We start from the raw sequence: 72089 nt of genomic DNA, 5'->3' as shown, positions 1-72089 counted from the left end.
CCTTGCCCTATTGGCAGCCAAGTCAGCTATAAAGGCAAAAGGCAAAATTTAGTATGTTGTTTGGTATACAGCTCAGTCACAGCTCAGTATCCGGGCTGTTGTGTCCCAAGGCGGTGGGTGATCAGTTTCTCCAGGGATTTATGGAATTGAAGAATAACAGCAATGGCAACAAAATGTATAAATGTAAAATGTTGCATGCTGGTAATAAATGTCTCCTAAGTTTATTTAAGCCAATAAATATTGGGGCATTTGGGTTGCTCAGTTGGTTAAGTGTCTGCCTTTGGCTCAGGTCATGATCGTAGGGTCCTGAGATGGGGTCCTGCTCAGCAGGGAGTCTCCTTCTCCCTCTCCTCTGACCCTCCCCCTGCTTGTGCTCGCTTTTGCTCTCTCTCATTTGCTCTATCTCAAATAAATAAATAAAATCTTTAAAAAAATAAACCAGTAAATATACTGTATAAATTTCTCAAATGATATTTTAAAATGATTATTTTTTTAATTGATCAACCCAGTGCTTCAGTCCATTAATAGTCCCTAGCTCTGCTGGCTTCTTTTTGCTTCTTACTCTGATCTTTGTAATTTCTACCCTGAGCTTAAAAACCAGCAGCTAGGCATCTCTGTGTGCCCGGGAAATGAGTTCAAACCTTGCTTCCTACTGCCAGGCAGGAACAATCAAAGATCTCGGGCGGTCAGAGTTCAGGGAGGGGCAGAAGTGGGTCTACTAGAAAGGTAGATTTTAGCATGGGAACTTGGGATTCTTTTAAGGCCCTGTACCCAATTTTGTATTTGTAATTTTGCCATGTTTTTATTTTAGAGGGGGCAGAAATTATATGAACTTGAGGTCTCATCAAACCTGAGTCTACCTTTGGGAAAAGTAAACTCACTCTAGGGCCAGGCAAGGGACTTCTCTGGCTCCCTCAGGGCAGCCTGCCCCAAGGGGCCAGGGGAATGAGCAGTGAAACTGTGATGGGTATAGCGTCCATGTCAAAGGACCCAGGGCACTGACCTAGGGCAGCGTTGGGTGCAGAATACTGCTGGAGAAACTTGCATTACAGGAGGCAATGGAAATTGACATCCATCTCTGAATATCAAAAAGGGGTGTTCTTGGGGGCACCTGGCTGCCTCTGTCAGTAGAACATGTGACTCTTGATCTTGGGGTCGAGCCCCATATTGGGTATAGAGATTACTTAAAGAAACAAAAACATTTCCTCCCCCCGCCGCCCCCAGCAAAAAAAAACACCCAGAAGGGGATGTTTTTGATGGGGGTGCTGAAAGAACAAATTCACATAAACCGTAGGCTGTGAGGTAGGGCTGAATATCCATCCAGTCTCCTAAGGGAGCCTCTCAAGTCTTCTTGTCTTCCTGACCTTGCCCCCATGTGACCTGGATCCTCTTCATCTAGGGGACTTCTGTTTGGGGTTCCCTGTTCTTGGCATGTCCCATTTGGGGTTCTTGTCATTGCTGTACATTTTGGGGTTTCTATTTAATCCTAGCTGTTTTCTGTGGGACTCTGGCCAAGTTCCTAGATCCATCCTACCTGGATGGAGGGAAGGGAATGTAAATAGTAATAGATTTCGAACAACATTGTAAATGCTTTATGGACTGTGTGTTACAGGGAGTAACTGAGCTGTAAAATTGGAATTAAATCTATGTGTTTACAGAAATGTGCTAATTGTAAAACCTCTCTACTTTCTAAATAGAGCCTTTGTGATGCAGAGCTTTGGGTACACAGAGGGTGGTTCAGACCTGGGGACTCTGGGACCTCTCAGGCAGCCTCCTGTGAGTGTCTGAGACTACATCTTGTTCTTACTTTCCCCACGGCCCTTTGGAGTAACTCTTCTTGTGGGGGCATGCGACTTCTTCATCAAATCTGCAATGCATTCTTTGTTAAATATCCTCACATGTGCTCTTCCATGTGAGCAGAAAATGCCCTTCCTCTGAGGTGAGAATGGTGCTGTCAACACCCCTCTTCGAAGGACATAAGCTTTATGAGTGATGGTGATGAGCTCCACAAGCTGCCATGGTCTCCGCCCCCTTCACTGATGTGCCGGCTGGAAATACCTCTCTGAGTCACTATGACCAAGGCAGGAGAAAGCAGCTTCCTTCCTTCCTCCTTCCTTTCTTGCCCTTCTTCCTTCCTTTCTTCGTGTGGCTCTTCCTTCTGAACGTCTGCTCCCAGACTCTTGACTTGGCTCATTTAGTCACTGATTGGCTCCATAAACAGTATGTAAAGTAAAAAAGGATTCTGTCAGGTGGCCTTTCTGGGCTCAGAGGACATGCCCCCCCACCACACCCAAAGAAGTAATAGGAGAGAAAGGTAGCTTAGAATCATAGAAAAGCAATCAGATAGCCCTAGCTTTGAATCCTGGCCTAGACACTTACTGGGTGAAGGACGTTGGGGAACTCACTTAAATCCTCTGAGCTTCTGCTCCTTCCTCAGATGCATGATGGGTATAAGAACTTTGCAAGGGCGATGGAAGAATTCAGAACCATATAACAGGTGCCCACCAAGTGGTACACATTATGATCTGTATGATTTGGACAACCGTACACAATATTTCCTGTAGTCTTTAAGAAGGAAAAAACCCAGAAATCAGTTTTATCATTTGGGTTTCTGATGGATACAGGTTGGTAGGAAATAAGTAAATCAGTATTTCAGAAATTGGCATAAAGCAATGAGAGATTCAATTCAGAGACCATTTTGGACTGGTCTTGGCTTACAACCCAGTTAAGACCAACCCAACAAAGTTCATTCACTGGGAGCCAAATTAATGAACTAGAATTGAAATAGGAAATACTTGGGCAGTCATGTAGATAAGCGTCATTCTACTGTGGGCTTGTGGGTACTAAGCATTCTGGAGCAGGGTTCCAAGATGTTCGGTCAGTGGACTATGCACTATATGACCTGGGGGACTCTAGAAATTCTGCTCACCCCTGAGAGTGTTTCTCTGGCAGTTGGTACCTACTTTACGATCACAGCACCCTGTGTTTGGAAAGGCCAAAGCAGCAAACTTTCAGGCACCCTCTTAGCACATCTAAAGTTTTTTAATTGAGATATAATTGCCATAAAACATTATATTTGTTTCTGGTATACAACATAATTATTCAATACTTGTAAATGTTGCAAAACAATCACCCCCTAAGTTTTGACACTCGCCACCCTGGAGTCCAGGCCCCAGACACTTGTGCTCAGTATCTTTCTCCAGCCTCTTCTCCCATCAGATGTTCATCTCTGCATTCCGTTTGCTCTCAGCTGACCATAAATAACAGCGAGAAGCCATGCAGCAATCCACTCCCTGTAGAGAGATTAGTGGTTGCAACAAGAATAAGGGCACTAAAAGGCATTTACTTTGTACCAGCAACTTTACAGAACCCATTATCTCTCATCTGTATGAGAATTCTGCAAGGCGGTTTTTTTCTTTACACTGTTACAGAGAAGAAGAAACTGAAGCTCAAAGAGGCTACTAATTTGGGCAAAGTTGCTCATCCAGTGCTCGGTGGAACAGAGATCTGAACTCAGATTTGTCAGTGAATGTTTTTGGACTATTCACCTATGTATTGCCTAAAACTGAGGCTGTGTGAGGAGTGATGTGGATACTTTGATAACAATCAGTGTAGTTACTAAGAGAGGAGGAGCGGGTGTTGGGAAAGTAGGCATAATGGCCATTGCAACTCTGTACCCAGCCTTTATGCCCTGCACTTGAAAGTAAAAATTGTATCCCTTCTGGGTAGATTTCCCCCTTCTCTATGTTGAAGCCATAGGGTGACTAGTGCTCCACCAAGAAGCAGTCAACATGATTATAAGCCAAGGGATGTGAGCACTGGAGGTTATTAACAGGGGCCACAGTTGTTTTGAAAAGGATGTTGTCAACATGGGTTACAGGCAAGCCATCTGGTCCTCAGAAAATGGGAGGGCACAGAGTGAAGATACGTGGCAGTGGGGAGGGCTCTCAGAGCTGTGCTGGGCAACGTGTGAGCCATCCTAGGGGACTTTGGTGTCTGATTCCCACCGGTTGAGTTGGGACTGCTGGTAGGGGCTTCTGGCTTGGTGGTGCCAACAAATTGTTTGGTTTTCCCAACTGGGTGAGAGAGTCCTCGGGACTCTAGGCATTGGGTACCATAGTTTGGAGACAAGTTGGAGGGGAGATGCCATTGTTGGAGGGCTTGGGTCAGATCTTGAACTGGCCATTCATGAGGATTGGGTATGTGGATGTACCCTTCTCACCATCTGTCAAACATAACTAATCCTTATACCTATACCTCACTAGGATCTTATGAGGGTTAACTGGGTGAATGTGTGAACGTATGTAATACTTAATAGCCTTGCACATAATAAATACCCAATAAATGTAAACTTTTAGGATGATTTTGGTTTCTTCATGCAGTATAGTTCTTAACTGGGGGCAACTCCTCCCAACCACCCCCAGGACATTTGGAAATATCTGGAGACGATTTGGGGGCATCACAACCAGGACTGAGGGCTACTGATGGCTAGTGGTTAGAGGCCTGGAACGCTGCTAGACATCCTGTAAGGCACAGGACAGGCCCCTGTGAAGAAAGGATTTCCAAGCTTAACATGTTGATAGAGCCGAGGTTCATAAAAACCAAACCATGAGGATCTCCCACTATTTACTGGGAAGTTGGTGAGAGAGTTGATCCCACACGAGACTGGAAAGATCTGGATTAGGAGGTTAGCAAATAGCGTCTTCCATGTGGGTTAATGGAGCTATGCTGCATATCATTCTGACTCAGCCCTCCCATTCTCTGGGGCGTGCTTCATCGGCCGCCTGTATTAGCAAGCCATATGGGAGTACCGTGACCCCGCGCTTGTATCTTTCTTGGCAGAGAAGATCGCCAGCCTTCTGAAAGACTGCTGAGTGGCAGCTGGGAGATAAGACAGGCCATGGTCGTTGTAGACACTCCAGCACTCCTGGCATTCACAGAGGTTCCCGCCTACCCGTGGTTTTACCTGTTATACTTGCAGAGGGTTTTATGAAATCCTATTTGTGTTACTTTGTTCGAGACCACCCCTCCACTGGGAATTCTGCTCTGTTCTTCTTGCGTCCTATCCCCCTCCCAGCCTCTTGACTGTTAAAACCGGACGTGTTATTCACCTTGTAGGGTCTGCTCCGCTCTTCGCCACCCACAACATCACCAATGTAGTTGGAAAGTGTCTCTCCCTCAGTCATGGTCTGATCACACCCTCACCTAAATGGGCTTGCCTGATAGCTAGCTTTTCAGGGCAAAGACTTTTTCTTGCATCCATCTCCTCAGGTTTCTAATGCTCAGGCTCAGTAAGCAATTGAATGAGGGGACAGCCATACAGGGTCCCATAGGAATGCTCTGTCACCACAAGCCAAAGGCGAGCCCAGTACGAGCCCGGGGAGACCTGTGCCCACTCCTCTGCTGGGCACTTCCGTGGGACCGCGTGACTCTCTGAGGAGGCCATTTTCTCTTGGATTTCTTGGGAAAATGTCCCCTGCATGTACAGTAAAGGTCACTGCTCCAGGCAGGGGACTGTCCCCCTGAATTTCTGTTTCTACCCTCAAGGGCCTGGGGATAAACTGCACATAGGGTGGGACCCAGAAATAAGAGAAGATTGTGGTGTGAATGTCAGCAATTTAGAGCACTGGGCCCTCTGCCCCTGACACAGCCAAAGGGCACTGCCCACTCTCTATAGGACTGTTGTTAACAGCCAAAGGGTGTTTGGCGGGTGTCAAAGGAAAGTTCACATTTCCATGGAAGGCCCAGAGGCCAAGGGAGAGGTCAGATGCGTCTGTGGGGCTTTTGTCTGGTGGTTCTTTGTTAAAATCCACATGTGGGCCTCTTTTGCTCTCGTGCAGATCTGCATGTGTTTCTGGGTGGACGGGAACGCTGTGCAGCTGGACCCTGCCTCCGGGTTCCGGCCCACGACAAGATCGGGGAGGGGCCGCGTAGACAGGGATGCATTCTGCTCTCAGTTTCCAACTTGGCAGAAGAAACTGCATATTCATCTCATCAAGTAAGAGGAGAGTTAAGGGCGTTGCCACCAGATTCTTCTCCCATCCCACATGTGCAAGTCAGGAAGGAAGAGCTCTATGTTTTTTTGGAATGCCAACCCATGGCTAGGGTGTGGCACGTCCAGCCCAGGCCCTGGTACGGAGTAGGTATCCTTTCCCAAGCTTGTCTTATGGGAAATTCAAGCATGTGTAGGCACCCATCACTCAGCCTCAACTTCTGTGAACTCATGGCCAGTATTGTTTCATATACACCCCACTCACCCCATCTGCATTATTTTGAAGCAAATTCCTGACATCATGAGTTTCTTTCTATAAACAGCTCGGTAGGAATCTCTGAAAGAAAAGGACTCTTCAGGGAAAACAAAACAAAAAATCCCACGTAGCTACAATTCCATTATCACATCTAAAAAAAATAGCAGTAAGTCCTCCATTACATTGAATATTTCGTCAGTGTTCAGATTTTAAGTTGTCTCCTGAACGTCATTTTTTAAGAAGTTTTTTTAAGTTGATTATGTTCCTTATTTTATGTTTCTTCGTCTTCTGCTTTTCCTATAAATTGGTGGTTGGATCTTAGGCTTCCTCAGCTTCAGCTGTGACTATTACTTTTTGGAAGGACTGCTTTATAGAGGTGATATTCTCCCATCAGGAAGTACGCGGTATCTGGCTTCTCTCTTTTTGTGATACTGGCAGCTACTGAGGATCAGTTCCGAGAGCCCTTAATTCATTAGAAGTTGCAAAATGCAGGACGCCTGGGTGGCTCAGTTGGTTAAGCAGCTGCCTTTGTTTGGCTCAGGTCATGATCCCAGCATCCTGGGATCGAGTCCCACATGGGGCTCCTTGCTCGGCCTGCTTCTCCCTCTGTCTCCATCTGCCAGTGCATGCTCTCTCTCTCTCTCTCTCTGACAAATAAGTAAATAAATAAAATCTTAAAAAAAAAAGTTGCAAAATGCCATTACTTCTTTGTTTATTACCTTTAATACTTCTGTAAAGAGAAGAGAAAGTTCTGACCTTCTGCTTGGTTAGCCAGTAAAATCGTCAATGTAGGAAAGGCAAAATAAATGCTCTTTCCCCCCCTCATATTTTCCACGGATTAAAAAAGAAAGAAAGAAAAAGTGAGTTCACCAGCCTCCTTCAAGTGTGACCGCACCACTGGTTATCTCTTAGAATCAACGTGAACTCATGAATTTAAACACATCTGATGCGTGTTAGTCTATTATAGTTACTATTACTGTTCATTTTCAGACTGCCCCATTTTTGGTCTGTGGGACCCCCTTAAAGTTGGCTTTTTTTTTTTTCCTTTTTTAATTTGAACACAGTCGACACACAACGTTGCATTAGTTTCAGGTCTATGACATAGTGATTCAGCTTCTCTACCTGTTATCGGTGTGCTCACCATGAGTGTAGCTGCCATTCGTCACCAGACAACACTATTTTTGTTTTTTTCTTGAAGATTTTATTTATTTATTTAAAAGAGAGAGACACAGTGAGAGAGAGGGAACACAAGCAGGGAGAGTGGGAGAGGGAGAAGTAAGCTTCCCGCCGAGCAGGGAGCCCAATGCGGGCCTCAATCCCAGGACCCTGGGATCATGACCTGAGCCAAAGGCATATGCTTAACCAACTGATCCACCCAGACACCCCAAGACAACACTATTCCAGTAACTCGGACTCTATTCCCTATGCTATGCCTTTTACCTTCTGTGACTTCTTTCCATAACTGGAAGCTTGTATGTCCCACTCCCCTTTACCCATTTCGTCCATCCCACACCCCCTTCCCTCTGGCGACCGTCAGTTTTTCTCTGTATTTATGGATCATTCTGCTTTTATTTGTTTATTCATTTGTCTTGTTTTTTTTTTTTAGATTCCGCACGTGCCTGAAATCATATGGAATCTGTCTTTCCCAGGCTGACTGACTTCATTTGGCTTAAGACCCTATAGATCTATCCATAAAGTGGACTTTTTAGTTCCTTCATGCAATCCTAGTAGTTTTCGATAACTTTCTATCTGGAGTGACAAGATGTTCCAGGCATATCTTGTGCATTTCCAGCTTTAAATCTGAAATCACCTGTTTCTTCAAAGAGCCATATGCCTTTTAGTGGGAAATGGTCAGGGTGCTCTGTGCTTCTAGGCCTTTCTAGTAGAATGAACCAGGAAATATAGTCATTTCTTAAAATAAAAATATCATGAGTTCATACTGATACTTCCAATTTTTAAAATCAGGATCACAGGGGTTCTGCTTAACATCTTCACTCGCACATCTCTTTCTCCTAAAGTTGAGAATCTTAGTTTTCAAAGACAATCCTTGTTTTCAAAAATCACGTAATTATGCATTTGTTCTATCATACAACATACGACACACACGCACGGGAGCACACACACACGCGCACACACACACACACCCATCAGAAAAATGACCAACATTGCCACCAATTATAGGATTCCTGAAAAGAGTTTAAGCGGGTTCGCTTCTTGCTCTTGTAGTTCTCACTGTTCCTAAAGCATGCCCCGCCCCCCAGGGATCTGGAGCAAACTGAAGTTTTGAAATCCCATGGAATAATTCCTCGGTGAGAGGTTATGCAAACCGTATTCACATTTAGGAATGTTTGTTTCATTTTCTTTTCCAGGATTACCATTTTAATAATGTAATTTAATAAAATATGTACATGGTTCCAAAGTCAAATCTATAAAACACATATTTAAAGTAGTCAAACTTTTATTCCCTATTTCCTTCACCCAGTTTTCTCCTATATCTTAAAGGCAATCACTTATTTTTAAAATTTTGTGATTTATTCCTCTATTTTTTTTAAAGATTTTATTTATTTATTTGACAGACGGAGATCACAAGTATGCAGAGAGGCAGGCAGAGAGAGAGGAGGAAGCAGGCTCCCTGCTGAGCAGAGAGTTCGATGTGGGGCTCGATCCCAGGATCCTGGGATCATGACCTGAGCCGAATGCAGAGGCTTTAACACACTGAGTCACCCAGGCACCCCTTATTATTCTATTATTTTTTAAGTGTTATGCATACACACACACACCCAGATACACAGATCCTCAGATACAGACAGCTCTGCTTTTTTTGTTGACTGTAGCTCAAAGACCCCTCTATAGGGGCATATAGAGACGTTTTTCACTCCTTCCTTCTTTTAGTAATGGGTATTTGAGTTGTTTCATCTTCAGTGGCAAAACTAATAATAATCTTGTGCTCTTTCTTCTTTCTTTCACTTTCCTTCTGTATCTTCAACAGTATACCTTTGGAACAGATTCCTAAAAATGGGATTGCTGGATACAAAGTAGTTTAAACAAAGTTGTTTAACAATCTCAAACTTAAAGAAAATTTGCAAATAGAATACAAAGAACACTTTTTCGCTGTACCATTTGAGGGTAAGTGGCCCATTTCCCATTTGCCCACGTAACAATAATACAGTGATCAAAATCAGGAAATTGACATTAGCCTAATACTACCATCTAATCCTTGGAGCCATTCAATCTTTGGCAATTACACTTTTTTTAAAGCACCAGGATCTAATGTGGAATCTCACATGGCATGCAGGTGTCCCATCTCTCTGTTTCTCATCTGGGGGCACTTCTCTCTTTCCTTACCTTTTGTGACCTCACTATGTTTGATGATGACAAGTCATTTATTCTGTTGTATGTTTCCCCATTTGGGCTCATAGTATTGTGAGGTTTTTTAAAAAGATGTATTGAATTAACGGTCTTGTTCTTAGGTAGCATCAGGACCTGGGGGAGATGGTAGAGAAAGATGAAGGGAGAGAAATATCTCTGGAATATCCCTTTGAAAATGTGCTTATCTCACTGTACACAAAGGATGAAGGCCTCTTTTAGTGCAGGGTGCGGGTAGGGGAAAGGGAACTGATTCCCCAGGAAGCTCTGCCAGATAAGAAATCTGGGACTCTGAACTCGTCTGCTTCTGTGTTTTTGTATTGTCCCTCCTTAGTTCCTCCTTAGTTCCAGTAAAAGTATTTGTGGGTGGAAAAAAAATCCCAGCTTTGTTTCTCCTGAACTAAGGGGGGAACGGATTCGTCGAAAGAGCCGGTTAAGAAGGAGAGCTGGGGGCGCCTGGGCGGCTCAGTGGGTTAAGCCGCTGCCTCTGGCTCGGGTCATGATCCCAGGGTCCTGGGATTGAGCCTTTCATCAGGCTCTCTGCTCGGCAGGGAGCCTGCTTCCTCCTCTCTCTCTCTGCGTGCCTCTCTGCCTACTTGTGATCTCTATCTGTCAAATAAATAAGTAAAATCTTTAAAAAAAAAAAAAAAAAAAGAAGGAGAGCTGGATAGGATGGGTTTACTTTCTTCAGGAGTCAGACCCAGCAGCTGGCTCTTAAATACAGATAGAATGAAATCATGCATGAGAGTACGCCTGAACACAGGATGTGTTCAGAGGCCTGAAGCACTGGATGGAGAGCTGCGAGGTAGACAGGAGCTCCTCCTTCCTTCTGCCTGGGCTCTGCTCATCCCTGCTCTATAGGCCCTACCCTGTTGGAACTGTCAGCGCTCCTTCTCCATGGGCCTGGAGATGCCTCCTGGATGGGGCCTGTGAAGTCTTATCAGAGCTGAGCAAGGGGAGGGGCCAGTGCTGAATGGCGACTCTCGGCCGCTCAACCCGTTAGTAACCCTACTCAGGAAGGCTTCCTTCGGACAGCAGGAATCGTTACCAGAAAGAAGCTGGGTAAGGGCACAAATTAATACGGGAGAAGAAAGAAGGATAGGGTAACCATCTACTTGATGATCCTTTTGGGTCCATCAGGCAGAGTAATTTCATTTAAATTGAACTTAAGATGAGAAGGAAGAGAGGGGAAATTGGAAGGTTAAAGAATTTGCGATTGGTTTCTTTTCATATCCAGGCACAACGTGGGAACCGTCAGAAAGGGCCCAGGTTGGCTAATGCTCCCAGGTGCCCCTGCAGCTGGAATCCAGCCAGGCCCAGCCCTGAAACTCCAAAACCTGAGCCCTCCTGAGAGCAGGGCCAGGCAGGGAGCAACTTGCCATAGTAGCATGTATAAAGCCATGGGCTTTTTTTTTGTTTTTTTTTTTTGGGGGGGGGGGTTGTTTTTTTTTCAGGTAACAAACAAAAAACCGAAAAAGGAAACAATAAAAGGGAAAACCTTAGTGCAGCACAAGTGTTTGCCCTGCTTGCTGAAATTAGAACAGACACAATTTCCCCTTTGGAGGGATGGTGTCTGTGTGAGCATTTAATCGGGTAGATTCCCCCAAAGTGAATAGAGCCCCTCCAGCCTGAGTCCTTTTGTTACTTAAACTCCAACCCATTCATCAAGGGAAATCAAAGAACACCTTTAAACAGCTTTGAGATAAAGTCAGAGACTTAAAAGCCAATATCTGCTTATAGAGACTCTGTGTATATTTCACACATTTCATACATTGGTCTTTTAAAATTCCCTGTTTCTGATGAAGCATAGTTTGCGGGTCACCGCTCCTCAGAAGGTCTCCATTTCCCTCTCCTCCCCCACTTTTTCTCGACGAAGCATTGTTTTTAAACTCTCTAGTGATTGGTATTTGGCAATAGTAGGAGTTCTCAGTAAGAGGAGTTTTGGCATGTTTTTGTCTCTGTGTATATCATTTTATGAATTGGGGAGAGACAGCACAATTTGACAGTGGAGCTTCTAGAGAGAAAAGATTTTGTTAAAACACTTGGAATTTGAAAGCTCTTTTTGCCTTGTAATGAGTCCTTTGAAATATAATCTCTTTGAGGCCCTATGGGGTTTCGGAGGAAACATGCAGCTTTGAGGGGAAATGCTCTCTCTCTCCCCCCTTGGTCCCACAAGCACACATTTCTCAACCCGGCACTCTGGCTGGATCGCTCTGCTTCCTGATGCAGTAATCAGATATTTTGGTGAAGGAAATGTTAAAGCCTAAACATGCTGTAGTGAAGAAGGTGGGATTTTTTTCCTCGCATGTAACTCAAGGGCACATTTTTCTCAAAAAACCAGGTATTACCTTTTGGCTTCTGACGAGATGTCCAACCCATAACTATGAAAGAGCCCACAGTCTCTACCCTTGGGAGAAGTTACCATCGAGAGTGAAGGAGAGGCAGTCAGCCAAATAATTTATACATGTGGCAATTACAGTAAACTTTTATTACCGTTGTCAGTACATTCGACACATTTATTGCATTTGCTGAGCCCAGTGCCTGGGGACACAAAGGCAAATACTAAAATTTATCAAATCTATGCCATATAAATACAGTCACACCATTACTCTCCCCTATATGGGGACTCACCAAGAAAGAACAAAACACTGCCAATTGTAATATAAATGCATCTTGATTCCAGAGATGCTAAGAAGTTGAAAATCTACATTTCAGAATGAATGAGATGCAGGAATGCCTTCCAGATTCACTCAGTAGACAGCTTAGGAAACAATCTCAAGGCAAGGAAAGAAGTACCATCAGGTTGAAACAATGTGCTAAGTTAGTCCAGAGCCAGGAACTGAGAGGCAAGGTAGGTAGGCTTCACAGAGGAGGTGACATTTGAGAGTAAGGATTTGCAAGTATAGAAGACAGGCCTATTTAGACTGAGGAAACTGTGTGTGGATTGCAAATATATGTCTCAATTTAAGGCTCACAGGAATATGTTAGGTTTTATTGTTACTTTTATGGAGGTGGAAACAGACACAACTTTAGTAATTTGCCCATTTCTCAGCTGGTGATCAAGAAATGCCAGGTATTGCTCTTATTTTTTTTTTTTTTTTTTTTTTGTTTATTTGACAGAGAGAGCAAGAAAGAGAGAGAAAGAGAGAGCGAGCACAAGCAGGGAGAGCAGCAGTCAGAGGGAGTGGTAGTCTCTCTGCTGAGCAGGGAGCCTGATGCGGGGCTCAGCTATGACCTGAGCTGAAGGTAGACGTTTAACTGATTGAGCCACCCAGGTTCCACACTAGCTGTTGCTCTTATTTTGTTCCGGTCATGTGGGGATAGCTGTGCTATCCAATATGGTAACAACTAGCCATATGGTCTATTGAACCACATGTGGTCACATGAATTGTGGCTGGTCCACATTGAGATGTACTATAGATATAAAATACATGCCAGATTTTAAAGACTTATATACCAAAAAAGATGTAAAATATCTCAGTAATATTTTTATATTAATTACATGTTAAAAATGACAACATTTTGGGATATTTGGTTAGTGAATATTAGTATCAACTGTTTTCACTTTTTTAAAAAAGATTTTATTTATTTATTTGACAAAGAGAGATCACAAGTAGGCAGAGAGGCAGGCAGAGAGAGAGAGGGGGAAGCAGGCTCCCTACTGAGCAGAGAGCCTGATTGGGGCTCAATCCCAGGACCCTGAGATCATGATTTGAGCCCAAGGCAGAGGTTTAACCCACTGAACTACCCAGGTGCCCCATATTTTCACTTTCTTGAAATCAGCTTCTCATAAAAAATTTTGAAATTCTATGTGTAGATCATATTACAGTTCTGTCAGTCAACACTGTTCTAGAGCAGTCTGCTCAAAGCGGTGTGGTGAGCAAAGGAACACAGCTGTGCCACGTTCACGAGCCCCCCACTGCCGGATTCTGCTCCCCATGCCTCACATACTGGTCAGGCAGCCGGTCCCGGGCTCCACAGCTGTAATGGCCGACCTGGGCTTTGAATCCAAACAGCCATGCCTAGAGCCTGCTTTTGAGCTTCAGAAATGTGAGCTGTTGGTGACTTTGAATGCAAGGGGGTGGGGTGGGATTGTTACCGTGTGAGTGTGACTCTCTTGGGGGAGTAGGTACATGCATGTTTCTAGAAGGCCTCTGAGGATCGGGAGGAATGCTGGGAATTTCTGGCACCAGCCACAAGGTCTCCAGGAAATAGCTTCAGGTCTCTAGGAAACAGGCCTGACCCAGGCTTCTGGAAGAGCTGGACACCTGGTAAGACCTGGGTCTTACCTGGAGGGCAACCAGGCTTTGGCCAGTACTTGTGAGCCTCCGCCTGAGCTAAACAAGGATCCCAGCTCCACACCCAGGACCCTCACATCTCCATAGCCGTGGCCCTGCTCGGCCATCTCCCCATCTGGCAATGGCAGCATCCTACTTGTCCTGTCCGCCCCCCGCCCCCTCCCAGGGTCAAGGCAGTGTTGCACACATGCTCAGTGCCTTCTTGGAATGGAACAGAATCAAATCACGTTCAGCCAACAGAAGGAGACCGGTGACGACCTCCTCACAGTCCAACTCTCCTCTGCAGGTCACCAGGGAGGCTGGTGGCTGCTGCTCTTGGCCTGTCTGTTAAAAGGCAGGACTACAAGAGGAAACAGGCAGAAGTTAACTGTTTAATCTCTGAAGTGATTGTTAAAGAAGCAAATCTGCAAGGAAAAAAAACAACAAAAAGCATGATTCAGTGACGGGGCACATTCCAAGGGACACACACACACGGGTTTTACTCACAGGCTCTTAATCCCTGAAACTCAATCCCTCTCCCTCACAGGTGTCACAGGCTCTGATGTCCTGGGGTCGGAGGCCCCATTAGGGGACCGTTTCTGTGACACTGGGAGGCTTCTCTGCTTGATTTCTCCACCTGATTCATGTGCTTCTTACAGTAGCCTCCTAGAGTGAAGCAAGTGTGGGGATATTTTCACTGGTCCTCAAGTCTTGTCTCATGAACTAACCATGTGTGACAACTTTTCCCATTTCCGCGTGGTTTGATGTTTCCCTTCAGACCAACTACTGATGGTCAGTACTTTGGATTAGACCTTGTAGTCAGTTCTTGGGCCTCCCCTATGGCTGCCAGAAGCTGACAGCAATGACCCAGTGCCAGGGGACACTTTAAGATGCAGTAGGGCCTGCCCTGGCCCTGAAAAGAAGCCCTGAGTCAGGCCTGAGAGCCAGGGTGTGCTGCTGCATCTGTGGAATTGTCCACCGCAGTTGTTCTTGCAACAGCCAAGTAGTATTGACCCTTATTCCAAAAAGGAAAAATTTGACCCTCAGGACCCCAAGCACCCTGTCCACCCCAGGAGCCTATCCCATCCATCACCTGAAAGATTGTTTTGCATTAGAATTTCAGTTCTTTTACTACAATGTCTGGCCAAGATTCAGCACCTTGAAGCCAGACAACTCAATGGGGTGAATCTCTCCATTTTCTTCCTGATTGTAAAGTTGTGCACTAAATTCTGGAGTATGTGCCATTTCAAGAAGGAAGTCTGTCTTCTGCTCAAAAAAAGCAGGGGATCTGCCCGTGCCGTCAGTGTGGAAGAGCTGTGTAGTGGAATGACTTGCTTCTCTGGTAGTGTTCTCTTTCTTCTCCTTCCTCCCCTCCTCTGGAGAAAATGTATTATAAGGTCTGGGAGGGTTCAGTGTCCTGCGGAGCTGCTGTGGCTCCTTCCTTCTGAGGGCAATAAGGCCCCCTGGAGACCCTCACCATGACCAATCTAAGAGATGTTGGGTAGCCCCGGATGCTGGACATGAGGAATGCTGAGGACCTTTTGTGTTGCAAACGTGGGCAAGGAAAATTTGCTGGACCTACAGTGGCGTGGTCTCTGGGGATGGAACATTGACTGAAGTTTGGGGTCCGCAGGATTGGACAGACTGATACAATCTAACACAGCCCTTTGTGTGACTGGATCTTTGAGGAAAGTTCCATAAAGGACTGAAGGTTGGCAGTAAGAGCTGCAATTCTGGGAACTTATGCTGAGTTGAGCACGAGACAGAGAATCATCTTCTCCACTCTCTTCAGTGGCCCTTGTAAAGCCCTAGCCTAACTTCACCTGAAGGCTCTGAGTGGGCATCTCACACAGGCAGGTGGCAGTGACCAGGAACGATCCCCCACTGGGCTGGAGAAGTCCGGTGGACCCTTCTGTTGGGATTCTGTGAGCCTTTGTGATTTTGGACAAGTTATGGGGTGGGAGACAACCCCAAGACAGAGATGCTAGACTTCCTGCTCATTCCACAGTCTGTTAAACCACGGGAATTTAAGTGTCTTGCTTTGTATGAAAAACTAACCATGACAGTATTCGCCCCCAGGTTTGTAAGCAGTCCTCTGGTCGTCGCACAGAGGATATATGTACTCATAAACAGTGTGGAAGCAAAGAGGCTTTCAGCCCCAGCTCCAGATTGAAAGGTGGTGAACAGGCTGACCCCAAGCTTCTGTCTTGATGGTTCGGAGACTCACTGGGTCAAATGCAAAAGGCAGAAGCCACTTCATATATAGTTTGTGTTTATAATGAGAAGGGGAAATGATCAGTCTGGGGAAGATGGTGCTAAAACAAAACAAAATGAGAGCCCAAGTGCTGAGACAGGTTTGCCCATAGTCATTCTGTATTTAATAAATATTGCCATAGTATCTATTCTTTGCCATGCCCTGTGCTAGGTACTAGAAAACAAAGTGATAAAGCAGCCATTGTCCTTGCCTTCTGGTGCAGAGGTGGAGAAATACAGTAATCTGATAATCAACTTAAATAAGTAGCACTGGGGATGAATTATTGTCTATTTCCAGGCTGATTTATTTTCAGCTAAGAGATGGGATAGATGAGATTCCATATACACCGCTGGAGACTGGAAAGAGTTAAGCCCTACATGGGGCCTTGCTGAAGCTCTCCCAGGAGAAAAGAGGGGCCCATTTATCAGTCCTTGGGCAATGGGTTGGTTCTTCCTCTACTGTCATTTAAGAGAATGTGTGTTCCCTCCAGCATCCTGGCTGGCCTGGAAGGTCACTGCAGCCTCAGGGTGCCACAAATGCAGGATTGTTCACTTTCTTTGGCTGGGGAACTGGGCTGGGGACCAAACTGGCCTGCAAACTCAGGTTTTCCCATTTCATTTCAAGAGTGGCCAATTTCAGGGCCTTAAAAACAGGTTTATGGTAATACTAGGAGTGATGGTGAAGGGAGCCAAAGTCAAAGCCATCACCAGGCCATGATGCCTTCAGAATAATTTCCCAATTTTGAAACAACTAGAGTGATTGCCAGAGTAATTCAGACGGGAGGAGAGATGGAATGATTTTGGCTTGCAAGGTTGTATGTTGAAATAATATGAAATAGTAAAAAGAATTTTCTAAGGTCCCCTAAAACTACTCTATTTTTGAATAGTGTGGTTTGGGTTTCTTGTTATAATTCTTGAGCATACTGTGAATTAATTTTCTGTTAATTAGGTAATTGATACAACAAATATTCATTGTAGTTCATTCTTTCACTAGCTATAAGACCTTAGGTTACAATCTATCCATCCCTTCTTTCATCCAACCAACAAATACTTATTTAGTGCCTGTTGCAAGTCAGACTTCATGCTACCCTCAAAGACGGGAACCTAACCTAACCTACCTCTTGGGAGAGGAGCTGGGTACAGTAGGGGAGACTTCGCTATAGCAAAGGTAATGCTCATGGTTCACAAATCTCATGCCATTCACCTCTCCCCAAGCACACAGGAAAACTACATTTCCCAGACATCCTTAAGTAGTCCTTATTAGGTTAGGACCATGTGACTAGATTCTACCTATTAAGAAAGAGTAGAAATGATGTATGCTTCTCTTGGCACAGTTCCTTGTACAACTGTCTAGGGTCTCACATTCCCTTCTGTGGTAAATCTAGATGGCATCAGTGTAAGATGCAAGGGATGTGGAACCCTGAGTCACCACCTGGAGGAGAGCCACAAAGGACTGTAGTGTGGAATTTATTTGTTATAACCCAGCCTCACCCTCCTTTTTCCTTTTTTTTTTTTTTTTTAAGATTTTATTTTTATTTATGACCAAGATAGAGAGAGAGGGAGCACAAGCATGGGAGAGCTGGAGAGGGAGAAGCAGGCAGGGAGCTGGATATGGGGCTTGATCTCAGGACGCCGATATCATGACCTGAGCCAAAGGCAGACGCTGAACCAACTGAGCCACCCAGGAGCCCCCAGCCTCACTTTTCTTAACTTATGCCTACTCTCTAAATGTAAGAATGTCAAGTTCAACACTGAAAGAAAAGGAGAAAATATCTTGGCTATGTCAGGTAACATGACCACTTTTAATCATCTTTTTCTAGCTAGAAAAAAAGAACATTTAAAAAAGCCAACTTACCACACAAAATATCTTGATCTTCATAGCAAAGTCTTGAATGAAGCCCAGGTTTCCTTTTTTTTTTTTAATTTTTAATTTTTTATAAACATATAATATATTTTTATCCCCAGGGGTACAGGTCTGTGAATCGCCAGGTTTACACACTTCTCAGCACTCACCAAAGTACATACCCTCCCCAATGTCCATAACCCCACCCCCCTTTTCCCAACGAAGCCCAGGTTTCTAATTGAAAAACTGGGTATAGTAGTTGCATTCATTAAGATTATAGAAATTTCCTGAAAAATTCTAATTCACTCTTAAAAGAGTTTTAATACAACTGAACAAGGTAACATGTTAGCTTAAAGAATCACTTCCTCATCATAAAAATGGATCATCGAGGTCTTGGCCATTTGGAGTTTACAATTTAATGAGGTAGAATGGAGGAGAGCAGAGAGAGAATACCAAGTTCATTTAAGTGCTAGAGGCTGAACCTGGATTTCTTTCCCCTTCCAGAAAGCCTGTTCTTGTCACTTGCTTCCTCCTGACAGCTTGATAGAAAGCAGTCACCCAGTTGTTCTCTACTGAATCCCCCATTCTAATTCTCTCTGTAGAGCTCCTTACCATCTGACAGTTTTCTTGTTTATGAATTTTGTCTATTATCGGCTGTCTCAGCTCATTAGAATCGGGAAAAAATATGTTGTTCAATCTTATCTCCAGCATGGTAAACAATGGTTAGCACATAGTAGGAGCTCCAAACACATTTAATGAATAAGTGAATGACATGTGGCCAAACAGGAATAAACAAGCAAATGTTTTGTTTTAAAACAGATTTGCAAATGGACTCAATGGCCAAGTTTGGAACATGTCCCCAGTGAGAACCGTGAGGTGGCCTAATTTATCATTTTGTAGCAAAGAAAAGCCAATGTCAAGTGACATCAATATCTTATCTCTTTTGAAATTAAATCTTCTTAGAAGATGCTCAGGAACAACTCCATTCCTGAGAATTCCTTATTGACAAAGTCTCAGAGATGTAAATAGCTTTGAATTTAATATTATTTCTATACATTAAACCTCTTTTTTGCAACATGTCTTAGATAATTCAATGCCTAAGACGTAATCTTCTTTGCCGTAGATGCTGAAAGAAGTAAGAACTCGCTTTCAAAAGAGGCATGCATTCTTGAATGTGGGTCTCCTCTATCTGACCTAACTGCTTGGGACCCTGAGGCATGGGCATTTCAGATTTGAGTTATCAGGAAATCATAAGAACACGTAACAGATCTGTTCTATGACCTAATATAGTCTTCTGACAATCAACTAAAATCTGTTTTGAAAGTCATGTCCAATGAATGTAAAGACTAAAAGGATGTGGTTGCAATCTTTAAGCTAGAAGCTATAGTCAGAAAATGGGTCAAGAAAAACAATTGCCCAACCAAACCTGCATGGAACTGAGCCTCCAAGGACTAGCTTCGCTGGTTCACCAGACAAGGTAGACTCCTCAGGAAGCCGCATAGATGGGCTCATCTCAAACCAAGCTAACCAACCAAGCAGTAAAGAGGAGTCTGCATTGTAACAGCTTTAGTAACAGTTAGAACAACTAACTTTTAACGAGTGCTTACTGTGTGGCAGGCACTCCACAAGTGCTTCACCTACAGTATTCCATTTAATTCCTCATGATGTATGCCAGTGAGGGAGGGGTTAGTAATGTCTATTTATAGGCCCAGAAACAGATTAATTAACTTGTCCAAGTGCAGACAGATTTTCCTGACTCTCAAATTCAAGGATTTACCAATAACCTCTCCAAATCTCCGATGTCAGCATTCATTGTAATTGTCATAAAAGATGGAACACTTCTATAGTGGAAGAAAACAAAAAGTAAGCAAGCAAACATGAGCTCTGAAAACATCTAGATATTTTCATTTCAGTCTTCTTGTAACAAAGTGGATCAAAATGTGCAACTCAAGAGACAGTTTGTGGTGTGGTAGAAAGAGAAAAGTAGGTCAAAGCCTCTGTGTCCTGCCTCATTCCCATGTGAGCCATTGGTATGACTCCAGATCCCCACTATTCTGCTCTCTGTCTCTGTTTCCTAGTCTGTAAAACAGGACTAATCTGTACCCTGCATTTCCCAGTCCTGAGAAGCTTTCTGAGAGGCCTAACAAAGGGAAGGATTCTCATTTAGGTTGTCTAAACAGTTTCGATCTATTTTAGTCTCCAGAATTTTTTTTTTTTTCACTATCCACTAACTAGATGGGAAAAAGAAATGTCACAGTAGAATCACAATATGATCAAATCTCATCTTCACTACAGGGAACTTAATTCATTCTTTGTGGCCTATCCTATGCCTTTTCCCTTTAGAGGAATAGAAAAGGGAAGGTCTTTTGCTCTCCTGAGTAGGCAGCAGGAGATAGCTTGGAAGAGGAGGTGGACACTGGCTACTCACTTCAGAGCCATCTTGGGGAGGAAGCCAGCAGAGTGTGGCAGCCTGTGAAACACCAGCGGAGTGGGGATTGTGCCATTTCCATTTACTTACATTCTTTCAACATTTTTATTATCTGCTGTGTAAATTAGGAAGCTTCAGGCAGATATTTCTTTGGCCTTTTCTCAGGCAGAAGTCTTGAACCAACTCCATATACACGATACTCAGACAAGATGGAAAGGACCTTGGTCTGGCTGTCCATCCTTAAGAGGCTGAGGTAAGGCCCACTGGGGGCCTGGGGATGGGGAGAAGGATGTGTGAATGAGGGAGACTGCAATCCCCAGAGGTGCTGAGGGACCTCAGAGCTGAACCTGAGGGAGCTCTGTGGTTGAAGGTTAGAGCCCAACAGATGCTCAGAACAAGATTTTCCTTCCCTCCCTGAATGTTGACTGTGTGATGCATGCCCAAGCACTGTTCTCAGCCTGGGAGAAACAGGGATGAGAGGACAGTCTTTTTTAGTCCAGGTTAAGCAACCGGACCTCTGAAGCAATCAGACTTAGGCTTGAATCTTGCCTGTGCCACTGATTAGCCGAGACTGTGGGGGTTCCTTGACTCTGAGCTCAGCTTCTTCAACTAGAAACTGGGGACAACCTCAAAGTTATGACTGTGAGAATTGTTAGATTATTGCAGTGAAGCATTTAGCCCAGTCCCTGACACACAGTAAGGGCATCCATGCAAGGCTGTGAGCCCCATGAGACAGGGATTGTGTCTGGGATTCATGCTGAATCCTCAGCACTTACCAAGGTTTTATAGAAGGTACTGAAAGAATTATCTGTTGAAGGTCTAAAGGTTAATGAGGGAGTCAGATTGGAGGCCAGGAAGCAAACTAAGGTTCTAGAACAGGATTAAAAAGTCAAGAACTAGAAAAAACAGAAACACGATGTAGGAAGTGAACATTCATAGTAACTGGTTCCTGGGGGAGGCCTCTGCAGGAGGTAGTGGGTACATGGGTGGGCATGGAATAAAGGCTTGTGGGAGATCCTGGGGTCCCCTCTCAGACCAGCCCCATAGGCTGTTAACAGTCTTCCTTGTTCCCTCAAACACACTCTGACTCTCTTCTAACAACCATAGACGTGCTTTGAAGTAATTAGCTCCCCTTCAGGAGTTCCCACTTGCCTTTTCCACCAGACCCTTTCTTTGGGTTTAGGGGGTACAAAAAGAAAACCAACTGTCAACCTAACGAACACACCTTGGTCTCCATGCAGGGGGAAGCATGAGGAGACCTGACAGTTCTGAGATTTGGGTGGGGGAGGGTTTGGGAGGCCAGTAGCTCTACCATGTCTGAGGAATCACGAGTTTTCTTTCAGGTGTCCTGGGTTTGGTCGTGAAGACTATGTGAGGCTTTGTGGGGGTTGGTCAGCATTCTCTGGGCAGGAAGGGAATGGGACACTATGCAGGATGGAGAAAAACAATCTCTGACTTTGGATGAAGAGGTAAGATTTCAGATCCTTTTTAAAGCCCTGACACGCGAAAGAAATCAAACATGTAGGGAAACTGCAATGGATGGCGTGAGAAGAGAGAGACTCGCAGGTAGAAGTGAAGTCCACACTGAGGTTTGCAGGAGATAATCCAGAGGGATTCGTGGAAATGGATGAAGGAGGCTGCTGAGTTGACGGACTCAGAGGTGGGGGTACAGAGCAGGGAGGAACAAGCTCTAGGAATAATCCCTCCAAAAAGCCATCAAGCTGGAAAGAAATCTGTCAATCTGTCAAGGACCCACAGGGCACTCTTCTCTGTTAGTTCCGAGGGCGAGCCCTGCGGCAGCAACAAGCCCACATCCTGCCTTCCGTACTATGACGGTCCAAAGGCACACGGTGCCTGGGCTTTTGGAGACCTTCCCACGGGTGTCATTTTGATCACTCGTGCCCAGCAGTAAAATAACACCCGATTAATGAGCTGCCAACTGCAAACTGTTTCCACCAACTTCCTCCCTCCCTGTCCCAATTCCCACCTATCCCGGAGTGGCTCAGTGCCTTGATTTTCTACAAACTTCAGAGAGGGTCAAGTGAAAGGCACATCCAGGGCTTCTGGGGAGATAGGAAGGGCTGGGAAAGTGTTGCCTTGCAGCAAGACAAAGCTGGATGAACAACTGAGTCTTTGCCTCGTTGACAAAGGAGAATGAGGGACTAGTGCCAGACTAGCTTGAACTGACTGAAGAAAAGTAACTTTTGTAATTCACGGCCCTCTGCGTGCTATGAAAACGCTGGCAAGCCAGTGAGACAGGCATGTAGTTTGCATGCAGAAAGAGCATGAACCATGAGACAATTCTGCATTCCAGGGTCAAGGCTGGGGTTGCCCAAGGGCATCAGGAGAGCCTCTGGGAGGCAGGGACTGCAGGGGGATGGGCTTGGCTACCCCTGCTGGCCTCAGGGTCAGTAGCTCCCAGCACCAACTGCTGGGCTATAAAGGCGGCACCACCCACTGCTATGTTCGTAGCATAGTGATCCAGGATGGCCATTGAAAGGTTCTGGGGGGAGTCAAGGAGATCTGGAAGGTTGCTCTGGAGGGGGGGAAGGCACAAAGAACAAGTCAGGGGTAGTAGGAGGGGGAATCCAGTTAGTCTCTATTAGTCTCTCTATTGTTGGTCAATAAGGCATTACTGGACTTAGCATGACAATAGGATTTTGCTCCCCTGCTTAACTAACTGATGAGCTTTAAGGTATAGATGGTGAATAACTTAGCAGTGACGAAGTATATACTGAATACTTGCCCCCACAGCCACTCCAAGAACCTCAAAGAGGAAGTTGGTGGCCAAAATTGAATTTCTCATCAGTTTTGGTGGTTGGATCTAAGCTAGAGATCATGGTTTAGAACAAACAAATGTAAAGTTCCTTACATCAGAGTGGTCTGGGGAAAATCCATACTGATTACACAGCACAAACTTGCTGTGAATTGGGTGGGCAGGTGAGTACACCTGTGGAGAGGTTAAGAGCTCCCCAGGGGCCAGTGCCACCAGGACAACTTTTGTGGAAGAGGGAGAAAGAACTGGAGTTAAGTGCTGATGGAGAGGCAGGCTGTGGACAGACAGAGGAAAGTGGGAAAGCATTCCAGGAGGGAGGGAAGCAAAACCGAAGACCAGGAGATAAACATGGTGAGTTTATGGTGCTTTAGAGGGATTAGGCTGTTTGGATTTAGCAGGTGTTCTCAAGAGCATGAGAGAGAAGAAAGTGCAGGCAGTTGGAGTTTAGAGAGCTCATTGCAGGACCTCACAGTGACTAGAATGGTCTCAGCTGTCAGGGCCTTCTCCTAAGGCTCATCCTTAGCTCCTTTTAGGGTTTTGGGGATCTTTCATCAGAATTCCAAGCACTTCAGTTGATTTTTAATTCCCTTTTGCTGAACCCCATGGAAGGGGGCCAAGAAAGCAGGTGCTACACAGAGGTACTAAAACTGGTGCTGAGAGGAAACTTTGAGAGAGAAATAGGAGTGTTTTGTGAGTTTCAAAAGTCTTTTAGGCATGGAGCCAATAAGGCAGGAGAAGATGCTGAGGGGACACCCTAAGAAAGCAGAAAAGCTTTGGGCACAGGACTGGTTGTGAGGCAGGAATCTGGACTTTAAGACAGGGGGGCAGGGGTTGAGGAGAAGAGAAATGACAAGAGTCTCAGGCAACTACTAGAAAGTTGCTGTACTGAGATGCTGGGTATCTGCAGTACCTCCTCATTTTCTGGAAGAGCCATCGGGGAGTCCCTTCAAAAAGAAATCATCCAGGATCTGTAAAAAGGGCAGGACAGAAAAAGGCAAGAATGATTGTGGTCACTACTTCAAGTCAACTTTAAGCAGGAGATCCTAGTCAGTACAACTGAGCAAGAAAAAGACATTAAGAACGGTACATACAGATTGGAGAAGAAGAAGTAAAACTGTTCTTACTTGCAGGTGACATGCTTTTATATGTAGAAAGGCTTAAAGAATCTACAAAGTCTATTAGAACTAATAAGCAAGTTTAATAGAATTGCAGGATACACTATTGACAAATGACCAAATGACGAAAATTTAAAAATTCCATTCACAATAGCATAAAGAGAAAAAAATATCTAGCAACAACTTTAATAAAAGCATAAGACCTATACACTAAGAACCTCAAAATATTGCAGAAAGTAAAGAAGACTGAGGCAAATGTAGAGATATACTATGTTCATGAATTGAAAGATTCAATGTTGTTCAGATATTGTCCCCAAAACTGTTCCAGACATGATGTATAGTTTCAACACAATCCCATATCAAAATCTTAGCAGCTTTTTTTCCCTGTAGATTTTGACAAGCTGATCCTAAAATTTATATGAAAATGCAGAGGATTTAGAGAAATCACAATAATGTTGAAAAAGAAGAACAAAGTTGGAGGTTTATTTTAAAGTTATAGTAATCAAGACAGTGTAGTATTGACCTAAAGATAGGCGTATAGATCAATGGGACAGAATAGAGTTCAGAAGTAAACCCTTACATTTATGGTCAGGTGATTTTGATCTAAAGAAGTCAAGGCAATTCAACAGTCTTTTCAATAAGTGATGCTGAAACAATTAGATATCCATAACAAGAACTTAAATCTTTGCCCCACACCATATACAAAAATTAACTCAAAATAAATCATAAAGCTGAATGTAAAACTCTAAAACTTGTAGCAGAAATCGTAAGAGAAAGCCTTTGTGAACATGGATTAGGGGTTAGATGATCCTTAAAGGAAAAATATGAATGAATTAGACTTCATCAAAATTAAAAACTTCAGCTTTTCAGGAGATACCATTGAAAAAAATGAAAAGACAAGCCAGACTATAGGAGAAAACATTTGCAAAACATGTATCTGATAAAGGACTTTTGTGCAAAATACAGAAATAATGCTTACAATAAGAAGATAAATTGATTTTTTTTTTAATGAGCAAAAGATTTGAACAGGCACTTCACCAAAGCAGATTTACAAATGGTCAATAAACATATGAAAACATGCTCAATGAAATAAGTCAATCAGAGAAAGACAATTATCATATGATTTCCCTGATATAAGGAAGTTGAGAGGCAAAGTGGGATGTGTGGGGGTTTGGGAAGGAAAAAAATGAAGCAAGATGGGATCAGAAGGAGACAAACCATAAGAGACTCTTAATCTCTCAAAAAAGCAGGGTTGGGGGGGTGACTAGGGAGAGGGTAGTTGGGTTATGGACAATGGGGAGGGTATGTGCTATGGTGAATGCTGTGAAGTGTGTAAACCTGGTGATTCACAGACCTGTACCCCTGGGGCTCATAATACATTATATGTTAATAAAAATTAAAAAAAAAAAAACACCCATGCTCAACATCAGTCACAAAGAAATGCAAATTGAAAGTGCAATGAGGCTCCTACCTGCACTAGAATGGCTAAGGTATCAGATAGACAGTATCAGTTAAATTGACAAGGATGTGGAGAAACTGGCTTTTGGAAGCATAAAAGAGTACAGCTAATTTGGATAACAGTTTCTAAAATGTTTCTATGTTTCTAAACATTTCTAAAATGTTTCTAAAATGTTAAATTTTCTAAATTGTTTCTAAGCTGTTTCTAAAATGTTAAATATGTTTCCCAGATGACCCAGCCATTCCACTCCTAAGTATCTACCCAAGAGAAATGAAGACATATATCCACACAAACACATGAAAAAATATCATAGCTACATCATAACAACCCCTGAAGGGTAGCAGAATATGCCACCCCAAAATATACTTCTTTAGCATAAGGATTATTTTAAGAAACATCAGACACAGAAGAAGCTCTGAAAGCAGAAAATTTATCCTTTTGTAAGGGAAATTTACATTTTTGAAAGAAATCTCCATTTGTAAGGATGTCTCCTCTTCTTTACCAGGAAGGGAAGGATGATCATAAATCATAAATCAAAAGAGAAGGCACTGACCTAAAAATGCATAATAAACCTTACCCTGTTCCATCATGCTTTTTCTAATAACCTCCCCTAACTGGCCTCCACCCTCACACTCTTTCCCCACACACAATTTTCCTCTTACTTTAACCAAAAAAATGGTATTCCAGCTGGAGGTTTAGCCCACCTCAAGGAATTACCCATTATTCCCTGGGTGTCTCCCATGTATACTTGAGGTATACATGTTAATAAATTTCTGTTTGTTTTTTTCATTTTTAAAAAGATTTTATTTATTTATTTGACAGAGAGAGAGAGAGAGAGAGAGCATGAGTATGTAGAGCAGCAGGCAGAGGGAGAGGGAGAAGCAGACTCCCCCCTGAGCAGAGAGCCCCGAGGTGGACTCAATCCCAGGACCCTGGGGTCATGACCTGAGCCGAAGGCAGATGCTCAGCCAACTGAGCCAACCAGGTGCCCTCTTTGGCTTTTTTCTTGTTAATCTGTTTTTTATTACAGGGGTCTTGGCCAAGTAGTCAGAAAAGCAGAGGGAAAATGGTTTTTCCTTTCTTACAATCCAAACTGGAAATAATCAAATGTCCATCGACTAGTATGTAAATAAACAAAACCTGGTTTATCCATATGAGGGGATAAATAAAAAAGAATGAACTATTGATGCATGCAAAACCTGGATGAACTATAAAGACATGCATAGTAGAAAAAGTCAATCAGAAGCCTAGATTTTTGTATGATTTTGTTTAGGTGGAATTTTTAGGGAAAATGTGAGTCGAGTTAGAGATGACAGTGAACTGGTGGGATGGAAGCATTCTAAAACTGGATTATTATGGTAATAGTGATCACACAACTGTTTAAATTTACTTAAATAATCAAGCTGTCCGCATGTGATGGGTGATTTTTAGAGTAGGTAAATTATACTTCATTAAAGCTGTTAAAACAGGGGCACGTGGGTGGCTCAGTTGATTAAGCCACTGACTCTTGATTTTGGCTTAGGTTGTGATTTCAGGGTCGTGAGATTGGGGGTCGTGGGCCCCACATTGGGCTCCACATTCAGTAGGGAGTCTGCTTGAGTTACTCTCTCCCTATGTGTGTGTGTGCATGCACGCGCGCACACACACACACACACATTTTCTCTCTCTCTCACACACACACAAAATAAATAAATCTTTTTAAAAAAATCCCACACTTAGGCAAGTTCTTCTGCACCTTGTTTTTGTACCTATTAAGTTGAGTGGGGGGGAGGGAGAGTTGTTAAACCAAAGGACAGGGAGGCTCCTAGAGAGGTCTTTGGGAAGGGTGTGTGTGTGTGTGTGTGTGTGTGTTACAGGAAGAAAGCAAACACCTATGGGAGGTAGTTATGCAGTGAAGTGCAGTGGAAAACACAGGCTCTGGAACCTGACTGCTGGGTCTGAATCTGGCATCTACAACTCACTATCTGGACGGACTTGAGCCAAATTTCGTAACCTATGAGCTTCCGTGAAGAGGGGCTAATAGTAAATACTAAGGTAGTTGTGAGCATTGAAGGCAATGGTTGTAAAGTGCTTAGGCCAGAGTCTGATAACATAGTAGGTACTCACTGAGAGAAATTTCTTTCTTTCTTTCTTTCTTTTTTTTTCTGAGAGAAATTTCAAAACCAATTAGTTCTACAGAAAATTCAGGGCTTTGTTGGAACTGTGAAATTATGGGCTCTCCGGGCACATTATAGCAGAATTACAAGCCTCTCACTGACCTGATTTAGCAGCCTTATTAATGGAGAAGCCTGGGACCTAGGCCCAAAAGCCTTGGTTTCCAGTACTGTTTCAACCACAATCACACCATATAACTATAACTTAAACTCTCTAAGTTCCCAAGACATGTTCACTTACCAAAGAGGGTTGCTAGGATGCTCCGAAGTCAGAGCTTACTGCCAGCATTGAAGGTGTTCTGTGTAAAGTAATGATAGCACAGAGTTGGGGCGGGGGCTGGAGATCAGTGCGAAAGGAACAGTCTGGCCAAGGTCGCTGTGCCTGTGCACTGGGATATGTGAACATCAGCCTAGCAGGAGGCCATGGAAATTTTCACAAACCAAAATTGGCATTTGGAGCTGAACTAAAAAGCTGTGAACACAGGATGTTGCTGAAAATGGTGCTGGGCAGGGCCGCTACCTGAGGTTTTGGCAGGCTTCACCCCCTGCCAGTTGATTGCAGAAGGATGTTGGACCATCAGGAAATAGGACTTTGAAATGATCCCACAGGAAGTGTGAATAACAACAGAAGCAACAAACAAGTCAGCTAGGCCAGGTCTGAGGGGGTGGGGGGTATTGGGTTGGGAGACAAGTGAGGTCTCACTTTCTTCAATACCGGAGGAACTTTTAAGGAGGAGCCCATTTGGGATTCAAAGATGGCTTTGTGACCGATTCCTCCACTCCCTGTCCCCTCCTTCATTCACTCTAAGTGAATGTGACTGATTCCTCCACTCCCTCTCCCTTGCTCCATTCACTCTGCTCTGGAGGAGCAGAGGGAAATGTAGCCGCTTGAGGGGACAACTCATTTCTGGCTCAGGATCCTGGAGGTCCTCCATGTAACAGTTTGTAAAGGACACCTGCTGTATTTTTGGATGCCCAGCACTCACTCCTATTCTTTTTTGGTAAGATCATGTGGGTTCTTTTTTGGGGAATTTCCTCTCCCCATGATGTACAATCTTGGCGGAACTGTCAATACAGGTATGCTGCCCTCCTCTGGCCATTTAAAGTCTCCCTCGTGGATTCTAAATTAAGCTGAGTTAGGGTAGGAAGGGAACCAAGTCGGTTGGAGAGGATCTGACTTCGGACTCTTACTCAACTTTTATTTACACCTTCCTCTGCCCCAGTTTGTTAACTTTTTCTCCTATTTTGTGAGCCCCTGAGATCATCCCAATAAATTCTGTTTTGCTTAGCTCTGGTCTATTTCCATTTCCGAGAATAGACATAGAGCATTGTGGTGGCTCTTGCTTGGGGCATTCTTCATGGAGGACATGCCCAGGAGAAGAAAGAGCCCAGTCCTGGTCATCTGCTATCAGCCATCCCAATCCAACTCTAACCATGTGGCCACAGGCAAGCTACTAAATCCATCTGAACCTTAGCTTCTTCTGCAGAATGGAAGTACTATTACTTTGTAGAACTATTAGGATTAAATGTATTTATTCACTCATTCATTTAATATTTACTTATAGCCACCATTTTCCTTACGCTCTGTGAGTATCCAGAATAGAGAAGTGAACAAGACATACATAATACAGTCCTCGTCTTCAGGGAACACACACTTCTAATGGGAAGAGAGACAGTGAACTTGGGTTTACAAGTCTGATGATATTATATATGGTACAAGGCACTACTGGAGTGGTTGATAAGGGGATTCAAAGAATCCAGTAGAGGCCACATATGGAAGGGCCTTAGTAAATGTGACTTCCTTTCCCCTTTCTCTCTCCCGTTTTCTTCTTCATCACCATAACTTCACCACTGAGTGATCTTCACCATGTTCTCACAGTGGAATTAAGACACTCCAGAGAAGTCATGATTGGATTCTGCCTGTAGACACTTCGTGTCTGTAGCAGAAGCTGGAAGCCACTCAACCCAAAAGATGGGCTTACCCAGGCATAAAGGGAGGCTGAGGTTAGAAAAATGGGGGAGGTGGGCGTCTGGGTGGCTCAGTGGGTTAAACCACTGCCTTCAGCTCAGGTCATGATCTCAGGGTCCTGGGATGGAGTCCCGCATCGGGCTCTCTGCTCAGCAGTGAACCTGCTTCCTTCTCTTTCTCTCTCTCCCTGCCTCTCTGCCTACTTGTGATCTCTCTCTGTCAAAAAAAAATAAATTAGGGACGCCTGGGTGGCTCAGTTGGTTGGACGACTGCCTTCGGCTCAGGTCATGATCCTGGAGTCCCGGGATCGAGTCCCGCATCAGGCTCCCAGCTCCGTGGGGAGTCTGCTTCTCTCTCTGACCTTCTCCTCACTCATGCTCTCTCTCACAGTCTCTCTCTCAAATAAATAAATAAAATCTTAAAAAAAAAAAATTAAAAAATCCTAAAAAAAAAAAAAAAAGAAAGAAAAAAGAAAAGAAAAGAAAAATGGGGGAGAGAATCGGAAGGCACTTACTTACACCATTAGGATTGACTGTTTCTGAGGCCAACAAAATCTGGTAGGAGTCAAGGTGGAAGAAACCTGTTCCTAATGGTAACACGGACAAGACAAGAGCAGGCAACTGCCCTGTTGTACTAGGTACCTACTTTCCAGAATCACAAAGTCTCAAATTCATACATTTGTTAGAAATGATTCATAAAATATTAACATGAGGAAAGACCTTAAGGAATATCTAGAAAACCCCTTCTTTGTCAAATGAGGAAGCCGGTGCTCACAGATATTTAATCTGTTATCTCTGTCCTGAGTGTGTAACCTTGTGACACCTTTGCTAAGCAGGGAAACATACTGGCTCCGTGTTCATGCAGACAAGTCTGGTGGATGTGACTTCTGACAAATAGTCTAGGTTAACCTCCCAAAGGGCAGGGGCCAAGGGAACGAGGTCCTGGGCTATGGGTTGGGGAAGAAGCACAAAGACAATTAAGACACAAGTCCATGAAGGTTCTTCTGACAAAGCTGGGGAGTTGAGATACCCACAGTGTCAAATAATCACACAAAGCAACAATACATGGGAACTGCCTGCTGGCTATAGTCACACAGATGTTCTGGAACCATTCTCCTCTCGACATCTGTGAAACCCTTCTCAACATTTCTCCCCACTTTTCTCCCACGTCTCCTACTGAGAGTGCCTTCTCCTTGGACACCCGTATCTATTAATAGTGATACTATCCTCCAATCACAAAGGCTTGAAATACTGGAGTTAGCTTTTCCTCCTTCTTTCTCCTCCTCCCAACATCCGGTCAGTCACCAGGTTCTGTTGATCTGATCCTTAAATTCTACCTCGTCCTGCCCAAAGACATCAAAATAGTATTTCTAATAACTATGGCCCATTTCAAAGTCCTTTAGAGTGCTGTAGAAGAATTTGTAGAATGAAACCCAACCTCCTTTGCTTATAATGTCTGTGGTGCCTCATGATCGAGTCCCACCTCCCATTTCCTCTCTCAAATCTCCTATAGGGATGTCCCAGCCATGGCTTTTTTGCTTTGGGGGTGTTTTTTGTATTGTGATTCTTTGACTTCTGGGCTTTGCTGACCCTGGAGGGACTGCCCCTCCCAGGGCTAGCCAATTCCTAGAGATAGGAAGCAACCAGCCCCAGAGGGCACCTTTCAAAGTCCAGCGAGGGGCACCTGGCTGGCTGGAGCGTGAGACTCTTGATGTTCGAATCCCACACTGGATGTAGCGTTTACTTCAAAACAAAGTAAAACAAAGCAGGGTACTTGGCTGGCTCAGTCACTAGAGCATGCAATGCTTGATTTTGGGGTCCTGAGTTCAAGCTCCACATTAGGCATAGAACTTACTTTAAAAAAAAAAAAAAAAGGCGAACCAACCAATCCAGAGCCCACACCCTAACTACCTCCTCTCTCTGTCTGTCACCCTCAAGGCGACTAGTCCCCCACCTGAAACACCCCGGGGCCAGCCCCTAGGCCCCTGAGCCTACTAAAATGATTCCAACTAGCCCGCTCTAAACTTGCTCACCCTGTCTTGCACATTCCTTCCCAAGGAAACCACAGTAAAGGCTCTAGCCCACGTTTTGGCCTTCTCCTCCTGCTTGCTGACCGAGACGGCCTCGAGGTGTCCCCACATAGCACCCCGTGGTGTGGTGTGCCCTAGCTCCTGGGATTGTGAGTTTAACTATCTTTTCAAAGGCAGTCTTCTCCTAATTTTAGGTTGTCCTTGTCATACCTAAATAATAATAATAATAAAAAAACTTATACTTTAACACAAGGAGTCTGAAACTCCAGGGGAGCTCTCTGCTTCCCAGACTCCTCCTGCTTTCCTACCTACCGGTGTTTGCCTGTACTAGTTGTCGCTCTCAGAATGAGAACTACTGAGACACTCGCCAGCTCACCTGGCTGTGAAGGGCAGCTATTCCTGCCCCCTGCCATTCCTCTGCCATTCCTGCAGCTTACAGCTCCCTCCATACTTGAGTGTGTTCTCCCCAGTGGTGGCCTGATCACTGGGGAGATAAAGCTGAAGGTGTGACTTGTTCTATAACACACAGCAAGTAGAAGGCAGTGGCAGGCCTCAGAGCCCAGCAGGCTTTCTCTGTGCCCTTTTCCACCACTGCATTGGCTCAGGTCCTTTGAGTATGTGTCGCAGGAACTAACTGCGGCCTACATGTGCACAAAAGGGACTTCCTGGAAGGATGCTGGGGCAGCTTGTATAACAGAAGGAGCTGAAGGACCGGACTCCAGATGAAGTGTGGACACGAGTGGTCCTGGGGATGGAAGTCTGAATCTTCTTGCAAGATCCCAGTCCTCAGTAGGACTTAGCTCAATCCCTTACAGTTTCAAATATTTGGAAGTAAAAACTTGAGGGACCCTACATGGTCAGGTATAAACCCTGGATTAATTGTGGGGTGTGTTTGGGAGGGGGTGGGGTAACAACACTGATATGATCACTGGGGAACCACTCCTACGTATTGGAGAGTTCCCCAAAGGAAAAGGGAGCTGTTGAGATTTGAGCATATACCCCAAACTGAGTCTCCTACAGCCATCTTTCTAGTATTTTAAACACAAAGTCTCTCAAATCAGAGTGGGTAATGGAAAACTTGGATGAAAACAGCTCCAAATCCAGTTCACAGTCCTCACCTGCTCAGTGTAAAGCACTATGTGAGACCCTGCTAGGCAGGGGAAGGATGAGGTTGGCTGCGAAAATCAGTAAGATGTGGCTCAAGGATAAGATAGGCATATAAATCAGGACAATGCCAAGCAGGATAAAGCTGTGACAATACAAGGCTCTAAAAGAGGGAGAAAGTCCTGGAAGATTTTGCAATATGGAGAGATTCCCTAAAATTTATATCCAGAGGAAAGCCAGAAAACTCAAGTTCAGATTTTCCTTCCTATTGCAACTTTATCACCTGCTGGAGAAACTGTACATGACTCCACGTGGAAAGAAACAGTGTTCTTATTTCCCCCTACTTCAGTCCAGCTGCCAATCCAAACATCTGCCACCCCTGAGACGGGCACTTGGGGAAGGGTCAGGTTCAGGGGGCTCGGGTGTCCCTGCCAAGCCTCGCTCTGATGGCCTGGATAAACATGGTGTCTGGGAAGGAGAAGGGATTGCCAGAGGAGTCCTGCCTAGACTCCTAGGAGGATTTCAGATGTTTGTTCCATCAGGGAGACACCTCAGAAAACCTGTGGGCACAGATAGGGAGAAAGCCCTCTAGCATTCTTACTGCTAAGGTTCAGGACAGAGTCCTCTGCTGGTAACATCTCCGTACAAGGAGACTTTGCCACAACACTTCATAACTCAAGACCCACGGGCCCAAGGCCACACTCTTGCAACATATTTGGATCCCTCGCACATTGTGGTGGTGAGAGTGAGAAGAATGTAAACATCTTGGTCCCATCAGGTTCATCCAAACAACCTGGCTTTATTGAGAGCACCAGGTGCCCCTCATACTCCCCGGGGTCAGGGGAAATCAGTTGAGGACCTGCTGCGGGGCGGGGAGCGCCCTGGCTTCCTGGCTCACTCCCAGGCCGTTGGCTTGTCTTCAGTTGGTGGCTGTAGGAGGCCGGGCTGTGGGGACGCCCAGGAAGGGAAGGCCCGAGAAGCAGGTGAGTGGGGAGCCCGAGGCGGAAGAGGGGTGCCTGTTTGGGGGCAGGGGGCATTGTTTAGCGCACCTATCATGCTGATGCTGATGTGGGGGAGAGGAGGCGAAACAGAATGGGTAAGGTGGGCTGGGGAGTGTCTTGGGGTGTCTGCAGGCACCGCTGCATTTTCTTCCACTTGGGGACTGACTGAGGGACAGAGAAGCCTCCAGCACTGGTCCTATATCCGACATCTCCTCACCCTTAATCCACACATAAGCTTCATCTCTCCAACATGGCTTTCTTTCAGCCAGGTGTTCGGTCTTCCCCGCCTCCAGAGGGGTCAGAAGGCTTAGAACACCTCTTTGTTCAGAGGCTGACAATAAACATACAGAGGCCCTCCTTGGGGGGGGGGGGGGAGTCTCATATAAATAGTAGCCCAGCTACCGTGTCTCCTCGGCTTCACGAAGTTCCTCAGAAAACAATTTGCTTCACTGTAGCATACTGGGTACATATGTGTATATTGAAGTTATGTATGCTCACTTTCCAAAAAACACTGATTGAGGCCTCACTATATGTAGGCACTGAAGATACAGTGGTGCATAAAATTGGCAGTTCTTGTCATGAAGTATATAATCTAGTAGATAATACAAGAGATTGATGATCTATGCTGTAAGTGCCACAAAGAAATGACCAGAGCTACAGGGTGCTGTGGGAGAAGTCATTCCTTACCATAGGTGGGTTTTTTGTTTTTGTTTTTAGCGCTTTTGAAAACTTTATATTTTATATACTATACATAAATATACATAAAAAATATATATATATTTCGGAGGTAAAGGTCAGTGACTCATCAGTTGCATATAACACCCAGTGCTCGTAGCCATCACCCAGTTACCCCATCCCCCCACCACCCTCACCTCCAGCAACCCTGTTCGTTTCCTATAATTCAGAGTCTCTTAAGGTTTGTCTTCTGCTCTGGCTTCATCTTTTAGTTTTTCCTCTCTTCCCCGATGACCCTCTGTTTTGTTTCTTAAATTCCACAGGTGAGTGAGTACCATACCGTTGTGACAGTCTCCTTGTCCAAAGCACTATTGTAGAGGAAGAAATGTTAAGTAAATTGGGAGGCCTGTTCGAGGAGGCAATATTGGAACAGGATACAAACGATGAGGAGGGTCAGAGGATCAAGGAGGAAGGGTTGGAGGCACTGAACTCAAAAAGAGGTCAAGGCTTCCTAAAGGTAGTGACGTCTGAGCTGAGCCCTGAAGGATGAACAGGAGATACTCAGGTGACCAAGGCCAGGGTTTAGTGAAGTAGTCCAGACAAAGGAAGGAGGATATGAAAAAGCCCAGGAGAGAAAGAGTACAACATATGAGAAATTTGTGCCTGGAAAAGGTGAGGGTATGGTAGGTGATCACTAGCCAACCATCCCCCATCCCCCCAACCTCATTCCCCTTTGCCTGGCAGAATTTTTTTTTTTTTTTAATTATATAAGGGCCATTATTTTTGTCTATGTTCTTTTCTGTTTTAATAGCCTTACTGATACACTAGTCCAAACATGTCTGGACAGCTGTTAGAACATGTCAAACAAACTCCTGCCATCTGGTGGATAGAACATCATTACGTACAGAAAATAGGTTTTACTGGTGTCAGGCTTACAGCATTCCAGATTATGACAATTTTCCACTCAGTGGTTTAAAAGTCCTAATAGGCGCTTTTAAAAAAAATGGTTGAGGAAGAAATACTTAAGAATAGTCTTAGGCCAGGGACGCCTGGGTGGCTCAGTTGGTTAAGCAGCTGCCTTCGGCTCAGGTCACGATCCCAGCGTCCTGGGATCGAGTCCCACATCGGGCTCCTTGCTCCGCAGGGAGCCTGCTTCTCCCTCTGACTCTGCCTTCCACTCTGTCTGCCTGTGCTCGCTCTCTCTCTCTCACAAATAAATAAATAAAATCTTAAAAAAAAAAAAATAGTCTTAGGCCAGAGCCCCATGTGGTGTGGCAAATGTAAGAGGAAGGAGGGAAGGGAAACCACTGTGTCAACATTACACTTAGAGAGCATGCTCTCACTTACTCCATCAAATGAGGTAGGTATATAAACCCCATTTTATAGCTAAGCAAACCAAGGCTCAAAGTACAGGGAAGAGCCAGCCTTGGCTGACTCCTTTGTTATGCTATCTCTAGACATGGTATTTTTTATTTTTTTTTATTTTTAACTGGTAAAAGGTGAGTAAAGGGGCTTTGGTTCCCAGTTGTTACATCTATGCTTCTAACCTCAATGAAAATAGTTAAGGCCCTATTTGGTGTTTAAAAGACGTTGGAAGACTGTCCATTTTACTCAGTAATATATTCATCAGTTGGTTCACAAAGCAGAAGAGAGGCTCAAATGCCATGTTAATGCAGACATGTTTTTAAAGCTAAAAAATTAGAATGCATGTCTAACATTTTCACATTATTCTAGTTGAGAGACATTGTTAAAAATGCAATTTAGATGCAGAAATTTTGGAATTCACAGAACACATTCAAGGACTGATGTTTTTGGACCTGAAGTGGTCTTGGGAAAATCTGAGATGAACAGGGTCCTACAAGTATGAAAACGAATCACTTTAGCAAAGTATAATCAAGTGCATATATAATGCTTTTCCGTAGTACTTGATGCATACTTACAAGTCCCTAAAACAAATTGATTTGATTGTTATGGCACCTGGTACATTGTAGGAGTAAAAACACAACTGTAATAATTATGAAATTTTTGCTCACTTTCCTCTTATATAAGGATGTGAAAGGTTATTACAGACAGAATGTCCACCAGCTGTTCTGTCTCCACTGAGGTCAAAGCAATGGGAATGGAACATCAGCAAAGTGGAGTGGAGGGAAATTAGAATTGATACAGCTAGGACGGGGTGGGAAGTTAGGAAATCAGTACAATCTTGTAGATGTTTAAAAATAAAAGGGCTGGGGCACCTGGGTGGCTCAGTGGGTTAAGTCTCTGCCTTCGGCTCAGGTCATGATCTCAGGGTCCTGGGATCAAGCCCCACATCGGGCGCTCTGCTCAGCAGGGAGCCTGCTTCTCCCTCTCCCACTACCTGCCTCTTGGCCTACTTGTGATCTGTCAAATAAATAAGGTCTTAAAAAAATAAAAAAAAAAAAAATAAAGATTAAAAAGAAGAATAAAAATAAAAGGGCTGGGTGCCCATGTGGCTCAGTCAGTTAAGCATCTGACTCTTGATTTTGGCTCAGGTCATGATCTTGGGGTCCTGGGATTCCAGCCCTGTATAGGGCTCAGCGGGGTATCTCTTTCTCCCCTTTCTTCCCCTGCTAATGCTCTCTCTGTGTCTCCCTCAAATAAATAAGTAAAATCTTTTTTTTTTCTTTTAAGATTTTATTATTTATTTGACAGAGACACAGAGAGAGGGAACACAAGCAGGGGGAGTGGGAGAGGGAGAAGCAGGCTTCCCACTGAGCAGGGAGCCTGATGTGGGGCCCAATCCCAGGACCCAGGGATCATGACCTGAGCCAAAGGCAGACCCTTAATGGCTGAGCCACCCAGGTGCCCCTAAATAAGTAAAATCTTTTAAAAAGAACAAAAGGGGCTGTCCTTAGGCTGGGACTGGTGGGTTTGGAAATACCTCCTGGTGTCAGGTTCCTAGTCGACTCAGTTTTGACGGTGTACTTGATTCCTTAATGTGTTAAGAAATGTGGGAGAGGACATAAAGCAGTCTACCTTCCAGAAATTTGTCATCTGGGTATAGGAAGTCAAGGAAATGATCATTTGGATTGCTTAGGAGAGGTTTTGTAGAGGGAGGAATGTAACTTCAGACAGCCTACTAAGAATGCATTTGGGATACACAGAGAGGAGGGAGAGGCATTGCAGATTATGGCAACTAAAAGTTCAAAGACCCCTTTAGGGCCCTTTGGAACCTAAAACCTGGTATCAAAATATTGCTTTCATTCAAATTACATATTTGTTGGAGGTGGGCACAGTCTACTGATAAGAGATTATGTAAAAAGGAATGAGGCATTTCATTTTTATATAATTCCCTATCAAATAAATTGTACCGAATTTAGGAAAATAGGCACCTGTATTAAGAGAGGTTTTTGGCTTCCTATCTTGCCAGAAAAGCAAATTAAATATAACTTGAATATATTCAATTAACAAATATTTATTGAACACTTGCTCAATAAATGCCAGGCCTGGTTGTCACACTGGATGGGGACAAATAAGAAATACTTCCTGAACACACACAACTTAGAGATGTAAGATGGTGGTGGTTACACATAAAAGTGATGAGTTTTGATTTCATATTGATTCAACATCACCTTAGAAAAGCTATGTACACACATTTCATATGGCCATTTATCTGTGGAGTTTCAAAATAAGAAATTAAAATAAGAGGACACTCACAGAACACCATTCATTTCACAATTTTACCTTGGGGGAAAAGTGTAAAGGAGCATTGCTAATACTTGTCCAAAGATACTCGTGTGTGTACACACACACACACACACACACACACACACGGGTTGGTTTTGTTTTTAATCAGAATAGGATGTAGGAAGACCAGCAACATGCCAGAAGAAATAAACTTCTACTGGGTAAAAAAGTAATAAAGCATCCAGAAAAACTTGGAGGTGGCTAGATTCCTCACCCCCCCCTGCTCCTTTTGCTTATGGACAGAGCTAAAATAACAAAGTGAGGCTACACAGCCATACATCTGCTTCTGATTTACTGTCTTAATCTTGTCCGAGTTGGAGTCATTTCTAATTTTCAGAGATGTTACAAAAGGAATTTATACAAACGAAGAATACATAACAAGCACCTATAAAAACACATCATCAATAGAATGTAGGTAAGGAATATATGCAAAAATTCTGATTAGAAAGAAATTACCAGGTGCTGGGTTGCCTGGGTGGCTCAGACAGTTGAGCGACCAACTTCAATTTTGACTTAGGTCATGATCTAAGGGTAGTGAGATGGAGCCCCTCCTCCCCCCAATCTAGCTCTATGCTCAGCATGGAGTCCGCTTGGGTTTCTTGGTCTCTGCCCACCACCCCCCAGTCCCCGCTCATGCATGGTCTCTAAATCTTAAGTCAAGTAGCTCTTCCATTTTTTAATGTTTGCCACTTACTCCCAGCCAATAGGTTATTACTGATTTGAGGATCTCAAAAGCCCATCATCCCTTGGTTCATCTTGGTTTCCTAATAGAGGGAGTGACACTTGCCTTCTCTAAATCTAGAATTAGAGATGAATCTAGAAGTTATTCTCTATTTTCCTTCATAAGATAGTATTAAGTTTCCTAGTGCCTAACCATTACTTTCCTTGAATTGCTTTGGTAAGGTCCAAGATGGAAGCCACTTAAGAGCTGGGATGGTGTATTGAATTTAAAAGGGCATTTTGAACATGGTACATGCTTTAATCAGAATTATAAACCATTTACAACTGTTTTCTAGTCATCTTCCTTGCCTTGTAAAAGCTATGTACACACACCAATAAGATTTTCACTTAGCCTTTTGGATTCTTTATCAAAACTTTTTTTTTTAAGTTTTGTCAGACATTATTTTAACTTTTTAAAAGCCACTCAAAATCATGGTCAAGGGCAATTTATTCTTTTAATTCATTTTCTTCTATTGGGAAAAAAAATTTAGCAGGTTATATTAAGCTTGAACTATTTTGCCATCACTTTTCTGACTTCATTTTTATAATTTTCTCTCCCAATCTGCAATTGCTTTCCTAAGATCAGAGCTTTTTCATTTCAGATATCTAAAATGCCATTATCTAGTAAATACTTGGCTTAGCACTGAACTTTGTGGTTACTTTGTTGAAAATCTTGCTGTAATTTGACACAGCATTAACTACTTCTGATTACTTATCTACTATATGGGTGATAATATCCACCTTTTAAGAAAGGAAGATAGCTCAAACAAAATGTGACAAGACTAGGAAATGGCAACCTCAGTTCTAAGAACAGAGGAAAAAATCTGAATGGGGAGTTGACATTTCTGCTTAGTGTTAGGTAGTGTTCTTTAAAGGCCACAGACAGCATGCACAACACAGGGCAGAAACAATACATCTGCAGACCCTGGCAGACAGCATTACCCGCCAAATTTGGCCAGTTTCTCAAGATAAATAACTTTTCAGTGACGTGCAGGGCTGAAATTACATAAACAGCAGAAATAACTAAGACCTAAGCCTACATGTCTTGTGGGTTTCAAGATTTTATGCAATCAATATTCTGACATCTGTAACACTATTTTATTCCTAAAATGCTGATGCCAGAAACATGAGATTAACATCACTTGATGACTTTTGTTCAGATTTTGAAACAAACTAAGTTTAATTCTTTGAAATAATCATTCTTGAACCACGTTTTTATTTAGGTCATTAAGACAACCATAATTATTTCCATATAAGGAAAAGTTTCATTAAAAACGCTACAGAGCTGCAGCCTGTTTCAAAAACCAATACTTGTAGCTTGTTATATTAATAGTCCTAAATGTCTAAGGCTTATTAAATGAAAACACCCTTAACAGTTTTATCTCAAGAGTCTGAGCAGTAAGAATTTTTAAAAGCTGACAATAAAAAGCTGAATATTCTGGGAACTTCCATCCTAATCGGAAATGGCATTAACTAGCTACCTTCTTAATTGTTCCCTAAAAATGACTATTTTGACTAATTAAAATCTTTTAGGCTGATATATGCCATTTTTAAATGCTGTTCAGAAGGCTGAAAAGCTTGAAGAATATGCGTATGGAAACTCCTTTCTATCTATATAGCTCCCAACAAATTGCCTGAGAACTAATTGACAACACTGGATGGCTTTTAAAACACTGGCTCCCTTTACCTCCCACTTCCCTTTGCATATCAGCCAAGTTCTCTTCTAATAGAATATTGGTATTAATAAAAAGTTGAAAGAACCACCCTGAATATTAAACTTTCTTAGAAAACATCTCCTGCCCTGCACTTTTAACAGTTCAATTTTTCTTCCTGTTAATTTTCTTAGAATATATGTTAACTTATTTGTGAAATCACACAAAGAAAAAAAACCTTTTTTTTGGTTAAGACTTCATTATGATTACTCAGATGACTCACTGCTTTACAATGTTACAAATTTCCTACAAATGAATGAACACCTTTTCTGTAACAAAAATCTACTTCCATCTTTCACGTATTAGTTGAGCCAGGTCAATTTTTGTTAATCTACTGCCTGTTTGCTGGAGAGAGCATTCATCAATCTCAGAAGGAAAATATTTCCTTTCCTAATTTTTTTTTTTAAAGGGTAGTCCTCTTTTTTTTTTTTTTAAAGAGGATTTTTCAAATGAGTCATTAGACATAAAAAATATAAAAGAATAACTTTATTAAACATACAAATTCAAGAATATTCAAATTTTGTTTTTAAAGATACAGTATGAGAAGACCGAGCACATCAGCAGTAATGGTTTATGTATATACTATACTTACCAAATAGGGTAGGTAGACATTACTGACTTGAATGCATAAAATAACAAAATGTATGTTCTAGATCCCTAGAACATTTCTATACTCTGTATCTCTACTAAATGGGAAACTTCTCAGCAGATCCATACCCCCAGACTTACTTCCCACAGAAAGAATTTGATATATTGTCAATGATATCTATCATTTTGGAACGTAGTAATACATAAGCCTCCATCTCTGGCCCTCTTCTATTACGCCCACTTAATTCTCTTCCCAACACACTCAAGATTCTAGTAACCAATGTTCTCTGAGCAGAACCAATTTAGTTGTATAGGATGCAGAGATCCTGATGACACTACGCAGAGGAAAAAATCTCCAATAATATTCTCAAGGCTGTATTTACTTTTCCTTTTAACAGTTACCTAGTTACACCTAAGACGGTGAGAAAAAGAAAAGCATTTTGGACAATCAGTATTCACTTTGGCTCTGCAGCTTCCCTTTAAACAACCACTGTGCGCAGTGAGTTCCCAACTGTAAACATGTGCAATATTTAACAGAGCACCCAGAAACTTTGTGGAAAGCACCATGTTATTTCCAAGAAGAACGTGTTAGGTAAGAAAGAGAAGGTGGAAAAATCAAGAGAAAGCATTAAGAAAAAACATGTCAATTCGCACACAAAAAAATGCTTTAACAAAGTACTTTGAAAAATGGATAAATTAAATTCAGTTTTAACTGATATTACCCCCAACATCTTTTCATTGTTTTAGTGTTCGTAAGTGTAACATATGCCTTTAGAAGAGGGAATGATCTCCTTTACCTACAGAATGGTTAGAGCACCAGCACCAGGTTGAGTTTTCTAAAAGTACACAAAGCTCACAGTTTAAAGAAACCAATAGTCTTTTGACTCCTTTAGTCCTGATCACATCCTTTAATTTTAAGACTTACACCTCAAACTACTATATACTAGGATAAAACAGCTTCTTTTTCTGTATATGGCAGTGACAGGTAATTAGGGAAGCTAAAGATCTGATTCTACTTGGGTAGATCTAAGTCAAAGATCATATAGTTAGCCTGAAGAACTACCCCATGCATTTTAGGTAATCTTAATCCATATTTTAGAGTCTGCCAAAGAGCAAATACTAAGATTTTAAAATACTCATCCTGCCCTGGTCTCTAATCAAGAAGTTCTAGCTGTTACAAAGAACTCTTTTTCACCCTGTTTCAGCAAACATTATAAGAAGAATGAGAATCACAAACTCATATCTTTAAAAAAAGGGTGCAACAAAGCCTCTTCTGCTGTTATTCTTGAAGCTGGATTTAGATCGAGTAGTTTATCAAGCAGGTCATAAGCTTCATCAGGTACCTCATTCCAGCCTTGTAAATTGGTATCTGTATTCAGACTACCCCCACAGCCATTACTGTCCCCTTTATACAACAAATTTTCTGAGTGTTGAGGTGTTTGTGTAAGTTGAGAAGCTTTATGGTCAGTTGTCTCTGAAAAAGCTGGGTCACGAGACACAGGCCCTTGTATATCACTTGTTAATCTGAGAGTGTTAGAATCGATACCTCTGAGCTTCTCACAGAGTTTTCTCAAGTCTTGTGCTGGGACTTCCTTGCTACACAGTATTAATTTACCTAAAAAAGAAAAAAAAATATGTATTTTATATTAGTTGAACATATCAGAAGTCTCTCTCATAAGAATCATGCAAGCTCCATAATGCACTTTGTGGATATATTCAAACTGTGTGTCAGAGCACCACATGCTAATATTTAAGCTGTGTTTTGTACAGCATAGTTGATGGTCAAATCATAAAGTGGGACATAGCAAGTAGAAAGCAGTGACTTACTAAGCTACGGAAGGACTCACCTGACTGCCCATCTCTTGAGCTTTACCACATCCTCCTCTCATTTGTCATCAGCTGTAGCTCCCATTCCCTCTCCTCCTTCCAAACTTCCAAATGCCTCTGGCTACATGGTTCCTATCTTTGCCTGCACTCCCCCATGTGCCTAGGATACTCCAACTTTTTTTAATCATCATTCAGCTTAAGAATTACCTCTGTGAGGCCTGATACTCAGAGTTGAACATTCTAAACTTGTTATACCTGTGAAAATTTGTACTTTTACTTTCACCGGCCTGTATTATAATTGTAGGTGTGTTTCACCTACTAAACTATAAATTCTCTGAAGATAGGGATTATTTAATTTACCTTTGAATCCCCAAAGCCTAGACAGTGTCTGGTACATAGGAAGATCTCAATTAATGTCTGCTGGACTAGACAAAAAAGCATTATTCAGCCTCTCATGTCATTGTTCAGATATCACAACCTTACAGATGCTGTCCTTGACCAATCTCTGAAATAGCTGAGCCCTCTTCTCTTCCTTTCCTTTTTTATTTTTCTCAATACTGCTCATTTGACAGATTCATCTCTCCCACTAGAATTTAAGCTCTAGATTCAATGACAGTACTTGGGCCACATAAAGTCCTGATCATGTTTTTGAAATAAGCAAACCAGATCTCAGTTTTTAAAAATGTGAATATTTTTCAAACAATTTCCTGACAGATTTATCAGACATGGGCAAAAACAAGCACACAAATAGGCAGTAGTGTATTATCTTGGCCTTCTATTTCCTTAGTAATGTGAGGGTGTCTGGGTGGCTCAGTGGGTTAAGATCTGACTTCAGCTCAGGTCATGATCTTAGGGTCCTGGGATTAAGCCCTGTGTGGGGCTCCCTGTTCAACTGGGAGTCTGTTTGAAATTCTCTCCCTCTGCCCCTCCCCCCCACTCTCTCTCAAATCTTTAAGAAATATATTTTGTTATAGACTATGTGTCAGGCATTTATTTTAGCTCAAGGTTTTTCTTCTGAATTTCTTTCACAGAACTCAACAAGTCCTTGATGACAATCCACAATGGGGCCACCTCTTGGAGCTGAAGACAGTGAAGTAGTTTATGCATAATAGAAGCAAAAGTACTCCCACTGCTAATCCCAAGCAAGTCATTTCTTTGGGTGCTAAAGGCTAATTATGACTACTGAAGTTTTGAGTCCTTCTGTATTCAGCCTAAAGCTATGGTAAGTTATGACCGAAAAAGCTGCGGCAGTTCTACCAATAAAACTGAGACAAGTACTACATGGCATTATTATTTTTCTAACATGAGGACAAGCATTACAATGATAAATCTTTAAAAGCCCTTGCCTGCTATCCTGACACTTACCCTGGAATGTTTTTGTATCACACGTTGTGCTTCCGTTATTGATCCTCATTATAATCTTGACTACAGAGAGGGGAGATTTAAGCTCTTCAACAAAATGTTTTGGTGTTCACTCTGATAAACTTCATGTTTATAATGTTCTCATGAAGTTATTCAACAGTAGATGAAAAATTTTCTCAATAAGTTGACAATAAACATGTGTAAGAATGTATAAGAATATAATTTCCATGGTTTCAATTTTGCCTTCCATTTATGGTCACTCTTCCTTTATATGTGTGTAGTATTTCACACTGTTACCTCAGATAAAATTTTCTTATACTAGGTGCAAGAAAGCTACAGGTTGTAGATTGAGTTTGCTGCAGAAACACTTTTTCATAAGCCTCTACCATGAAGCTTTCTTCACAACCACCACCAAGTTTTTCTGATGGGATCAGACCATAGTAATGGTGTCTAAGTAAGAGGCAATCATCTTAGAAGTTGTTCTTGGTCAAAATCGCTTGTTTTTTCAGACAAGCCTGGACCTTCCTATGTATCATATTTTCTGAATCTTATTTTCTAGGAAGGAGTGGGGTGAGATAGGCATATATTTTTTTTTAAGTTTCTCAGATAATTCTGATCTGGACCCTTGATGGAAGACCTGCTGATCCTGGGGCTGGGCACAAAGCAGCCCAGCTACTTTTGAAGTGAGCTGCCTAAAATTTTGTATATATAGAAGATATATCTTGTGGTAGCATGTTGACTCAATCACAGCCACCCACTCTGGAAAACATTAACTGTCCTTGTACATGGAGAATAAATATAAGGTGAGCATTTGAGTTCAAGTCATAGAACAAGGCTGAGATAATTCTCAGGTGCCCTATGAAGTACACTGCATATCCCTGTCTTTGGAAGTGTAAGAACTTGGATAGCTAAGGAGATGACTTCCCATTGTCCAGTATAGGCTTACAATAGTAACTCCATAATAACTGCTCATTTTTCTTCATTGTTACCCTAACCCTAATGAACCTAACAACTAACACATTTTATTATCTTCTCTACTATGGTTCTTATTAAATTTCCTTGTTAGTATAGACTAAGATCACTTAAGTCAGGCCCAAGAACACCCAATGCTTAATAAATATATAATAAACAAATTAAAACATACTACTAAAAATATGTATATAATAAAGTCAAACCATAACCACAGGGAGTTATTCCATACTGTTTTAAGATTATAAAGTTGAATTTTAAATATTTAAGTAGCACTTTGTGCTTGTAAGATTAAATGATTATATAGAAGAAAAGTGATGAATTATTTTTTTACACAACGCAATTAATTTTAAAGCAACATAAATTTTGTGCAAACACAGAATATGTTTATTTGTAAAGAGAATTTCATAATAATTTGATTTATAGGAGATAATAAAGGCATCTGTTTTGTTCTAGAATATAAAACTGCTTACCAAAAGTTTTAGCAGCTTGGATAGTTTCCCTGGATCCACGAATTGTCATAATTTGAGCCAAAGCAGTTAAATCATCACTTGCTTTATAAAATGGATATCGCCCACTAAGCAAAGAAAGGAATATGACACCTGCAGACCACATGTCAATTGCTGTAACAGAAAACAAACTTTAAAAAAAAATCCCAAATCTGTAATTTTATCACCAGTAGTCAGTTTATATCAATGTTACATCCTTAGTTCTCAATTTTTGCTGTGCAAATTATCTTGAGCCTTACAAAAATTCTGATTCCCTGGCCCACTCAGAAACTCTGATTTAATTGTTCTGGAGTAGGGCTCAGGCATCAGTATTTTTTAAGTGCTTCAGATGCTATAGTGTGCTACCAGGACTGAGAAACCCTGGTCCAATTTCCTTAATACAAAATATAATGTATTCTCTCTTGAGCAACATGTTAATAAGTTTAAAGGATATTTCATCATTAGAAAACAATAAGTAGATATGTATTTTATAAGATCAAAAGAAACCCAAAATAGCTATGTAGGAAAAATCTGGATGCTCCTCAAGAATTACATACTTTAATCTTTAGAATTCTGGCAGTTAATATTAAGACCAGCCCAGGCTCATGTTGGGAAACTGTTTCTTTTAGGGACTTCTCTCCTAATTGTTGACCTTCTAGTATCACCAGGTTATTTGTTCTCTATTCCCTTGGCTGCCTTGGCTGTTTGATCACCTGCCTTTCTTTGTTTCTTCTCCACCTCTGCCTCCTCCTCCAGCTTTCTCTCCAGGCCTTAAGGCTGAGGTTCCCCAGAGTTCCAATCTCTTCTTCCCCTGTATTCTCTCCCTGACTGGCTCCATCTGCCTCATGGCTTTAACCGTCTTTTCTGTACTAATGACACTCAACTGTCCTAGAATTCCATGAGCTTGACTTTTATTCTGTTGGACATTTCTGAGTCTCACAAATATCTGAAGCCAATTATGCCCCGATCCACCTTATCTTTCCTTGTAAACCGTTACTTATTTATTCTCCACCTTTGTTATTGATACCCATTCAAGTCCCCTAAGCTACAAATCTGATAAACATCCTGGGTGCTTTTTCCTTCACCACCCCAAACCCAAATCCCACATCCAATTATCTACCAAGTTCTACCTTTCCAATCCTTAACCTTTCTCTTCATTCCTATTAATGATGCTCTCATTCAGGCTTTCAGTATCTCTTACTTGAACCACCGTTAAGCCACCACTCTCCAAAACCTATCCTCTCTGTACACCTGCCAGAATGATCCAGTTAGAATATAATTAATACCATGTCTTTCCCTTTTATACAAATAATTTCCCAACACTTATAGTCCAAGCTGTTTAACATGTGTGATTTGACGTGTCCCCCAATTATTAGGTTTATTTCTCACCATTCTTTCACTTCTATCTTACATTCTAGCAACACTAAACTTACTGTTTCCTATATGACTAGACCTGTTTCTTGAGATCCTCTGCTCATATATCATTGCTAACCACCCACTACAATTTACATCTCTTCTCAGAGGTTCCCTCTTCTATAAAATTTCCTTCCATATTCCCTTCAGACAGGAATAGTTAGGTATCCCTCAAATACCTTGTATAATTTATAACTGTCCTCTACAAGTTATTATTGAGAGTAAGCAGCTATTTCAGTCCTTCTTTTTGTATCAGTAGCAAGTGTAGAATACACACAATAGTTGAATGTATTTCTTTAAAGTCCATGAGCTAAGCCAGTGATAGCATTCATTTACTCAAGATTTTTCCTGGGTTTTGGCTCAATGGTAACTTTTGTAGATTTTTCCTTTTTCAAAACTTTAAGGCTACTGTACTACTTTTGCAATAACAAAAAAATAATTTTAATAATTAATAATTTTAATTAAGTAACACACATTCAAGTGTATCACAGAAGACTTTTGGGGTATTGGGACAAACAGATAAAATGCAGCCAAGTCTCAAGTTAGCAAAGACTACTAAACACAATTTTTCTTCCAAAACAAAATTCCTGGCAAAAATCATCTTATAGAACCTAGATGTCCATCAAAAGATGAATGAATAAAGAAAATGTGGTGTACACACACACACACACACACACACACAATGGAATACTATGCAGCCATCAAAAGAAATGAAATCTTGCCATTTGTGACGACATGGATGGAGCTAGAGGGTATTATGCTTAGCGAAATAAGTCAGTCGGAGAAAGACAATTATCACATGATCTCCCTGATAGGAGGAAGTGGAGATGCAACGTGGGGGTTTGGGGGTAGGGAAAGAATAAATGAAAGAAGATGGGATCGGGAGAGAGACAAACCAGAAGAGATTCTTAATCTCAAAAAAAAAAACTGAGGGTTGCTGGGGAGAAGGGGGTAGGGAGAAGGTGGTGGGGTTATGGACATTGGGGAGGGTATGTGCTATGGTGAGTGCTGTGAAGTGTGTAAACCTGGCGATTCACAGACCTGTACCCCTGGGGCTAATAATACATAAAAAATTTTTTAAAAATTATTTAAAAAAATCATCTTGTAAACAGACAAGCAAGATGTAATCTATAGGAAAAAATGTTATCAAGAAAAAGAAAAAAAACACAACACTAAGAGTAGAAATTTTGATTAACAGCATGATCTCAAAAATGGGACTACCACACTGTTAGAACCACTTATATAATTTATTAAAAGCAGAAAAATATTAGTATTAGTAAAACAAAGATCATAAAATATACCTGGGATAACCAATTCTTAATGGGGTTCTTCATTTCTAGTGCAACATACCTGTAGTTTGGTTGGGGCACTTTGTCAAAACCTCTGGTGCTCTGAATCCTGGTGTTCCTGCCCTAGGGGCAACCTGTTGCCGCCTTATGATGATGAAATAAGATTTTTCTAGTTATATTACAAGTTTAATTATTTAAGACCAAAAAGTAACATTTATATGTTACAGTAAATTCTGCCTTGATATCTATGCAAATAAAAGTTACTTATAAAGCAAATAATAATTCAGTGTGATGAAAATCCTAGGTTTTATTTCTACCTCTCCCCTCTACCCCACAAATTATCAGGCCTTATTCCAAAAAAATTTTAAGGTAACTTCCAGGTATAAAAATAGGTAGTAGATGATAAGGACCATAACAGGAAAACATAATACAACAGAATTGAATATAACAAAATTCAGAGGTAAAAAAATTCATTTGGGAGTGATATCAGAAATCTAAGTTTCTGATATACTTACTCTTATATACTTGGGTTAGCAGAGATTCATGACAGCTCATGAAAACTTTGAAAGGAAGGGAGGAATTTATGGGGTTAAGAGTAGGAAGTGGGAGTGAGAGAGACACTCTATTTAGTTCTGGTTATTTCTACATGGGAATAAGGAAAGAAAACAGAAGATTAAATCAGCAAGGTTCCAAAAGGTTCCCTTTTTTTTGGTCCCTAAGGTTCCAAAAAACTACCCCTGCTCCCACCAAAAATTATTGTGCCTATAAGAGCAAATGTGTTTTTCAAAGAGCATATAAATGTCAAATGAACAATATATGAAAATCGTTATCATTTGCTCTTCAAGGTACCTCTTCTGATCAGTGTCTGTGTTGTTCCTTTCCTCACACTAAATCAATTACCCACCAAAATCAATGCCGTTTCTACTCCTATCTGATTTGATAGCACCATCGAATTTGATAGCATGCTGATTTGATAGCACCATCGAAACACATTACCTTGAAAGGCAAATACTGCAAACTTTATCTGTTGCATAACAGTCACAGGTCAGGTTAGCTGGGCAAGAACTGGCAGTTTTCCTGATCACACCACTATTCGTAACTTTTGTAGAAACAGCCTTCTTTTTTGTTGCTAATTTTCTAGATAGTACATCCGCAGTCTTTGACTGCTTCATAAGCTGTAAAAGAAAAGTTTTATTTCCTATTTTCATGATACTTAACATGATACTTTCAAATGCCAGTATAATAAAACATAACAGTAGAAACATAACTTTCAGAACTGCCAAATGGGCTGTTGGATTTTAAGTTAACAGTTATCTATTAAAGTATTTAAGATCTTTTTAGGTTTTCCTGTTGAATAAACACATTAAAATTTACTAAAATAGTCCTCAATTGATAATTACTTGACTTATACTTTATCACAACTTTTCCTGATGTTATTACAAAAGTATAACACAGTTAGGTTCTAGTGTCTAACTCCATTTCAGAACTATAAACTGCACAATTACATTGGCTAAAATCAGAGTTTTAATTTGTTGCTCATGCTATCTATCTGTTACAGGATATCTTAAGTCAATTTAAAACCATTTAACATTGATTACAATTTAGTAAACTTTACAAACGTTTTTATGCTATTAACTGTGTGTCAGAAAAGTGTTATTTATTAGGAGCTCACGTTCTAGCCAATGAGAGAAAAGGCCTAATATTCTAAATTTTCCTTTAGAAAAGAGTAACAACAGCCAGCTAACCAAAAATGATAAAAAATTTCACCAGAAAAGTTCAGGGAAAAAAATGGAGAAAATAAAAGTGTTGACAAGATGCTCAAAGCAGTAATACTGTCTGCCACAGCAAAGCTCTATTTTTTAAAAACTTAGTGATAATAAATACTAATCTACTAATCCCTAAATTCTCTTTAGTGTACGACTGACTGATGATTGCACTATTAAGCTATATTACTTACTTTCACTGCAGGGCTCTCATGTGAAATGGAGCTGTGTATATTGAAATTTCTTTCTCCAAAAACAGAGCGCTGGACAGAAAGGCCTACAGATCCCTCCTACAATACCAACAAAAACAAGGAAAATAAGGATTATATCTGTAACACTTTCTGCCAGCTGTACTCTGCCAGTTTTGAAAGAGTTAAGTGACATGAAACAAAAACAGCTGCATCCAAGTCATTCTCAGGCACCAAAACACTTCTGTGAAAGGAGAAAATAGTCTAGACAGAATTTTTAACACCCATACAATGTTATCATAATCCACAAATATAAGAACTAAAAAATTTAAAAACCACCTGCATGGATGTTACATTTTTGCTGTGCAGCTAAAATGGAGATAGACACTTCAGAATATTTCCCCTATAACTAATGTTTTCTTTTAAAAAGGATAATTAATCTGAACTTTATAACATGCAGGGAGAATTTATTTTCCATATTTGTTACATAACGTAATGACAGAGACATTATAAATCTACCAAGTAATTTCAGTTTTGAAATGGTAAAACAATCCATTATAAATCTGAGTGGAATCTAATCAATTTAATATGTAACAAATGTAAAAATAATTTTTTTGATTGCAAGTATTGTCTTGGTATTATATCTCCCTCTGTTGGATGAAGAAGTACATTTCTAAAACCTTATTAGTATTTGAGAAATAAAAGAGGCAGAACCTTTCCATCTTTTCCTTGTTTAATCTGACTTTGTGCATTTGTGTAGGGCCTTTTAACAGAAGTTTTCATGGTGGGCTGCTGATTCAATTCCTTAGGTGCTGCTGGGCCACTCAATGAAATCTTGTTTCCTGTGATTATATGGCATTTATTTTGTGAACAACTTTCCTGCTGAGCTTCAGACTGGACAAATTTAAGAAGCTCTATTTTCGTATCATGGGTTCCTTGAGCCAAACCAAAGTCTACCAACGCGTACCTAAGACAAAAGTAAGCATTTTTACTTTTTTGTAACAATCAAAGCTTAATAACATCATAATACACTCAATTCATATTTATACAAAAAGTTAATTCTTTACAGGATCAATTAAGAATTTATAACAATCTTGAAAAAAAAAAACAAGAAAAATGAGTTTATCAACAAGCTAATGATTTAGCAATTAACTAGGCTTGAAAATTAAGGAATGATATATCCCATACACACAAAAAAATCTTTCTCCTCTTTTTCCAGTGGCCTATGCTAACAAGGCAGATAAGGACTACAGGACAAAAGCCCAATCCTTTGTTTCCTTACGATGGCAGAGATGACATCACAGTAGATAATGTTTAATTAAATAAACTTTAAAAAATGAATTAAAATCTTGGATTTAAAATTTGATTTAATTAAAGAAAGTTAAAGAGAAAACTCAGAAGTATAAAATTCAAGAAAAGAAGTTCTATTTCTATACTTCCTACCATACTCAGTATGACCCATTGTATACTGAACAGTATTAAAGTTAGGTCTTCAGCTTATAATGCCTCTATCAGTGTAAAAACACACACACACACACACACACACACACAAACAACTTTAGTATTGAAACAGGAAATTAGCTATCATTGGGCAATCTTTCTAAGTTTCTTTTTGTTAAGTGCTATTTCTACTGAACCATGCTGTATCTAATATACACTGCTTTACCAATACAATTTTATCTTTTCTTTCACTGTATTTCCATTCCCCAACCACAATGAAAAATTGAAACAAACAAACAAAATTTGTGCATGCAGTATATTCTGTACCTCCAAGATGAACCGCATAGCACAAATTCATTCAAGCGTAATTATTTTCTGGTAACTTTTCATACTTACTTTTTCAGGCGCCTATTATATAAAAAATTGCTGGGTTTAACATCACGGTGAACAATACCAAACTGATGAATCCGTTTCAAAGCTTTAAAGAGATTAAACATATATTCCCGTACTTCTTGAAAGGAAAGAGAATTCAAAATGTCCTAAGATAAAGTTATGGATAAGGTCATAAAATTGTTTTCAATTCAATACTCAGCCAATAAAAATTCAATTAGTATTAAAACCTACCAAAAAGGACTCATGCTCCAGATATGGCATAGCAATAACCACATGATCATTTTTCCTAAAGCAGTATTTAACTCCCATGACATTGTCTTGCCCCCTAGTGGAAAGATGCATAATGAACTTTAGAGGAAAGGTCAAATGAATTGAAATTTTATGCTCAGTTTCCTTAAATATGAAATTTTAGCAATGCATAAATAATGCTAGAAAACTACTTAAAACATGTTTAACTGACTAATACAAGCTAAAAAAAAAAGCACTAGTAATGAAGTTATTATAATTCAGACATGATATAAGTATAGTTTTAATTGGGGAAGTGATACAATGAGGACAACATGAATAATAAGAATACATTAACAAGCCTTAGTAGCCAATAAAATGATAATAGTAATAAGTTAATTAAAATATAGCTAGTATTTATTGAGCATTCACTATATGTCAAGCATTGATCTAAGTAAGCACTTCACATTTAACAACTAATTCACTTAATCCTCACAACAGCTCTATCACCTTTTGTACAGATAAGGAAATTGAGGGATAGGGAGGTTTAGGAACTTCCAAAGGACACTAAACTAGGAAGCCATAGAGACAGCATTTGAATCTGGACAGTCTGCTCTAGATCTATACTCTTAACTGCTATGCTATATTGTATCATAAAAGATGAGGAAAATAGGATAAAGTTGACTTCCATGGTTCTGAGCCCTAAGAGTGAGACAACATGGATACCAACAGAATATATGGAAAAATCAGGAAAAGAAGCATTGAAAAACAAGACATCATTTTGATAAAAATTTCTAGATACGAAATCACATCTTTTTTGAGAATTGCGAGGTCAGTGACAGTACTTGTGGAGAAGTGATACCTAAAGCTCTGAAAATAATCTGAGAGAAGAGAAAATTCGAGTCTTGGAAAAGTCTCAATTTGGAGGGTAAACCAAGGAAGGGGCAGAAGCCCACAAAGGAATGTCATCCAGATGAGGAGTTTTAAATGAAGTAGTAATCAGTATGAAGGTCATGAGAATAAGGACTGAGGGAAGTCTTTTAGTTTGGCAGAAGAGGAATTAACTGGTAATTTTTCAGAGAGCAACTTAAGTGGAAGGGAAGAGGCCAAACAGGACTTAAGCGAAAATAGGATACAATGGATGCAGAACATAAAATTTGCCTGAAATATGTGGCAAAGAAAAGAAGAAAAACCAGTGTGGGAGCTAGAAAGGAAGCAAGATCAGATAAAGACCTTTTTTTAGCATGCACTTTTTTGAAGTACATGGAAAGGAAAAATGGTAGAGAAAATATTTAAAATATGGAAAAAGGAACAATTTTATTCAAGTGACTAGAACGGATGTAATTATGCTTTAGAGAGACCATCTCATCCTCCTATTTTCTCTAATAAAGGGAGGGGTGAAACAAAGAAATTGGCTTGTCCATTCATCCAAAAAAATATTTAGTGGGCACAGTCATTTGGCAGACACTATGTTAGATATTAGGAAGGGGAAGTTGAATTAAAATGAACATTTCTGCCCTCATGGAGTTTATTATCTAATGAACAGTAACATAATAAAATAACATAAGACAGATTACAAGGTTTTTGAAAGAGATCAAAAGATGCTGTAACAATAACATATAAGTGAATCTGATTTAATTCAGAAGACATCTTTGTTTTTCTGTTTAAGTAGGCTGCAGGCCTAGAGTGGAGCTCAATGCAAGGCCTGAACTCAGGACCCCTGAGATCAAGACCTGAGGAGAAATCAAGAGTCGGATGCTTAATTGAGCCACTTGGGTGCCCCTAAGAAGAAGACATCTTTTAAGTGGTGCCACTCTTGCTCAGATCAGAAAGAAGAGAGGTCAGCATGCAAAAACTGGGAGAGGTCTTACTGGGGGGACAGTATGGACAGTGACACTAAAAGAAGAAGGCTTGAGACAAATTTGAGGAAGTCAAGAAACTAGAGCACAGAGAGGGAGGTGGGAAAGTGGCATGTGATAAGGCTGAATTTTTGTTTTTGTTTTGTTTTGTTTTTTTTTTTAAGGAAAACCACTGGAGGATTTTAAGTGATGGAACTAACAGTATATGGTTTATATACATAATATAAATTTTTATATTTAAAGATCACTCTGCTGTTTTCTAACAATGGGATTCAGAGGGAAAGAGAAGAAGCAGGCTATTTTAGCAATCTAGGCTTGGTCTGAGATAGTGGTTCAGAGGACAGGAAAATATGGATGGGTTTTTATAGATATATTTTGGAGGTAAAATGGCCAAGACCAAATGATGGATTCGGAGATGAGCTGATGAAAACAGACTGTTGCAACAGGGGTTTTGGGGTAGCCAAAGGAATATTAAAATTTAGTTTACAGAATATTAGGTTTGAGATATTTATTAGGTACTCAAGTACCTAGTCAAGTAAAATCAGGTGGGTATATACAAAACTGCAGGTAAGAGGTCTGAGGCAAGATATATACTTATGGGAATCATTACCATACTCTTAAAGCCACATGGAAATACAAACTACCTAGAGAAGGGTCCTGAGCAAGAAAGCCCAAGAGCAGGCACTCCAACATTTAGATGTCAGGTAGAGAGGAAGAACTGGCAAAAGGATATTGAAAATGAAAAGCCAAATAAAGTAGGAAGAAAAACAAGAGCATGTGGCAGTACAGAAGTCAAATAAAATACGTTAAACATTGCCTACATTCATGGCAATAGAAAAAGAAAACTGCCAAAAAGGAAGTCATGGTTGACTCTATCTAAAGTAACTTCAGGTTAGCACAGAGGACAGCAGACACTGTGAGTAGTGAAGGTAGGGTGTGTAAGTGAAAACAGTGTATGTAGTCATTTTTGGGAAGTCTGGCTGAGGGGGGGAAGCAAAGACATGACGGAAGCAGCTGGAAGAGGGATGGCAGTACAGGGGCATAGGAGATACTAGATCATGTACCTTTGTTGATAGGAATGACCTAGAAGAGAGAGATCAATGAGAAAGACATGCCAGATGTTTCTGTTCAAAATAAAAGTATGAAATGAGGCTTTAAATATAAAAATTTGTATTATGTATATAAATCATAAACAGAGGAGATATGAAATATGAATTCCCTATATTTTAAAAAATATTTAGACCATGGCTTATGATTTGGCAGGAAGATTAGAAAAAGTGGTAAGAGAATAGGAAATCAAGCTGAGCCTCAAGGGTAATCCACTCTAAAAATACAATTTAATTAACCATCCCAACGTTAGAGGAAAAATGCTACCAAACTGGAAACACTTGATTGAAAGATGTTCAACTCATGGGTAATCTCATCATCTCTGCTAGATATCCCTTTAAAAATCTGAAAAATTATATACAGCCAGTTCAATTAAAATATTTTTAAGTTACATACCCAGCCACTGTGAGGCACTGAAGTTCAGCTGCAATTCTTATAGGATGACTTGTTGGAATTAAGTGTTTTAGAGCAATTTTCTCTTCAGGTCCTATTTGTAACTGTGCTGTAGCCAAATAAACAGAGCTAAAAGTGCCTGTAAAACAATTTATTAAATTTTTCAATATTTGGTTTTGATGCTAAAATAGATTTTAAAAACTGTTTGGAACCCAGAAAACTATCCTAATCTATTCATTAATATATTTAATGATATTAAACATTTAGAGTAACAACATTTATAAATACAACTAACTTTCAATTTTTAATAAATTATTAACTGTGCTCAGTTCTTTATAGGGTATATTAATTTACCAAAGATCTATAGTAAATCTGTTTGCCTGGGTTTAAAAAAAAATATTCTCATGGTCACAATCCAAGGTAATGAGTATTTTTCTGTAATACTGTCACTTGAAATTATTTTCTTACAGAAATGTTAATAGTCTTCAGGGGAAAAACCCTACAACACCTAGGCTTTTAAATTCAGCATTAAACTAAGCAGAAAACATAAAAGAGTTGGTGGCCAGTTAAATTTGAGAAATACGGAGTTAAAACAAACTGATATATTTGTTTACTACAAAAATTTCCAGAGCTTTTTTTTTTTAAAAGATTTTATTTATTTGGCAGACAGAGATCACAAGTAGGCAAAGAAGCAGGCAGGATGGGTTGGGAAACAGGCTCCCTGCTGAGCAAAGAGCCAGATGCGGGGCTCGATCCCAGAACCCGGAGATCATGACCCGAGCCAAAGGCAGAGGCTTTAACCCACTGAGCCACCCAGGCGCCCCCAGAGCTTTAAATGTGTTTTAAATACATCATGAATAACCAAAAGGGAGCTTATATATACATTTTCCAAACTTATTTAGCCTTGGAACACCCTCCTTCCCTTCCCCCTCCAAGAATAGCTATCAGTTTGTTAAGAGGACACCAGCAGATTCCAGAACAGAGTTTTTTGTTTTTGTTTTTAAAGATTCTACTTATTTGAGAAAGAAAAAGCATAAGCAGGGGGAGCAGCTGGCAGAGAGAGGGAGAAGAAGGTTCTCCACTGAGCTCAATGCAGGGCTCCATCTTGGGACTCTGGGATCATGACCTGAGCCGAAGGAAGATGCATAACCACCTGAGCCACCCAGGCAACGCTGGAACAGTTTTTTGAACACTAAGTCAGAACACACTGGGATTCAGTACCAGATCAGGCTCTCATTGGGGAGTCTGCTTCTCCCTCTTCCTCAGCCCCTCCCCTCTGCTCATGCTCTTTCTCTCTCAAATAAATAAAATATATATTTTTTTAATTTCTTTTTTTTTTTTTTTTTAAATATTTTATTTATTTATTTGACAGAGAGAGAGATCACAAGTAGATGGAGAGGCAGGCAGAGAGAGAGAGAGGGAAGCAGGCTCCCTGCTGAGCAGAGAGCCCGACGCGGGCCTCGATCCCAGGACCCTGAGATCATGACCTGAGCCGAAGGCAGCGGCTTAACCCACTGAGCCACCCAGGCGCCCTATTTTTTTAATTTCTTAAAAAAAAAAAAAAAAAAAAAAGAGTAAGGAAAAGATGTAAAGCAAATCATCTCCTCTTCTAATTCTTCTGCCCCCAATGACCCAGCCCTTTCTTGTCTGACACTTTGCATTGTGAAAAGCAAACAAGTAAACGGAAGGTTTTTTGTTTTTAACTATTTAAGTATTTCTCAATATAGCCACCAAAACCTTCTATTATCTTTTACTTTCTCATTCACTTCACATCTGATAAATTCACCCTTCATTCAGTCAACAGGACTACAAGTCTCTCAAGGACATTTATGTTAATACTGACCTTTTTTTTTCTTTATTTGGTGGGGGGAGGGGAGGAAAAGAGAATTTCAAGCAGACTCCCCAATGAACATGGAGCCCGATGCAGGGCTCAATCCCTCAACTCTGAGATCATCATGACCTGATCCAAAACCAAGAGTTGGACACTTAACAAACTAAGCCACTGAGGCACCCTATACTGATTATTGTATAAATATCATAATACTTTATTTTCATCTATTTTGCCACCTTAGGTTTCATACATGTTTCATTGTAGGGTTCAACCTAACTATAATGGAGAAAAGGAAAAAGAGCTGACTTCCCTTGATCGAATTCCTCCATATGAATTTATAATTTCTCATTTTTAATAATTATTGATATATTAGTATATTGATACTTTTAATGGTATAACCACATAAAGATTAAAATAGGACTGTTCATTTTACTGTAAATACTTACTCTTTCACACTTTCTAGGGAAAAAGAAACCTGATATCATAATTAGTAATAAGACCATGGTCTTAAAAGTTTAAAAAGCATGTATTTTTCAGGGGTGCCTGGGTGACTCAGTGGGTTAAGCCTCTGCCTTCAGCTCAGGTCATGATCTCAGGGTCCTGGGATTGAGGCCTGCATCAGGCTCTCTGCTCAGGAGGGAGCCTGCTCCCCCCCCCCCACCCCGCCTACTTGTGATTTCTCTATCAAATAAATAAAATCTTTGGGGAAAAAAAACATATACTTTTCAATAGGAAATACTAATGAAAAATCAAGATTATGCAAAGGAAAATGTAAGGAAAAGAAACTTATAAATAAAGTAGATCTCTATATTACCTTCTCCAATTTTGTCCTTAATCTTAAACAGATTACCAAGCTGTGGTACAGCTTCATAAAGCTTCTCAATATCTTTTTTAACACCTATCACGGAAGAAGAATTTGTAGTTATAATTAATGAGAGTATATTTTATACTTTTAAGTCAAAATAAACTCAATGAAATAAATTCTAAAACAAAATTAAATTACAAATTAAAAAACTATGATAAATCTCAAAATCATGATAAAAATATTTAAAACCCTGTTAGATTACTATCACACACACACCTCTTGAACAAATAGATAAAACTGGTAAATTCCAGAATCACACACACCAAATTTGTATTAGTTTTGAATTACACACTAGCAGATACATTGTCACTGCACAGAGTACAACACAATAAAGAAGCTAAATTAAAAAAATAAACAATCTGTCTTGCAATCACTAGATGGCATGACAAAGACACAATGTAATCTTCTTGAAAACTATTTCTCTCCCCCAAAGACACAAAATGTTACACACTTGGGAAAGTTTTATATATTGAATATTCACAGTGTATCTTCAGAGAGAAATATCCACTAAAGCTCTCAGGAATGTTGGAAATATTTTTAAAGAACTATCCCAATATCAATAGTATCCTCTATCCTTGAGAGCAAATACAATACATGGCTACTTTTAAATAAAAGTTCTTTATAAAAACATACATGGTTAAAATAAGGACAGGCAGTAATACCAGTTGTGATAAACTACTGGATATAAAAGAAAACTACATACTTAAGAGTCATAGGATTTTATTACAATATCTAAGCCAACCATCAGCTACCTTTTCAGTTATAATAATAATCTGAATAGTGTACATAATGGTTTAAGACATTTTCAAACCATTTTCACATATATTATCTTTTTAGATCTTCAAAATAGCACTGAGAACAGGAATTATCCTGATTTTCAGATAAGAAAACCCTACTCAGGGAAGTGAAATCATCTGGCCATATAACAAACACTATAAAAATGCTCAGCAATGTGTAAAAAAAATTTGGTGCAACCCTCTTCACTAGGAGCTCAGTCTACTGGAAAGAACAGATTTTAAAAGCTGAATATAAGACAGTAATTGTAATAATAGAGGAATGCAATATATTACTAGTTAGAAGGAAGGGGAGGGGAACAAACGCATCTGAAGGTACCAGGAAGCTCCACGTGACAGTTAAGCTATGTTTTTAAGCACTCACCAAGTGAAAAAAATGGATGAGGCATTTTAGGACCCTGTATGCAAGGAACTATGTATGTAAAGATATGGATTATTTTGAGGGGAGAGGTGGATAAGGCAAGTAATGACATTCAGTGTGGCTACAGCAGGGAAAAACAGAGAATGCAAGTGAAGCCATGGAAAATTTTTAAGCAGGAAGATGGTAAGTAGAGGACAAATTTGAGGGGGAGGAACAACAAGAAGAGCTTTTAGAAACTAGGGGTACCTGGATGGCTCAGTTAAGGGGCTGCATTTGGCTTAGGTCATGATCCAGGTTCCTGGGATCAAGTCCCAGCTGGGCTGGGGATTCTGCTTCTCCCTTTCCCAGAGCCACTCTCTTGTGTGAGTATGTGTATGACATGCACAAACTCACTCTCTCAAAAGAATTTTTAAAAAATACAGCTGGAACTATTTAACAGGCCAAGAAGATTTAGTCTAGTATTCTTTCCACTATATCAATCCATATAAGAATTATTTCCCATCTACTTCATAGGTGAAGTGGAGAAGCTTCATGGGTTTCCAATATAAGAGGCAAGAATGTACCCACAATTACATGTATCCGTTTTGGAGATGGGAGGCCTAAATTAAAATCCTGGCTCCAATATTTAACAGGCAATATGACCTTCCTTGAGCATACAGCTGACCACTTTGAGCCTTAGTCTCCTTATCTACAAAAAAGGGGTAATAACTGTACCCATGCTAATGAGATACTGTGAGGATCAGATGAAATAATATACATAAGAGAAACTTTTAACACGATGCCTAGCACATAGTAAATATTAAATAAAAGACAGTGGTAATCTTATTGTTGTAATTATTGTTGGTTTTTTTTTTTTTTAAGATTTTTATTTACTTATTTGACAGACAGAGATCACAAGTAGGCAGAGAGGCAGGCAGAGAGAGGAGGAAGCAGGCTCCCTGCTGAGCAGAGAGCCCTATGCCAGACTCGATCCCAGGACCCTGGGATCATGACCTGAGCTGAAGGCAGAGGCTTTAACCCACTGAGCCACCCAGGCGTCCCTGTAATTATTGTTATTAACATTATTTCTTTAGCACTTTTTAAAAAAAGATTTTATTTATTTGACAGATCACAAGTAGGCAGAGATCTTTAGCACTTTTGCTTTTATTATTCCCTCTACTTGAAATCTTCTCCCCATATAATTTCATGTGACTGGCTCAATGGTCAGTCTTCTCTGATATCCTATTTAAAATAACATTCCTCTTATTACTCACATTACGCGGCTTATTGTCTTTAGAGTACTTATCCAGTATAAAATCATCCTGTTTGCTAGAATATAACAAGAATATAAGCTCCGGGCGCCTGGGTGGCTCAGTGGGTTAAGCCGCTGCCTTCGGCTCAGGTCATGATCTCAGGGTCCTGGGATCGAGTCCCGCATCGGGCTCTCTGCTCAGCAGGAAGCCTGCTTCCTCCTCTCTCTCTCTCTCTCTCTCTGCCTGCCTCTCTGCCTACTTGTGATCTCTCTCTGTCAAATAAATAAATAAAATCTTAAAAAAAAAAAAAAAAGAATATAAGCTCCATCAGTAGCTCCCTATTTGTGTAATTTACCATGGTACATTCAGCTCCTAGTTAGAAGTGCCTGGCATGTTTGTTCAATGAATGAATTATTACTATCATTATGGGCATTTAGAGATAACTGTAGGAGGGAAAAAAAACAGTACCGAAAGTTGGGAAGTTACAAAAGAGTGAAGCCAAAGACAGTAGCAGCTACTTCACTATCAGCTACAACACTACTTCACTCTAAAAACCAAAACCAAGGCCTGGGGGGAAAAAGACAGCTTTCTAGCAGTCATAGTTGCCACAGTCAATTACAATCTTTCCTAATGAGTGTCAATTCCAACCAGCTTCAAATTCCAGTGTTAGAGGAAAGGTACCATGAAAGATACTAAAATGATATGTTCCATTTTATATATTTCCTTGATTTCAAAGCACAATTTTTAAAACTGAAAAAATCAGGATGCAACCTACAGTTGTCAGCCAGCATCAACAGAACAGGTATCAATACCTTAAAGAAAATCCAAGAAATCACAAAGGAGCATTCACATTTAACCCTTAAGCACGAATGGTCATGGGGAGAAGTGGTAAAGGTGGTGAAGTAGAAAGCAAACGTAGGCCAACTCCACGTAAGTGGGCTCTTACGAGTCCATTAACAATGGCTTTAAAAAAAAATAAACTCTTCAAAGAAATTCTGCAACACTAATGTACAGAGGACAATATTGTGAGGGAGGAAAAGAGGATGTTAGTGAGTCTGAGTACTAAAACTGATTCAGAAGAGAAAGATATGAAATGTTTCCCTTTTTAATTATGTACCAGAGATACACAGTTATTGGTCTCATTAGATCTAAAAGAACTCTTTCAAAAAGTATAAAATAAAAAATTCTAGGTGATAAGAAAAGCATTGAATCAGTATAACCGGCAGCATTTCTGAGCAGTATATTAAAAGGTATATCTGACAATCAATGATATTTATATATTATGAAATATGTTAAGAAGCCTATTTGTAGGGGTGCCTGGGTGACTCAGTCAGTTGGGCATCTGCCTTTGGCTTGGGTCATGATCCCAGGCTCCTAGGTTCGAGCCCCACGATGGACTCCCTGCTCATTTTGGGGTTTGCTTCTCCCTCTCCTTCTCTCTCTGCCCCTCCCCCTGCGCTCTCTCTCTCAAATAAATAAAATCTTAAAAAAAAAGAAGCCTGTTTCTAATCTTATTACTAAGCATATTAAAGTGTGTGCATGTTTTGTTGTTTGTGTATATATGATTGGTAACACCAAAACTTCTGAAGTAGTATGATACAGAGTTGTGCTGTCTACTAGTTTCATGTGACTTTAAATTTAAGCTAAAATTTTAAAAATTAAAAATTTCCTCACTCTAGCCACAGGTGACAACAGGCATTTCCATTATCACAAAAGATACTACTGGCGTGCTGATATAGAAGAAAGCCTAAATTCAACTCTTATTACTAAACCACATTAATGTCCAGTTTCTGAACCTGCAAATCAAAGAGGTCAGATTAGACAAATTTTACTTCCAAGTCTATGAGTTCCATATTTTGGAACTTCCTTCTGTTGCAGCTTGAGCTGGCACTCAGTAGTAGAGATGCTGGTTCACTATTAGAAATCAACAGAGAGGGAAGCCCGAGTGGCTCAGTTGTTAAGCATCTGCCTTCAGCTCAGGTCATGATCCTAGAGTCATGGGCATGATGGGCATGATCCCAGGGTACTGAGAATGAGCACAACATTGGGCTCCCTGCTTGGTGGGAAGCCTGCGTCTCCCTCTCCCACCCTCCCTGCTTGTGTTCTCTTTCTCTCTCTCTCTCTGTGTCAAATATATAAGTTTAAAAAATCTTAAAAAAAATAATCAGAGAGGGGCACCTGGGTGGCTCAGTGGGTTAAAGCCTCTGCCTTCAGCTCAGGTCATGATCCCAGGGTCCTGGGATCGAGCCCCACGTCGGGCTCTCTGCTCAGTGGGGAGCCTGCTTCCTCCTCTCTTTCTCTGCCTGCCTCTCTGTCTACTTGTAATCTCTGCCTGTCAAATAAATAAATAAAATCTTTTAAAAAAATCAGCAGAGAAAAATATAAGGAACTACTGTAATGCACAAGCCACTCACTTGCATACCACTTCCATACCACTCACTACTAATTAGCTGTGTACTCACCTATCGTTACAAAATTCAAAATATACTTAGTTTCCTGTCACCACACAACAGTAAAACTTTCTGACAACCAAACAGAATGCAAAATTCTCAATTCTAAAGTGGACTTGAGGGTAAACAGCAGAAGAGAGCATTAGTGTTAAACAGTGGAAAATACTACTAAAGGCAGAGATGAATGAATACATACTTTGAGGATTACCGTAAGACTGTGAAAAGTCTACAAGCCAAAAAATTAAATGTCTATATTTTAAACATAAAGGTCTAGCCTCTGTTTTGAATTTCTTTTTTTTTTTTTAAGATTTTATTTACGTATTTGACAGACAGAGATCACAAGTAGGCAGAGAGAGAGGAGGAAGCAGGCTCCCCGCTTAGCAGAGAGCCCGACGTGGGGCTCGATGCCATGACCCTGACTGAGATCATGACCTGAAACGAAGGCAGAGGCTTTAACCCACTGAGCCACCCAGGCGCCCGAATTTCTTTTTTTTTAAGATTTTATTTATTTGACACAGAGAGATCACAAGTAGGCAGAGCAATAGGCAGAGAGGGGGGAAGCAGGCTCCCTCCTGAGCAAAGCACCGGATGCAGGGCTTGATCCCAGGATTCTGAGATCATGACCTGAGCTGAAGGCAGAGGCCCAACCCACTGAGCCACCCAGGTGCCCCCTGTTTTAGAATTTTTCGTAAAATTTTTTTTCCTGCTACTTAATATATCCAAGTGGCTTTAATACAGCCACTATACTCACTGTTTTCATCATTGCTGGCCTGTATTATCTATTTGTAACACAGAGTGATCCTGTGAGAGCTAAGTCACCATGTCACTATTTTGCTCAAACTCACGAATAGCTTCATAACTTGCTTCATATAAAAGCCAAGGAATATCTCCTCTCCTCATACCTCTCTGCCATCACTTCCACTATCCTCCAGCTTCCACTCACAAGGACCTCCTTGCTCCTCCTAAATGCTAGACACACTCCCACCTCAGGGCCTTCTCTCTTGCTGTCTCCTCTGCCAGGAATACTCTCCCCCAGATATCTACATAGCTCACTTTTTTTTTTTTTTTTTTTTTACCACCTTTAAGTCTTAGTTCAAATGTCTTCTCTGACAAATTACACTTATTAAAATCACAATCTCCAACTCCAACATTCCCTATCTCCACTTCCCTTCTTATTTTCTTTACAATGTTAACCACTTTTGAATATTTTATTGTCTATCTTTCCCCTAGACTGAGGGCATTGATTTTTGTTATGCATTGATTTATCCCAGCACCTTAGAAAGTAATTGCATGTAATAAACATTTAATATTCCTCATATAAATGAAATGTTTTAAATTACTTACCAAGGAGTAAAACTGACACACTAGGAATATATGTGATGCCTATTCTGGAGCTTCAGGTAATCCCTGACTTACATCTCTTAAACTAGGAAGATCATTTTAGGAACTAGGAAGATCAATTTAATCCAAACTGAGGCAGTCTTGAGAGTGAAAAGGGCCACTAATAATAATGACAGTGTGACAACAGGCATAAACTGGATCTGTCCCAGGCAAATCATATGGCAACTACAACCTATTTTAGTAGTATGAGCTAAGAGCATCCACATAACACACCAAATGCATGCCTTATGGTACAGCTCCACAATACAGAGGAAAATAAACATTTGATACAATATTATGCCCAGTACTTTGTTCGTTGCAGCATTTTTCTTAATAGGTAAAAATGGAAAACAATCCAAAACTTCAACTAAAAAGGTAATTAAATCATAGCATACTACACAATGAAACATCAGGCAGTCAATTTAAATCAAGCTATAGATTTAGTAATGTAAGAAATGTTCAAGTTATATATTCCTAAGTAAAAAATAAAGATTAGAAATAAGTTGGTTACAGTCCTAATTTATTTTTTTCTTAAATATACCTCCGTATGCACAGAAAGACTAAAGGATTGTAATAAAATGCCTACAGTGGCAATATCTGTACAGTGGGATATGATTTCCTTATTTTGGCCTTCTCTACTTTCTAAATTTTCTTCAATAAGCTATAAAATCTTTTATCAAAAAAAAAAAAAAGCGGGACGCCTGGGTGGCTCAGTTGGTTGAGCAGCTGCCTTCGGCTCAGGTCGTGATCCCAGCGTCCTGGGATCGAGTCCCACATCGGGCTCCTTGCTCGGCGGGGAGCCTGCTTCTCCCTCTGCCTCTGCCTGCCATTCTGTGTGCCTGTGCTCGCTCTCCCCCCCCCTCTGATAAATAAATAAAGTCTTTAAAAAAAAAAAAAAAAAAGCTATAAAAAGCTGACAAAATCCCAAAACAAGGGATCATGTTAATTCATCCATTACACTATGTATTTTACTTTATATCCTTGCATTAAGCCATTCACTGGGGGCACATGGGTGGCTCTGGGGCACCTGGGCACCTTTCTTTGGCTCAGGTCAAGATCTAGGGTCCTGGGATAGAACCACGAGTCTGGCTCCCTGCTCAGTGGGGAGTCTGCTTCTCACTCTGTCCCTCCCCTGCTTGTGCCCTCTCTTTCAGATGAATAAATAACATCTTTAAAAGAAAATAAACCACTTATTCAAGTATTTTCAAACACCTACTATGTGCTAGACACTATCAGGTTCTGGGACTACAAAGATACATAAAAAGTTCCCACTTTTTCAAAAGTTATTCCATCAAGGGAAAGTAAATCATATTAGATCATGAGACAGTTATGGGCCTGGATCTCATCAGCTTTACTCCTGACGGAAGTTGTTTTTGATATAACCTTAGCTTTTACTGAGTCATTAGAAAAAAGGTACGACTAAAATTTCAGCATGTCTTATGAATTATCAAAGGTACTGCTTATAAGGTTCAATGTTCTGATACATAAAAGCCACAAAACTTTAGAAATTTAGAACAAAATTCATCTTTCTTTATTTCCCAAATTTTCAGAGTATTAGAACAGTAGCTTTCACTTGAACATAATACTAGAACCAAGTCAGATTCATCTGTTCACACACTCTGTCTAATGTACAACATATACCAGGAGCTGCTTAATATACTGCCTTCGAGGAGCTTACAGTATAACTAAAAAGAAAAAACACAGAATGCTAAAAAAATACAAAAATTATAATACAATGACTCTATTGCATTATATGTCCAATGACAAGAGGGGAAAGCTGAATTGTGAAGAACAGGAAAAATGGGAGAGGCAGCATTCATGAAAGTGGATGAAGTGGCATTTTTTTTTAAATTTTATTTTTATTTACTTGACAGAGAGAGACCACAAGTAGACAGAGAGGCAGGCAGAGAGAGGAAGGGAAACAGGCTCCCCGCCAAGCAAAGAGCCCGATGCGGGGCTCGATCCCAGGACCCTGAGATCATGACCCGAGCCGAAGGCAGAGGCTTTAACCCACTGAGCCACTCAAGTGCCTCTGAAGTAGCATTTTAAGATTATTCTAGTAGCAGTGTACCAGATGAACTGGAGAATGGAAAAGAAGTGAAAGCAGGCAATTTAGATAAGAAACCTCCCTGCAATTCAGGAGCAAAGTATAAGGGAACGAATCACTGTGGTGGATGTGGGAATGGAAAGAAGCAATGCCATATATATTGAAAGAAGATAAAGCTGGGTAACCGGATATGGGGAGCAAATACAAATCACACAGGTAACTGGAGTAATAGTGGCTTTCATCACCAAAAATAGGGACATCAGAAAAGGTACTCATTTTGACACCAAAGAAGAGTTTAGTTTCAGTCAAAAAGCAAAAGCAACTGATGTCATTTCTTCTAGGGTATTGTTAAGGTCTATTTTGTAGTGGGTAAGTATATATCATGAATAGAAAGTCAAAGCTAGTATCTTTGGGACAAGCATTAAATATGCTTAAAACAAAGATGGAAAAGAAGATTTCACTATCTTTAAGGAAAAAGAAAAATGGTCACCTGGAACTCCGCTATTTAACAAGTATTTATTAAATGCCTATTATGTCCCAGGCACTACTAAAGCAGGAATGAAGGTCCATATTTTAGTGTACAAAATCAAGCATTGTTTGTTCCCCTCCTCCTCACTTCAGGGTTTGGATCAGGGTCAGACAACACTTCATAATGTACACAGAGAAACAGTGCTTTACTATTGCTAAACCATTTATTTTTGTCAGTGAATTCTCCTTTTCAATCCTTTAACTGAAAAATCCCTCCAATGCTGACTTCTAAATCCAAGTTTAATGCAATATGGTGAGTAGAGATAAGAACACATGCCTAGGAGAAAAAAATTCTAGTCTGGGGATCAACAAACTGTGTTCTTGGATGATCACCAATATTCAGACCGTAGCAACTTCATCTGTAAAATGACAAAGATGGTCTATAATCCTAAACAGCAATCCAGTCCTAAATCTAGATCTTAGGATGTTTTACTGATTTATAAAATGCTCCCCTATAAATATACAACTCACTTTACCATTCAGGAAGTTCTCTTTCAAAAAATAATCGAAATCACAGAACTGTTGCCTGCACATCCTTGGAATTAAACACATACCTGGTAGTTTAAAATTCTGCTCAGGTTTTTTTAACGAGCCATCAGCCTGAACCTGGTCACGCTGGAGAGAAAAAGCCATTGGTTCATCCATCTCAATCCCCAAAGACGCCTCCATCACAAAACAACTGGGATGCAAAATGCCAGCTAAGGGGTCATGTCCACAGAGGGAACAAAGCAGCTGTGAAAATTAGAATACTGGAGAAGATGAGAGGTTTAAATCACACACTGAACCGAGCACTAAAAAATGCCACTGTCCCCAAGGGGCAAACATTTAAAAGTGCACCATATGTTTAAATACCCAAAGGTGGGAAACCTGCGGGCCACTTCTCAGGATTCCATTTGCTTCACTTTCACCTTCCAGAAACACGAGCAGAGGGAACAAGGGGAAAGCGTCCGAGTCAGGGGAGCCGCCTCGGCGGCCGGCGGTGGAGGAAAGGGTGCTGGTGGGAACTGGGGCGGCTGCCAGTCCCGGCACAAGCCAGGCGGAGAAAGGGGGAGCAGGGACGGGTTGGGCTAGGCCTTGTGGGGAGAGCGGTTTGACCTGAGGGAGGAAATCGTTGGACAACTCAAAGGGAGCGCCAGGCGGCTCGTCCAAGGCCCCACGCAAGCTGATGGAGAACTGGTCCGATACAGGCCACGAGCGCCGGGCAAAGGAAAAAAGGGAATGAATGGGATCCTTGTAGGAGCACCGGCCGCGAGCTCAGCGGGGAAGGACCTTCCTCCCTCGGACTCGAGAGCGAACGGGATGCTTAGTGCGCAGGCGCAGGACTTTCCCGCCGGGGGTCAGCGGGATCCGAAAGGGGTGGGGGCTTTACTGCGCTGCTACAAGACCGAAGTCACAACCCAGAATTCGTTTCTAATCCCTCACAATCCCGCGCCATGGAACAAACCGTCGGAAACTCACAGTTTAAGGGAATACGACTTCTGTGGCTCCCCAGGTGCCTGGGTCGCCGCCTCCAAGAGCTCCCCACCTAGAGAGTCTGCCAAACGCGCCTGCGCAACACTTCCCGCCTGGCCGCTTCTGGTTGCTCATGCGCACTGTAAAATCCTCGGAGTCGCGGAATCTGCTCCTGGGCGCTTGCGCAAGAGGGCTAGGTATCTTCCCCTAGGCGGTGGTTGGCTAAAAGAGCGGTTACAGATATAAAGCCCGGGAATAATTCTTTGCTTAAAAAAAAAAAAAAAATAGTGAACCGTAAGGTTAAGGATCCAGCACTATCTTCAGGAAAGATAATTCAGAGACAGAAGGGTCTCAGGTTCTAGAAGTTCTAGCGTATCCTGACGTACCGTGGCATCTCAAGACACTGGGCACTCTATGGATAAAAGATGGTCACTTTCCTGACCCCCTGCTTTCCCCTTCTTTTTGCTGAGTGCCCCACTAAATTAAAACAAACAAAAAATGCAACTGCTGGTTGTTTATGATTTTGTTGCTGAAATGAGCCATTTCAGCGACATTCAAACATTCATTCATATTGAGCCCATGGCTTTGAGGCAGGTTTCTAGAGGCTGGAGTTACACCTGTGAACACCACAGAAAAACATCAACCCTGTATGAAGCAAAATTCCAGTAAGGAGAGGACAATAAAGAACAAATGAACACATTTATTCCAGATATTGATTAGTGCTTTGAAGTAAATAAAGTGGAAGGATGTGTTAGTGACTAGAAAAGAAGGACCATGATGGGAGCCAACAGGGAAAGAGACTGCCAGGTAAGGGATAGAGCTAGTGCAGGGATAGGAATGAAGTTAGTATGTTGGGGGAGGTGGTAAGGGAGGAGGGTGTAAATGCACAGAAAATCAACATCTGACAAAACCACTCTATGACCATGATAAATCAAGACAAAAATTAAAGTTATTTTTGTAATTATATCTGTAACTATATCTGAACGTAGGCAAAATATAATCATTGTCTGAGCCACAAAAATGAGCAAACATTTTCCTATCCTGGCTAATATGAATGAATGCTCCTGCTTTACCAATTATACTTACAGCCTCAGCCCAGTAGATAATACTCAATCCTTCTAGATAATACTTATTAAAATATCCAATTATAAAATTAGTCTTGCCTCCTACAGCTTCCAATCCAGAGCAAAGTCCTTCTTCCTTAAATCCTTCCCTAAATCACCTAAGAAGTCCAAATTTATAACACCCTCTTACTAAGATGTCCAAGGTTCTCCATGGTGTGTATTCTCATCTACTTAAAACAATAAACCCAGCTTGTTCAATTACAGTTTTATTCCCAATTGTCTTTGGTCAGTAGACATTGACAATAATCAAGTTTGAGAGGCGTATTAGATATACAAATGATAGCATCAAGTAAACAGATGGATATATTGGTCTGAGTCTAGGCTACAGACATATAATTGGTAGTTAAGAGTTTATACATGAAACCAAAAACCTTGGGACTACTTGAGATTATCTAGGCAGACTATAGACAGGGAAGAGAGCTACGAGAACCTCCAACATTTCAAAGTTGGGGAGAAGAAGAAGCTAGCTAGAGACTGAGAAGGAACAACCTGGGAGGTAAGAAGTTGATGTCACAGAAGTCAAGAGAAGGAAGTTTTACAGTTGAAAGGAAGTGGTCAACTATAGCAAATGCTTTTTAGAAGTCATGTAGTGAGGACACAAAAATGACCAATGAATTTGGCAACATAGCAATCATTAGAGTCTCTGGCAAGAATAGTTTCAGGGTGGGAGGCAGAAAGACTGAAGTATACTGAAGAACAAAAGATAAACAAGTATGGACAAGTCTTAAGGTTTTGTTTCTTTGTCTGATTTCTTGGAGTTTTTTTTTTTTTTTTTTTTTTTTTTTTTTGGTGGGGCAGAGGTCGAGGGTTAAAGATCAGAGAAATAGGATGATGGCTACAGTGGGTTAAATAGAACGAGGGAAGTTTTTTGTTAATGTTGTGTTGGCAGATAAATGCTTATATTATGGTACATATATTATGGTAGTACAGAGAGAAATTATTGATATTCGAGAAAAAGGGAATACTTAAAGGAATGAAATTATAGGGGAGAATGAAAGAATGGATCCAAAGCATAAGGGTACCTTTGAATAGAACATAGAAAAAAAAAAAAAAAGAACCTAGATTCCCATCCTTTTAATAGGAGGGAAAAACAGAAGATGAATTCAGATGCAGATGGTTTGTGTATGGGTGGGAAGATAGTGTAGTTCCTACCAGATCACATGCATTTTCTTAATAAAATAAGATGAAGTCTTCAGCTGAGGGTGAGGCAAAAAGGGGATAAGAGGATGGAGGGGTAAGAAGACCAGAGATTATTTTGAGAGGGAGAAGGTGAACTGTGTAAGGACTGTGATATTGCCAGCTGGACTGAATGCCTATTTTCAATTTAAACTCAGTCCAGATGGCATAGTGGTATGATTTTCCCAATTAATCTTCAGTCAAGACATGGAAAAGAATAGTTAGATTTAGCTGAGGATGAATATCACACAGAGGAGCAAGTGAGAGTATTTGTAAGGAAGTGATTGTAATGATGAATCGTGGAATCTTTGGGAGGCAAGAAGGAAGGAAAGGTTATAGGAAGGTGATAGATACTGTTATGTAGATTGACAGATTTATATATAGATAAAAAGTACTGGGAACCATGGGTTGGCACTCTCTCTGTAATCTAAGAATTGGTGTAATTGAAGTATAAGCTTGAACTAAGGGATAGAGCTGGTAGATGGTGCACAGAATAGTGAAATAACAGCATTGGAGAAAACAGAGGTAATAGCATTGGAGAGGGGAGTTAATTTTGCTGGAGAAAAAGCTCTATTTTGGTGGAAAAAGATTGTATTATCCTGAGTCCAAAACCCATGCTCAGGCCAGGGATATATCAGTTATTCTGCCTAATCCACTTTCTCCCCAAGCAGTAAGTAATATCCCCTCCTCTGGGTTCCATTAGTATTTT

General features: G+C 40.9%; 1 protein-coding gene across 2 annotated transcripts; it reads right to left on the bottom strand.

Annotated features, from left to right (window-relative positions):
* Positions 1 to 41307: 41307 nt before the first annotated feature.
* Positions 41308 to 69215, bottom strand: CDC7 (cell division cycle 7). 2 transcript variants are annotated; one of them, XM_059136762.1, is made up of 12 exons: positions 69087 to 69215; positions 68183 to 68377; positions 58786 to 58869; positions 56144 to 56279; positions 52788 to 52881; positions 52560 to 52702; positions 51438 to 51690; positions 50730 to 50825; positions 49769 to 49947; positions 48834 to 48916; positions 46056 to 46205; positions 41308 to 43039 (listed from the first exon to the last, which is right to left on the bottom strand). In XM_059136762.1, exons 2-12 carry the CDS (start codon positions 68295 to 68297, stop codon positions 42654 to 42656), a joined length of 1719 nt encoding a protein of 572 aa, XP_058992745.1. In that variant the 5' UTR covers positions 68298 to 68377; positions 69087 to 69215; the 3' UTR covers positions 41308 to 42653. The 2 variants fall into 2 exon arrangements, with proteins under 2 accessions (XP_058992745.1, XP_058992746.1); XM_059136763.1 differs by having other exon boundaries at positions 68183 to 68360; positions 69087 to 69205.
* Positions 69216 to 72089: the final 2874 nt, after the last annotated feature.

Source organism: Mustela lutreola, chromosome 10, assembly GCF_030435805.1.
Source record: "Mustela lutreola isolate mMusLut2 chromosome 10, mMusLut2.pri, whole genome shotgun sequence".
Classification (NCBI taxonomy): Eukaryota; Metazoa; Chordata; class Mammalia; order Carnivora; family Mustelidae; genus Mustela; species Mustela lutreola.
The sequence above is the reverse complement of the archived record's forward strand: the minus strand, read 5'-3'. Positions and strand labels throughout refer to the sequence as shown.

What these genes read in the sequence shown, in the direction of transcription:
- CDC7 (XM_059136762.1), bottom strand. Translation starts at nt 68,297, where the DNA reads ATGGAGGCGTCTTTGGGGATTGAGATGGATGAACCAATGGCTTTTTCT. An exon ending in TGGAGCATGAGTCCTTTTTG is followed by an intron (nt 52,703 to 52,787) that starts GTAGGTTTTAAT and finishes ACTTTATCTTAG; the next exon opens with GACATTTTGAATTCTCTTTC. An exon ending in AACAAGGAAAAGATGGAAAG is followed by an intron (nt 50,826 to 51,437) that starts GTTCTGCCTCTT and finishes TTGGTATTGTAG; the next exon opens with GAGGGATCTGTAGGCCTTTC.